General features: G+C 37.2%; 3 protein-coding genes, 1 long non-coding RNA gene and 1 other non-coding gene across 6 annotated transcripts in view; 2 read left to right on the plus strand and 3 right to left on the minus strand.

Annotated features, from left to right (window-relative positions):
- The first annotated feature begins 40,841 nt into the window (after positions 1-40,841).
- Positions 40,842-44,058, plus strand: LOC132059720 (F-box protein SKIP14-like). Its single transcript, XM_059452457.1, has 2 exons — positions 40,842-42,579; positions 43,353-44,058. Exons 1-2 carry the CDS (start codon positions 41,527-41,529, stop codon positions 43,890-43,892), a joined length of 1,593 nt encoding a protein of 530 aa, XP_059308440.1. The 5' UTR covers positions 40,842-41,526; the 3' UTR covers positions 43,893-44,058.
- A 1,320-nt stretch (positions 44,059-45,378) lies between these two features.
- LOC132059721 (trihelix transcription factor GT-4-like) lies at positions 45,379-54,533 on the minus strand. 2 transcript variants are annotated; one of them, XM_059452459.1, is made up of 4 exons: positions 50,506-54,533; positions 49,009-49,134; positions 47,015-47,239; positions 45,379-45,796 (listed from the first exon to the last, which is right to left on the minus strand). In XM_059452459.1, exons 1-4 carry the CDS (start codon positions 50,522-50,524, stop codon positions 45,588-45,590), a joined length of 579 nt encoding a protein of 192 aa, XP_059308442.1. In that variant the 5' UTR covers positions 50,525-54,533; the 3' UTR covers positions 45,379-45,587. The 2 variants fall into 2 exon arrangements, with proteins under 2 accessions (XP_059308442.1, XP_059308441.1); XM_059452458.1 differs by having other exon boundaries at positions 49,605-54,533.
- Positions 54,534-64,787: 10,254 nt separating this feature from the next.
- Positions 64,788-65,356, plus strand: LOC132060781 (uncharacterized). The gene is made up of 3 exons (XR_009416025.1): positions 64,788-64,888; positions 65,015-65,113; positions 65,200-65,356. It is a non-coding gene; the product is annotated as an uncharacterized LOC132060781 (long non-coding RNA).
- A 1,415-nt stretch (positions 65,357-66,771) lies between these two features.
- On the minus strand, positions 66,772-66,844 carry TRNAR-ACG (transfer RNA arginine (anticodon ACG)). The gene has a single exon. It is a non-coding gene; the product is annotated as a tRNA-Arg (tRNA).
- A 1,769-nt stretch (positions 66,845-68,613) lies between these two features.
- LOC132059722 (probable protein phosphatase 2C 14) overlaps positions 68,614-72,089 on the minus strand; it is a 3,776-nt gene continuing 300 nt past the window's right edge. The window contains exons 1-5 of the mRNA XM_059452461.1: positions 71,973-72,089; positions 71,266-71,433; positions 70,319-70,489; positions 70,068-70,247; positions 68,614-69,427 (exon numbers count right to left, since the gene is read on the minus strand). The exon at positions 71,973-72,089 is cut by the window's right edge and continues 300 nt beyond it. Of these exons, the coding sequence (XP_059308444.1) occupies positions 68,807-69,427; positions 70,068-70,247; positions 70,319-70,489; positions 71,266-71,433; positions 71,973-72,089 (1,257 nt within the window). The 3' untranslated portion in view covers positions 68,614-68,806. The remainder of the gene's footprint in view (positions 69,428-70,067; positions 70,248-70,318; positions 70,490-71,265; positions 71,434-71,972) is intronic.

The following is a 72,089-nucleotide window of genomic DNA, read 5'->3' on the forward strand; positions in this document are numbered from 1 at the left end:
CTTATGGTCGGTGTAGATATCAACATGACCACCATATAAGTAATGTCTCCACATTTTCAGCGAATGAATTACTACTGCTAATTCTAAATCATGGGTCAGGTAATTCTTCTCATGCTTCCTCAACTACCTCGAAGTACAAAAAAAAACCTTACCGTGATGCATCAGCACACAACCCAATCCATTGCCTGAAGCGTCACAATAAATAGCGTAGCCCTAAAATCCCTCTGGAAGTGTCAGAACTAGTGCCGAAGTAAATCTGTCCTTCAATGTCTGGAAGCTCCATTCACAAGCCTGTGTCTGTTGGAACTTAGCTGCTTTCTGAGTCAGCTTTGTTAGTGGTGCTGAAAGAGAAGAGAAATCCTCTACGAACCTCCTGTAATAACCTGCTAACCCTAGAAAGTTACAAACCTCTGTGGGTGTCTTGGATCTAGTCCAAGCCTTCACGGCCTCTATCTTCTGCGTATCAACCCTGATGCCCTCATCTGAAATAATATGACTCAGGAAAGCCACTGAGCTCAACCAGAAGTCACATTTAGAGAACTTCGCGTACAGCTTCTAATGATGAAGAACTCTTAGTACAGCACGTAAATGATCCACATGCTCAGTCTCTGACCGAGAATACATCATAATATCATCAATAAATACAATTGCGAACAGATCTAGGAAGATCCTGAATACGTTGTTCATCAGATCCATAAATACTGCTTGGGAATTAGTCAAACCGAATGATATCACACGAAACTCAAAATGACCATATCTGATCCTGAAAGCTGTCTTCGGAATGTCTTTCTCTCTTACCCTAACCTAATGGTAACCTGACCTCAGGCCTATCTTCAGAAACATCTAGCACCCTACAACTGGTCAAACAAGTCATCAATCCTCGGGAGCGAATATTTATTATTTATCGTCACTTTGTTCAGCTACCTGTAATCAATACACATCCGTAAGGAGCCATCTTTCTTCCTTACAAACAAGACAAGTGCTCCCCACGGTGAGTTACTAGGTCTAATAAAGCCTTTCTCAAGCAAGTCCTTCAACTGCTCCTTCAGCTCCCTCAACTTAGCAGGTGTCATCCTATACGGAGGAATAAATATCGGTTGAGTATCTGGTAAAATATTGATAGCAAAGCCAATCCCCCGCTCTGTCGGAAGACCTGAAAGCTCATCTGGAAACACATCTGGAAACTCATTAACCACTAGAACAGACTGGAGAGACGGTGACTCTGCTTCTGCATTCTAACCTCAAAGTATATGATAAATACAGCCTTTTGCAATCACATTCCTTGCTTTGAGATAGGAAATAAACCTACTTCTTGGCGATGCTGCATTACCTTTCCATTCCAGAACTGGTTCACCTGGAAACTGAAATCGAACCATCTTGGTTCTGCAATCAACATTAGCATAACAAGAAGCCAACCAGTACATACCCATAATAACATTGAAGTCCACCATATCTAACTCAATCAAATTAGCTACAGTACGATGACTACAGACTATAACTACACAACCTCTGTATACCCGTCTAGCTATCACGGGATCACCAATAGGTGTTAGACACCTTAAAAGGTCTAATCAACTCAGGTTGCACCCTAAACTTACCATCAATAAAAGGAGTAACATATAACAATGTAAAACCTGGATCTATTAATGCATATACATCATGGGAGGAGACTGATGGTATACTTGTGACAACATCAGGTGATGACTCAAGATCCTGTTGATCAGCTAATGCATAAATGCAGTTCTGAGGATCGCTCGAGCTAGACGCTCCATCTCTACCTCTACCACGGCCAGCTAATGTTGAGAACCCTGCCCCGGAGGGCGTACTGATGACGAAGAACCTGCTGCAGATCTTGTCGGTAGAACTACACCTCCAACACCTTTCGACGGACAATCTCACATAATGTGGCCTGCCTGACCATAGGTATAACACACACACGAACCCAAGTGACACTATTCACCGTGCAACTTACCACACTGAGTGCATCGTGGTAGAGATGGCCTCATCTAGCTAGAACCGCCTCCGAACTGGGAATTGAAAGCCTTAGAACTCTGGCCTAGCTCAAAATAAGCGGGTCCATCAAATCTTGGTCCTGGGAACTATGAAGGCACACTAGCCGTTGAATCAGCTGAACGCCTAGGGAACTGCTGTCTCTAACCACCCTAAACTCACCAAAGGAACCAGAAGATCTATCCCTCTTACTCTATCCCCTAATGCTATCAATCAGCTCGCTGCTAGTGCTCTCGATCTTCTAAACCCTTAGCATACGCCTAAATGTGAGACATATCCATGCTCTCCTGAAGTGAGGTCGTCATACAATCATTAATCCAATGCGGCCCAAGTCCAATCACAAATCAGGGTACCCGATCCTCCATCTCAGCTAAAATTGTGGGAGCATACCTGGCTAATGAATTAAAGAGAAGACTGTACTCCCGACTCATATTCCTCTAGCATAAATTCATAAACCTATCAACTCGAGCCCATCGGGCCTCTGCTGGTAAATAGTATCGAAGGAAAGCCTCTGTGAACTCCTGCCACAGAGCTGGGGTGAATTAGCCCTTCTAGACAACTCCTAGGTCTCATACAACTGGACAGCAATATCTCGCAAATGGTAGGAAGCCAACTCTACGGACTCAGTGTCTGAAGCATGCATTACCCTCAATGTCCTCAGCATCCGATCTATAAAATTCTGCAGGTCCTTATCTGGTTTCGATATAGAGAATACTGGAGGGTTCAAATGAATGAAGTTCTCGAACCCTGGCACTAACAGCCCTGTCAACTTAACCAATACCCATACCCTAACGCTGGGCCTGAGCGGCCACTAACTGAGTCAATAACCGAATAGCATCTCGCATCTCCTGGCATGATGCATCATATGGAGGAACTGGGGTATTATAGTTATAGCCCCTTTAGGGTCCGCTGGGATGGAAAGGCTCTGAGAAGACTGAGATGGGGCCTCACTCTAGGACTCACCCTGGCCCGCATCTACTGGTGGCACTCAACTGGTACCCTCATCTGTCGCAGCCTTGCCTCTGTGGCTTGCTGAAACTCTTCTCGTCACGCTGCATCACTGAAATCACAATACATTATTAGAAAATAAATCCTGCTGGTACAGCTCTAACGCACGATCTAAGATAAGAAAGAAGGAAAATCTTCCAAAATGACCTGCAGCCTCCTGTTTATGAGTGTGGTGCACAACAAACTATAAATAAGACTTTGCTAGATACTTATAGATAATCCTAGGACGTAACTGCTCTGATACCAAGAACTTGTCACAACCCAAACCGGAGGGCCATGATGGGCACCCGGGCCCTACCTGCCGATCACCACAAATCATACTTCTATATCATAATCATAAACAAGAGTGGAACTCGAGGGTCATCAGATGAAAATCTGATAAATTATGAGAGAAATATGCTGAAGAAGGGATGAGCCCAAAAAGACATACTATATGATTATGCTGGACAAAACGGTACAAGCCGACTCTAACACTCCGTAAATTCGGGTTAGGTGTGAATGTGTATAATGGGTGTTAATGTGAAATTTTAGACATATGAAGTCCTATTGATATGATTTAGGGTGACAATAGTTTTTTTAAGATCAACGCGAATAGTGAGATGCGTAACATTCGATAGAATCGACTAAGTTTTCGATAGACCTGACTTCCAATCCGTTTACGTGACAATCCGTTGAGAATTTGAGAAAACTTAAAACACAAAAGTTGTAGCCCTTTAAATACCTTTCCAAAGGTATATTATGGAGCTCTGTGCTAGAAGTTATGCTCGTTTTACTGAACGATGTCGACGAAGTCGAAAATCGTAAATTTTTGGGCTAAGTGTGAGATGGAAAAGAGAGCTCACCGAGTACGGCTCAAAGAGAGGTAGGAGTTCGCCATAGGCCGCGCTCAGCGAAGTGTGAGGTCCAAAATGTCCAGACTTATAAATACGATCCTTGGATGATTTTATGTCATTTTTCTCATTCCAGACCTCATTCTAAACCGTCTTTTGCAGAGAAAATAACCCTAAGGCTGCCTCAAGCCTCTAAGGAAACTTCTTGATCAATTGCAATGTTATTACCTCAATCTAGCAAAGATTCACATTAGAAACCTCACCTATTCCATAGAGCGTGAGAATTCAATTCAAGAACGTTTGAAGAGGAGAATTGTTGGGAATTCATCCTGAGGCAAGTTTCTGAAATTCAAGTATGGTTATGGGGTTTGTTTGGGGTGTATACATCATTTATATATCATCAGAATCCATGGGTGATTTGCATGAAAGAAAGAACACGAAATCGGCCTAGAAACCCTAGTTTTCAAAAAGGGTAGGGGTTCTACGAAAAGGTGCAGGGTTCTAATCTGTCTCATCTAAAACCATTGTAGATTGATTGTGGAACCCTCGAAATTCTATTTTGCTAGATTTTAGCGGGATTTGAGGTATTTCTCTTTTAAAAATCCTTTTTGACTTCAAAGGTGATTTGTATCTCTTTTTGAACATACTCTTTTGAAACGATTTGTGGGACTTTGGTTATGGTTTCTGTGCTGAGGGACAAGCCCAAAGTAAACTTTTTTTGTACTATATTATATATACATATTCATGATTATTTTTTTCCTCTCTAAGGTATGATTAACGATTGAGACATAAAGCTTTGGTATTTGAACTCGAATTACCCTTAAGGGATGTTTAAACTTGATATTTAGAAAGCTTGATTATCATATGTGAATGCTTTATAAATGGATTGTGTTAAATGTGAAACTTGTTTAAAGAAGTGAGTCTGTTTTCTAAAACTAAAATGAATTGATGTACCCTTATAATGGGAAGATGAACATAATCCATGAGGAATAATTTGGCTATCATGATATGACTTGTGATTCGGCTTCTATGCCATAATTGAGGATTCGGGTAATATGCTATGATTTGTATCTTGTTTGTGTTTGGGCCTGTATGGGCAAGCCGTGCTAGTCCAGAAGACGATTAGCCATTATGGATCCTAACATATCGATATTAGTATTGTTGTGTTAGTCCAGATAACAATTGACCTCCAAGGCGTATAGCCCGATGCATCTATTGTTGTGTCAGTTCAGAGAACGATTAACCTCCGAGGCGTATAGCCCGGTGCATCTATTGTTGTGTCAGTCCAGAGGATGACTGACCTCCAAGGCATATAGCCCGGTCCATCTGTTAATGTGCTAGTCTAGAGGACGATTAGTCTTCGTGGTTTCCTTGCCCGGAGTATTAATTGATTTGCCTGTGAGTGGCTTGTTCGCATCTTTGTTTCATGTGAGTGGCTTGTTGATGATCTTGAGTTCATGATTGAAAGACTTAAATGTGATAAACGACATAATGAGTTGAAATTGATTTGTTTCTCCTTTCACGGTTTCCATTAATGGTGTTACTAAGTTTGGTGATTTATTCTATCTCTGAATTACAAACTATTTTTATTGACATTGTTTTATTGATCCGTATTATATTATTTTGTTATATTAGCTATTGTCCCGGAGACACTCACTGAGTACCCAGTACTCAGGTAATGTTGAGGAGCAAGTTCGTGATACTCTCGTGGATTAGGAGAGCTTGCTACTTTCTGGACTATTTGATGAGCCCACATGCTTATTCTTGGGGCACCATCCTATCTTAGTTATCGTTTTAGTTTCCAGGCTGCGTCCCGAAGTTAGTTCATTCATTTATTTATCTTAGGAGCTCTATAGATAGTTGTCGGATTCTGGGTAATTGTTGAAGTCTCATTCGACTTATGGAGGTGTTTGCCTCATTTCGTAATTTATTATTCATACTAGACTTCCGCTGATTTTTATAAGTATAAGTATGGTATCAGTTAGCCGTGAATGACTGTTTTAAATAAATATTAAAAGACTATCAAAAGATATTAGACGTTTAGTGATTTTATAAGGTGCTTCCGGTGTTGTTCACAGCATCGGATGCCTGTTGCGTCCAGGGTGGGTTTTGCGGCGTGACACTGACAAGGCCAACATGAAATACTATACAGTAAAAATATAGGCCGAGGGGGCTATACAACGTCTAACTAACCCATGACTATCTACAAGTCTCAACTAGAGTATATGACAAAATAAGGTCGGGACAGAGCCCCGCCATACCCGTATATACACAAAAGTATAATGTACCAAAAACACAAGAGAAACTCCGGAATAAGAGGAGTGCTCCACTATCAGCTGAACAGCAACCTACAGTGGTGGATCGTTAATCTATCTACTTGAACCTACGGGCATAAAACGCAGCGCCTCCAGAAAGGGACGTCAGCGCGGACAAAGTACTGAGTATGTAAGGCATAAAAGTAACATAAAAGAGACATAACAATACATAGGGTACAAGGAATGCAACCTGTAAGTCTAAACTACCTCTGAGGGCCAATGATATGAATAAATACTGTGCATGAATGCATAGGGGTCATTCTTAGTAGCATTCCTAGCTACTAAGAATAGGATCATTATAGAGTAACGTTAAGCTTACGTTCCATTTATAAGGATCGTGCCAAAAGAAGGAAAGTTATCCTTAACATACCTCAAGTTTTCCAAGCAATCCAACAACGAGCTTTTCACCCCTAGAGCGCCAATCCTATAATAAAGGAATACATATACAACTTAGATGGCGCTAGTATATCACGTATATCAAATGATAACTCGATTCTAAAGTGAAACGGGCAGCATTTCCCTTATTCTTCAACATCCATAGCATATTCAGCAACCAACCACAACAACAAGAAGCTCATATAAGTCTCTTATACTCACTTCACAAGTATTCCAAGGTACACGTCAAACAATCCAATATGCGCTTTGTATACGACACTTTGTTACGGTTCGCTATTACGCGGGTTAAGGCATAAAGTTACTACGAGGTTGTTGGTGCTCTAATTGAATTTTAGTATTTTAGAGTCGCCATCTAATTTATTAAAGGAAAACTAGGAAAATCGGGAAAAAGATTTTTCAAGCAAGAGAGAAACCTTTTTGGTACCAAAGTTTGAGGTAAGGCTTCTGGTGATCCCCTAGGGAAGCTTTTACGCACTCTAGTATTAAAGTCCTGTAGAATATGATTGACCTACGAGCTTCAATGTGTGATTAATGTATTTATTTGCTTAAAGTGTTTAGTTTTCCGCAAAAATGTCATTCATTTGTATCATAAACTCAAGAAAAATTTGGCAAAAAGTCCCCCTTTAAAAGGGGGGTTTTTGGCTTCAAAAAATCCATACTACTCACTTCATTTCCGGACCAAGACACACTTGGGATTTCTCCCAAATAGAGTCACTACTGTTTTGGTCCTAATGATATGAGTTTAGTTCCTATAGGTTTTAATTACATATATACAAGAAAATATGGAGTATATCTCCTATTTTTTGTAATATATATAAGTGTATAGTAGGAAAGAGAAAAAAAAGGTTTTATTAAGTCCAATTTTAGTCCCATTGAAGCTCAATAAGTCAACTTGTAATCCTACCAAAGCCATCTTAACTCAATTTTGGTCAAAGTAGATCTCTTCTTGTTTTTGTCCCTTAAGGTTGGGCTTATGGCCCAAAATACTTTGAATCTTTTCGTAATAAAATCATATCCATTTCAATCTTATAATGTTTCAACTTGAAAAGGGATTCTGAATTTCATTTAAATTACAAGAATTAGTCCAAATTTGTGAAAACACATTTTCTTTTCGATTTAATCGAGTCCAAGAGGGTCCTTTTTGCCTCAAGGTGGGCTTGAGGCCCAAAACAGCATTCTTTACGTTTCCAGGTCCTTAAAGGGGGCACAAAGCCCAAAATGTCACTTATCCTCATTTTCTTTTCTTTTAATCGTTTAGGCCCAACCATATATCCAAAAAAGTTTTAGTCTTAAAGAATCTTGTAATTAATCCGATTTCATGCATGTATTAGAGAAATAGGCGAGTTTTGAAAACGGTTTTGGCGACTTCCTAGTAATACTAGCGTATTCCCTAAATTCTAATCATATAAAGAGTTTCAATATTCATAAATTGTTATACATACAATATATACAAGCAATATATAAAAGAGGGTAAAGGACGAGATTTTAAAACTGGTGGGCCTATCTAAGCCCACCAGTGACCATTCAAACCCATGGTTAGGCCTTCAATATATTAGCTTCCCTCTCTATAATCATGCAGACTCAATTGAATAAAGGAGAATTGGACCTAAGGCCCAATTGGCTTCAAGCGGAAGGCAGTGGCCCATGTGGCCCACAAGGTTTCATATGCAACACGAAGTAGAAAAAAAGAAAATGGTAAGGTTAGACAAGCATTTTGGACTGAACTATTTACTTAATGCAGGATAGGCTATAAGGATAAACACACCTATACATAAACACATATTCGAGTTATTAACATAAATCATGCGAAAAGTCTAAACCAAAGTAATATACACAAAGCAAGGTTCAAAGAAGCCAACAAGTCCAAACTTAAGATAACTGTGGCCCAAAGCTGTGGCCTAAGTAGCATTAAATGACGATAAATAAAGTCAAAGCCTAACAATAAAGTGCAGAAGTGTAAGCCCAAAACCAAACAGAAAACTTAAACAACAAGACCAACAATCATGACTCCCACGAGTGATATACCAACTATATATCAAATATATCATTTTTTGCACACTATATGTATACAACACTGGATATACCTGGTATATTCAGGTATATTTCCCCTTATATATTCAAACAAAAATAGACCTCAGGTTCATAAAAGAGACCTTCTAATCATGCTTAACATTCGATAATTATTTTCAAAGGTGCAGAAATAGCATCAAAGAAAATGAAGGTAAGTGCAACATGGCATACACACAAGCAGAGCTCAAGGATCAGATAGACCACCAGTGCAGTGTTTTGAAAGAGTGAAACATTTGAAATCATTTTAAACCTTCAAAGAATAAACCAACATGCATTTCCCACAGATCCTTACTCATTTTTAACTCAGAGGGTCCCATGGGATATGGCTTCACATAGGGGAACCCCAGTAGCTTAGAGTGAAGAGGACCAAGCTGAACTTGACTAGAAACTCCAAGCCTTATCCTCTTTCCCGTGTGTGTAAGTCACACCTATGGTCAATCAAACCCCAAGTGACAGCCTTTTAGGTATGTCACAACATTATCTTGTTACCCTAGTACACATCATACAGGTCCTTAATTTGATTCATACTAAGTACAGATGCTCAGACAAACAACAATAGGATCACAGAGAGACAATGGTGTAGGGTTTCATGAGTTAGTCACAATTATAGGCTTCAGACACAGCTAACTAGATATGAACATAACAAGGATGCAATACAAGATTCTTGAACTTTTTTAACAAAGTAGATACATGCCCTAGATGATTCATTCTTAATGACAGCCTCATGTAAAGAACAAAGGGGACCTATTCTATATAAAATACCAGTAAGCACCAAACATTCTGATTGCATACTGTGTTTTGATAAGAAATTAACTTATGTAAATTCATGTGATATTTTCAAGGACAACAAACATACAGAAATGGGAAAATAGGCTCAGGTACAGTAGAGGGCTAGTATGTCAACATGCAGATGACATTTTTAACACTAATGAAAGCAATAATGAATCTCATGCTACATGTAAGATTGATGAGGAGGCACAAATTTAGAAGAATGATAAGAAGGCACAAATTTAGGATATGCAAAGATACTTGAGAGTTATGCATTTTTACTTATACCCAAAGACTGTGTATAAGGTTCACTAAAGATTAAAGGACAAAGTCTAGAGTTCAGGCTGACCTATATTCAGACAACAAGTAGGGAGAAATGGCTACTCCCATGTGACTTATTCAGGTAAAAAAACAAATAAGAAGGCCTATCAAGAACATCAGGACTATTTAGACTCAACATAGACTCAAACAAGGCAGTGTCATTGCACATGAATCCCTTTGCCACAGACAGAAGCATTTAACAAATTCAAAGACCCATACCATATTCAACACAAGCGACTAGCTTGAGACAACATATTTAACTCAGTATTAGACATATACACTAGGTTCTTATATCAACAATCTCATGATCCCAACCTAAAGCATATTTTTCAGATTGTCCTATAACCAAATTACACATTTTAAAGCCAAACAGTACACCATAGCTTCTTGCATGATGTTAAATCGAGTTCAAAATGCTTAAATCCCATTTTTCTAACTCTTAAATATGCATGACTTTGTCATAGTTCAAACACACCATCTATAGTTATCACTAATAAAATTTTAAGCTTATTCTAAATTCAGACAAGGACCTCTCTTATTCACATTATAATACATGTCGGATTTACTAAGTAATCAACAAGGCATACCTTGTGCTGACCTTTAATAACTTGTTATCCATTCAATTAAACATTTGATCCAACTAATCATGTACTAGTCAACTAATGCAATAAAAATATTGGAAATGATCCTATGATTAGGTCATATGAATTATTTAAGAGCATGAACTAAGTCTGACAAAGTAGCAGTACTTAAACATGGATTAAATCAAGCAAAGGGCATAACAAAGCTGGGCTAGCAACATGATGAATACTAAATTACCAGCTAAACAACACAATAGGGCTGAACCATAGCTAATGCTAGGAAGCTAACACACTTAAACATGCTTGAAACTACTAACAAATATAACTACACAAGAATGGTAATTGACACATAAGCATATATAAAACTAGAAACTAACATAGCTATACTAATAATTCAACACATATAAGCAGGAAGCAAACAAGAAATGCCGAAAATAACTAAAAGGGAGGAAGATTACATCTTGTATGCGCAGCCTATTGTCGAAATCTTAACTTGGAAGATCTTTAGCTTCCTCCTCGAACTCAGCCACGCACAAAGAACAACAAACTTTAAAACTTATACTAAAATCGAAAAGTTAAAGGTTTCAAAGCAAAATTGCCAAAACCCTAGGTATTTCAATTTTTTAATGTGCAATTGATATTTTTCAATTGCTGGCCTCTTAAAAATGCAAATTGAATAGAACCCCCAAAATTTGAGAAACCCCAACTCAACAGATGTGGGATTTCATCAATTCTGAGAATTGCTTACTTGAAGCAACGAATCAATGGTCGAGATTTGTATAAACCAACGCATCTACGGCCAGAAACGACCTAGAATCCTTCAATCCTCTCAGTTCCTCATGAACCAAGAAAAGCCAGGATTTAAATAAGGGTAAGAAAAAATCCATTAAGAATTTGTACCCTCTTGAATGTTAAAATGTAGAAAACCAAAGGTGAGAGAGGAGCAATACCTTGTTTGGGAGGTGCAACGACGGATTTGGTTGAGAAATGGCAGAGCAATAAATGCTCTTGCCATTCTTGGCTATACCAAGTCTAGCAGATGTCGTGGGCCGTCATGTTTTTTTTTTACCATTTTCGGCCATGTATGACGTAGGCGAGAGGGAGGGAAATGGGGCGGCTAGCCTCTTCCATGCTTTAAAGTGTCATTTGGTATGAATACAACAACAATAATAAGAACAACCCAGTGAAATCCCACACCGTGGGGTCTGGGGAGGGTAGAGTGTACGTAGACCTGACGGCTATTTTCGAAAGACCCTCGGCTCAATAAAAAGCATAAAAGAGGTCAGATAAGGCCAAGAAAATTCAAAGCGATATGAAAATAAAAATAACGAAAGCGACTAAGCCATGATGAAGCAGTTTGCAAAGCGGCAGTGGCTATCACGGATAAAATAAGATAATCAAAGTACAGAATAACAGATAGCAGCAGAAATCAAAGCATAAAAACTTATATCGCGATAATGTGACTACTACTATGAAAGGATAAACGATACTATCTACTAGCCTTCTACCCTAATCTGAGTCCTCCATACCCTCCTATCTAAGGCCATGTCCTTGGTAAGCTGTAACTGCGCCATGTCCTGTCTAATCACCTCTCCCCAATACTTCTTCGGCCTACCCCTACCTCTTCTGAAACCATCCATGGCCAACCTCTCACACCTCCGCACTGAGGCATCTATGTCTTTTCTCTTCACATGTCCAAACCATCTCAGTCTCGCTTCCCGCATCTTGTCTTCCACCAAGGCCACTCCCACCTTGTCCCGGATAGCCTCATTCCTAATCCTGTCACTCCTGGTGTGCCCACACATCCATCTCAACATTCTCATCTCGGCAACTTTCATTTTTTGAACGTGAGAGATCTTAATTGGCCAACACTCCGCCCCATACAATATAGTCGGTCTAACCACCACTTTATAGAACTTGCCCTTAAGTTGTGGTGGCACCTTCTTATCACATAGCACTCCGAAAGCGAGTCTCCATTTCATCCACCCTGCCCCAATACGATGTGTGATATCATCGTCAATCTCCCCACTGCCTTGCATAATAGACCCAAGATACTTAAAATTACTTTTTTTATGAATGACTTCAGTACCAAGCCTCGCTTGCTTGACCTCTTGAGATGCTTCTCGAACCCGCACTCTAAGTACTCCTGTCTTCCCACTGCTTTGAACCCTTTGATCAGAATGTCGACCATCCAAACCTTAGCGTTAACCTCCTATGAGTCAACGCTAAGCCGGAGGATCGGGCACATTGCACTGAGTCCAAAGTGGTTCAAGTCGTAGTAGGACCAAGACGCAGTACTTGGAGTGCAAGTTCGTTGAAGCACCGCAGGTCGGCGTGAAAGCGAGGCTTTGCACCTGGTGTCATCCGTAAGAAAAGCTAATTTCCAAGTATCTTGGTCTAGACATGTGTATCAGGGAGATTGACGATGATGTCGCACATCGTATCAGCAGGTGGATGGAAATGTGAGGCTCGCTTCCTCGAGTGTTATGTAAAAAAGGCACACCACAACTTAAGGGCAAGTTCTACAAAGTAGTGGTTAGACCGACTATATTGTATGGGGCGGAGTGTTGGCCAATTAAGATCTCTCACGTTCAAAAGATGAGTGTCGTTTGGTATAAATGAAAGGAGAAAAAGGAGGTATTACCCCTTTTTGCTGAGAATGGACCGGGTCAGGTCCCTGATAGACTGGGCCTGGCCGAGAAAAATAAAGGAGGAGGGGAGGCTTTGTATATACACACATATACACATATACATATGTATATCTGTGTGTTGTGCGTATATATATAGGAAGGACTTGACACTAATTTAATAAATGGCCATGATTAAGAAAATTAATTAGTGTAAACTCCTTAATGATGGTCAAAACATTATTAATTAACCAATTAAATAATCTAATAAGTAAGGTTAATTATGCAAATATACTTAAGTTGCAAATATAGCCTTAATTGACTTTAAACCATGAAGTTGGTTATTTCAATTATGGTCATAATTAGCCAAATCAAACAATTAAAGACTAGTCTTGTACTAATAACCTCAATTAAACTTAAACCATGAGTTTGGCTATTTCAATCAGGGCCAAGGATAGCTAATGTGAGCAATTAAAGGCTAATTTTGTTATAATGACCCTAATTGACTAAAACCATGAAAAATGGCTATTCCAATTAAGGCCAAAATTACCCAACAATTGATTATTTCAATTGTAGCCACAATTAACCATATAATAAATAATTCATGGAATTAACCACAATTAAACACTTAATTAATTATGATTGACTCTAATTGAATTGTACAAATGCACATTGGCTATGCAAAATTTTAGAATTGAAGGGTAAAATGATTAATTCATTTAATTAATCAGTTTCCTTGAATTAAATAGAGTGAAATACTTGTTAATTGCCCATTTAAAGAATATAATAAATAATTATCATAAATTATTTTCATTCTTGGTTAAATTTGGCAAAATTATTATAATTGTAAAAATATGTAAATTAATTTCCAAATGATTTATAATATTATAGAAACTATTTTATCAAACAAGATTGGTAAAATATTATCTAAATAATTTTATAAAATCATTTTGACTTCTGAAAATACATATTTCACTCTGTTTAATATTCAAGGACTCTGGGTAATTAAAATAAATTATGGGAGGTCAAAAATTAGGTGTCAACAACTGCCCCTTCGGTGTTTGGGGATGGCGGGACCATCCTGAGAACCAAAATTTGACTAACCCTGATTTTGACTGACCCTACTTATATTACCTCTCATTTTCATGCAATTTCAAAATATATGGCCGGACCCTGATTTTTGGGTTTCCTACATATCTCAGGTTTTATGAGAATTCAGACCATTTGTAGTTCGACTTGATTATGACTTCTAAATGCAAATTAAAGTAAATTCTCATATTTCCCGACTATCAAACTGGGAAATCCGCAGTGATTAGTTGGAGTGTGACTGACTCTTTGGCATTGAGTCCGCCTATATATCCCTGTTTTTGGGAATCAAGTCACTTGTAGATCAACTCGATCGGAGAAAAAGGGTATCCCTTATGTGGGAATGCCTTTGTGTGTGCCAGTGTGTGTCCGACCGGTAGCGGAATAAAAGCAAATAAATAAGCACATAAGCAAATAATTGTTCTTGTGCGACTGAGCGGTGAGGAATGATCTTCCAAGTCCTGGCCGGAGAGCTTGACTGTCATGGGCACCCTTAACTGGACCGGCTATGTAAGAAAAAGTTTCACGTTTGCTCCGCGATCTGTCTGGATTTGATTTGATCAACCTGTTTTGTTTGCCGGCTACAAATCTGCTTCCATCTGCTGAGTAACGTTGATTTCGGTGACGAATACTGCAGTCATCCGATCGAATTTACATCATCTTGTCTTTTTGAGCGAATACTGCGGTCTCTTGACCGATTTTACATCGCTTTGTCTTTTTGAGCGAATACTGCGGTCTCATGACCGATTTTACATCGCTTTGTCTTTTTGAGCGAATACTGCGGTCTCATGATCGATTTTACATCGCTTTGTCTTTTTGAGCAAATACTGTGGTCTCATGACCGGTTTTACATTGCTTCATCTCTTTTGATTATATCCAGCAATTCATATGCATAGCCCCTTTTTGGCATGTTTGTATGAATGGCCCTCTTGGCATGTTTGTATGAATGGCCCTCTTGGCAACAGAAAAACAGATATGCAATGGCCCTCTTGGCAAATAAGAAAAAGTGATGGCCCTCTCGACAACAGGAAAATAGATATGCAATGGCCCTCTAGGAAAATAAAAGAAGTGATGGGGATGATAGATATGGCCCCTTTGGCTAAATCGTCTTTCTTTCGTCCTTTATGTCGGTTGTGACTCACTTGGTCAGGTGTGCCGTGTTGCCTTACTACGACCCCATTGGTCGATGATTTTGCCATTATGGCCTTTTGTCCTTTGTGGACCCTAATGGCCAGGTGTTTGCCCTCTGTGACATTCACCTCTTTTATAGCCCTCGCAGCTGGATATTTGCTTTTGTGACATTCGAATCTTTCATAGCCCTTGTGGCTAGATATTTAGTCCTTATGGCATTTCGATCTTTCATAGCCCTTGTGGCTAGATATTTAACCCTTATGGCATTCCGATCTTTCATAGTTCTCATGGCTAGATATTTAGCCCTTAACCCTTTGTAGCCCTCGTGGCTAGATAATTTCTAAACCTGATCTCAGCAGTGGTCTTGACCTTCTTTGGCGAACCGTTTCCTACACATGAAGTAAAGTTAGAAAAAGGATCGCCTTCTGACGTCCTGGGAACCTGCATCAGAACTAGATTAGTTTTTCCCTATTTAAATTTGATTCGTGTCACCGGCACTGTCGTATCTTCGGCTTTCTGGACTCGAAACCCTATCAGCTCTAGTATTCGAAAGATAAATTTATTTTCATTATGTAGAAAATCGTTTTGTGAAGTTACCATAAATAAATGCATTATTATTATTTTTTAAAGCGGTAAGGTTGTTTGTCATGACATGTGCCTTGAATGGGGGATATCCCTTCTTTCGGGACTGGGGTTTTTCGTTTCTTTGTGCGGAATCTTGGAGACTTATCAAAAATTTGCCCCAGTTTGAATCTTGATTGACTTGGGTTCAGTTATATTCAGTGTTTCTAGATAAGTATGTTTCGCGTACTGTGAGGGACACGAAGAAGGATGAGTTTGCTAACATTGATAAAGGGAACTCGTCTATTGCTGTTTAAGAGTCCCGTTTCTATTTCTCGTCCCGATATGCTCTTCGCCTTGCTGCCCACTGAAGAGGAAAGGATCAAGCGTTTCGTGAAAGGATTGTACACTGGACTTTAGCTATCAGCCGCCGAGCTTGTAGCCGCGGGGTTCATTCCGGAGGTAGTGGAGCATGTCCGTGTTGTTGAGGGGATTGAACGAGAGAGTCGTGCGAAAGTAGGTAGAGAAGAAAGTCGGTTGGGAGAATTTCGGCCGACTCCTTCTCTAGGGGTCGAGTTCTCGGTGTATTCGTGGCGTGCGGGGTTCCGTTATGTGTGTGTCCAGGGCCCGTTATCGCCTTCGGGTCGGCTGGGGGTTATACCGCTCCATCAGCTTCTATTCAGCGACCTACGCTGGACCGTTCTTGTTACAAGTGTGGTGAGCCAGGGCATATTAGGAGGTTTTTCCCGGACTTAGACAAGTAGGTCGGGGGACTCGATGCTCCCCGAGCTCCATTTCGCACCAACAGTGAGGCAAGGATCGTGCACCAGCAGGGCGGGGCAGCCACACCGCGAGTAGGGGTGGCGCTCAACCTAACCGAGGTGGTCCTCAAGAAGACAGAGGTGGACAGCAGCACGATAGGGGCCGAGCTCAGACTGTACAGGGGAATCGTACTGGATCACAGGCTACAGGAGGGCGCGATCACTTGTACGCTTTCTTGGGTAGACTCGAGGCTGAGGCCTCCGATGCCGTCATCACAGGTACTATCTCAGTTTATGACCAGATGGCTTCTGTTTTATTTGATCAGGGTTCTACCTTTTCATATGTGTCTTCATATTTTGCTGTGGGTTTGGATTTGATTTGTGATACTCTTGATGCCCCTATCCATGTATCTACTCCGATCGGGGATTCTGTGGTGGTAGATAAGTCTACCCTTCTTGCGCGATTACATTTATGGGACATAGTACTGGTGGGCTAGGATGAAATGCGACATAGTGGAGTTTGTTGCTCAGTGATTTAATTTCCAACAGGTGAAGTATGAGCATCAGAAACCTGGGGGTATACTTCAGAGGATGCCCATCCCTGGGTGGAAGTGGGAAGAATAGCTATGGATTTGGTAGTTGGTTTTCCGAAGACGTTGGGGAAGTTTGATTCTATATGGGTTATTGTCAATAGGTTGACTAAGTCTGCTCACTTTATTCCGGTTCAGATAACTTATGACACGGAGAAATTAGCCAAGATCTACATTCGTGAAGTGGTTAGACTACATGGGGTTCCTATTTCCATCGTGTCCGACAGGGGCATAACGTTTACATCTTAATTTTGGAAGCATCTGCATGAGGAATTGGGTACTAGGTTGGACCTTAGTACAGCTTTCCACCCTCAGACTGACGGGCAGTCCGAGCAAACTAATCAAGTTCTTGAGGATATGCTTCGGGCTTGTGTGATAGAGTTTGGTGGTCCTTGGGATTAGTTCTTACCATTGGCAGAGTTCGCGTATAACAATTGCTACCACTCGAGCATCGACATGGCTCCATTTCGGTATTGTGCATTTACGAGGCGGTGTCTCCTATCGTGGGTTCGATGCGTTTGAGGTAAGACCTTGGAGTACGGACCTTCTAAGAGAGTCCTTAAAGAAGGTGAAGGTGATTCAAGCTAAGATTCTAGCAGCACAGAGCAGGCAAAAGGAGTATGCGGACCGTAAGTCCGAGATCTTGAGTTTGGGGAGCGAGAGCAAGTGTTGTTGAAAGTCTCACCCATGAAGGGTGTGATGAGGTTTGGGAAGAGGGGCAAGCTTATCCCAAGATTCATTGGGCCATTTGAGATTCTCAAGCGTGTGGGGAAGATAGCTTATGAGTTGGCTTTACCTCCAGGCTTATCAGGCGTTCATCCGGTATTTCACGTTTCGATGTTAAAGAGATATCATGGCGATGGTTTGTACATAATCCGTTGGGATTCGGTTTTACTAGATGAGAACTTAACGTATGAGGAAGAGCCTATTGCTATCTTAGATAGAGACGTCCGTAAGTTGAGGTCGAATGAAATAGCCTCCGTGAAAGTTCAGTGGAAGAATCGCCCAGTGGAGGAAGCCACTTGGGAAACATAATCGGATATGCGTAGAAAGTATCCTCAGCTTTTCATAGAGACAGGTACCTTTTTCCTAGATTCCCCATCCTTGTCCATTCGGGGACGAACAGTGTTTTAATTGGCATCTGATGTAACGACCCTTCCGGTCGTTAGAGAAAATCTAGGATCGCCCTACCAAATAGAACCTTTCCAAGAGTAGAATGAGCTAATAGAAACTCAAAGGTAGAAGTCTAAGATTTGGAAATATTGGTTTGCTTGTGATTATTGTTTGGTTGTGTTGGGTCTGTTGGGGGGTGGCATAGGAAATTAGACCTCCATTGGGAATTCTGAGGCCACGTGTGAGTCAGTATGGTGTTTTTACATTTATGTGCATGTTTTGTATATGTTTGTGAGGCCTCGGAATGAAGTGTTGTGTGGTAGAGTGAAAAACTGTGAAATTAGCGAGCATCGGCTCGGGGTACGGCCGCGATGTGGCCCCCGTAGTAATCGGGTCTCTCCTCCCCACCGGCCGCAGGTTTTGGGATGTTCGCTATGGCGGGCACCGGATCTGACGTAGTGATGGCGATATAGGGAACCATGTCTACCACGAATGAGGGAAGGTTTTAGAGCCGGGTCCATCTACAACGGGCGCCGCAAATGATGGCTCACCGCCGCAGAGGTTGTCGGGGATAGAATCTCGGGTATTTAAACACTTAGTTCCTAATTCTTTATTCATAAAACTCCAACACAGTTTCCAAGGAGCACCTAGGTCGAAACTCTAAGGTAGGGCAAGAATATTCTTGAGAGGTAAGTCTTAACCATCCCTTCCTTCATTATGTGTTCATCTCTAAGATTATCATCCTTCTAATGGGTCTACAATGGTGAATTGGGAATAGTAACCCTAGAACTTAATAGACTTTCAATAGTTGGTGGGTTATGATTGTTGTTGTGGGATTATCATCTAAAGGCTAGGGCTACCACTTTCTAATCACAAATTGAACCATTAGAGACGTGAACTAAGTGAATTGAGACTTAGGGTTTCATAAAAATGGTAGCTTAACCATAGAAACTGCTTGTAAGAGATAACTTGGTTGAATAACCTTATAAATTGATAGTTGTGGTTGGTAAGGCCAATGTTAGGATGATTTACGTCTAGTAATCATTCAACCATTAGAAAGGGGTAAGGTGGAAGGGTGTGCACTGTATTGATATTGTTAACTAGAATGTTTGTGACTCATTTAGCATCTTAATTGCTAGACTTTGAGCGTTCCAAGGCTTTACGAGAGGAAAGGCTATGGCGAAGTTGATTCACGTTGTTCGACTCTGCAAGGTTGAGGCAGTTACGGTACTCGAGTTAGACTTTGATTATAGATTGTCGTTGTGAAATTGACAGGAGAAAGCATGTCTAGTATTCAGGCATAATATGTGTTTGTTGAATTCCTATATGCTGTTGATTGGGTAATTATGTGGGCTTAGTGCCACCATTCACTGTGTTGTGACCTACCGTTTGCTGATAATTGTGGTGAGAAGTTAATATGATCTTCTTGATGAACTTGAGATACAAATTATTAATCGATTGTTGAAAGTGATGTGACAAGAAATATATATATATATATATATATATATATGGAAAGGCTCATTTGACCGGGGGTGAGGATGAGACCTAGACATGGAAAGGCACATTTGACCGGGAGTGAGGATATAACCTAGATTATAGGCTCGTGGTCCGAGGTCGTTCCGGAACAAGTGGTACATGGACACTATGGGTCCCCTGGAGGTTATGACTATGGGGCAATGACACCAATTAGCATGTATGTACACGAGTGGTCAGTGACTGAGTATTGAGAATGTTGTCGGTAGATTTATTTCTGTTGTTTGCTTCCGTTGACTTGATTTTTGATATCATTGGGTGACTTGATTGTTAATATCATTGGTTGACTTGTTGTTGGGCTATTTGATTTTGTGTTGTTGACTGGTCTGTCTATTTTATTGATTTTATGATTCATGCATGATACTAATCTTAGTCGGCCTATGATATCTACCAAGCATAGCATTTGTACCGATACTACCTTGCTGCATTCTTTTGAGTGCAGATTGTGATCCAGAGACTACTACCCGACCTCATAGTTAGCGTTGAGGCTATTTGCTGACAGATTGAGGGTGAGCTTTTATCCATGCCAAGCCGCCCGAAGATCTTCTTTTTCTAATGTCTATTTCCATTCCAGACATTGCTGGTTATTTATTCAGACAGTATACATTCCTTAGACATGTTTTGGATTAGAGTCCTTGTACGGTGACTTTCGGATTCTGGGATTGTAATAGTTAGGACTTCTGCATTTACGTTATTATTTTATGGCATGACTATTTATTGATTTATCTTGTGTTTAACTGTTATGAATTGGTTAAATAAAAATGGACTTGAATGAGTAGATGGTTAGGCGTATTGGTTCGCCCACTAGGAGTTAGTGTGGGTGCCGCCTCATGGCGGGTTGGGTCGTGATATGTAAAATGTGTATTTCACTCCGTTTGTGACTCGAGAACTTTGAATAATTAAATAAAATTATTGGAGGGCAAAAATTAGATATCAATAGGGTAATATTGCAAAACGATCAGAATCGAGGTAGAACTGTAGGATAAAAACGCATCAAAAATCACCTCAATTCGAGCTCCCTAGCTCCCAAAATGTTGAAATACCAAATATCCAAAAATCTATCAACTTTTATACACAGGGTCATCCCAACAGCAAACATTTCTTCGCTTTTGCAAACAAATTTCTCACTTTTGCAGACTTCACAATCGTGGGTCGAAAATGGTCACTTTTGCGGAATTCTCCCAATTGTGCCTGTTTGGGTCTCTTTTCCGTTAGCTCCACATCAATCAAAAATCAGCAACTGTCAAAATGCTTCAAAATGGTCTGAACATATCAAATGAACTCGGAATTCAACGACAACGAGATGTAAAGAAGTGTTCTCATAGTTTATCGATTGCACGACCTATATACCAAATATTAAACTATGAAACATAATCAAAATGATGAATACTTCGTTCCTTAGTCTAGGGGATCATAAAGTACTGTCTTATATGTGAATGTGAGATATTGGAATATTGTCGTTGGGTCATGGCCACCGAATAGATAATCCTCCGCCTAAACCCTAATACGTGTCTGTAAATACACTTCTATTGATGTAAGAAAAAAGGTTTAGTTTCAATGATCAAAAAGTTACTACGGTTAAAAACACTCCGCATAATTTGAAGAGGGTATATGGTTGTGTAGATCGAAGGATTCATCCGCTTCGTGGGGGTTTCTACTGATCAATAATTCAAGTTGAAGTTCAAAAAGATCCGCTTCCACGTAAAAAACTGTTAAGTCACCTTAACTTGTTCTTTACAATTGAATATTTCCAGGAAGAAGGTAAAAGGTCTGAATGTCCGTCCAACAACAATCAGGATGTATCCAATATTAGTATATTTTATGAAGGTGTGTGAGTTTAGATGTACTTATTACTTTCTCAAAGGAAATACATAGTCCAAGAACCCCAGTAAATTAAGGAGATGGAGAGACAACCTTATAAGGAACCATAGTCTACATTAGGTTGAATTCTTTTACTACTCTTTAGTGGGAGTTATTGATACATTAGAGGTAGTGGGTACCAAGTTGATTTTTGGGTTGGTACAAACTAATCTGGCCATTGTTATTAAGAAAAAGCTCAGCGAAAATAAATTGTACTAGGAGTTCTTTTTTTTTTTTTTTTTTGGGTAAATATTGTAATAGGACTTCCTTTACCCCAAATCATGGGTTGGTACAAACTAATCAGGCCATTATTGTTAAGAAAAAACTCAGCGAAAATAAATCTTAATAGGACTTCCTTTGCACCAAACTATAAAATTATCTACTAGCTAATCCTATCGAGTTAAATCACATTAGACAAAGGCCACAAAATATTCTTTAGTTAACCGAAACTTCATGAACTGCAAACTGAATTTCATCAGCGATGAGTTCTAAAAAGTACTGGTTGTTGGTGGAGTTGGTAATTACTCTTCCATTCTTAAGTTCGAGTCATGAGAATGAAGTCACCTTTGATAGGAAGCCTTTTATTTTCCATAGTAGATTTTCGAATTAGTTGAATACTAAAGTGAGTACCAAACAGTGAGTGAAAAATAAAAAAAAGTACTAAAAAAGTAACAAATGTAGGCCCATTTGAGCGTAGAGGAGTCATAATTTCATCACTAACTATATAGTATTAATTAAAAGGAAGGAAAGCAACCTATCGCATTATAAATGAGGGAGAAATTTAGCTGGAGTCCTTTATTTTTCCATATTTTACAAATAATGAAAAAATTTGACAAAGGTTAGAAGATATTATTAGCTAAAGATATTTAGGATTTATCAAATTGAATAAACGTGAGAATGCGTCTAGAAGTATACACATTGACTCCATTATAAACAAATAGAAGCTTGCTAGTACAAAGGTGTTGCACAAAAAACAATTTAAAGGATTAGAGATGCGGTTCAATCACTGTAAGCACGGTACGATGATATTTATAGTCCATTTGGTCAAACTACTAAAATTAGTTTATTTTGATAAGTACCTCTCATCAAAAATGTCTTGGGACTTGGGAGAGTATCATATTGTGTTCGGTTAAAGTATTTAAAGATTGTTTTGTTAGTAATTTGTTTTCAACAAATACTTTCAAAAGAATTTTTACGTGTCAAATTACAAAAAAAAAAAAAAAAAAAAAATTGTTGCTACTCTTAATTTGGTAAATATAATTTTTTATATGAGTAATTTAATCTTAAAAAAATTTAAGTATTTATTTTGAAAGAAACTAATATTTTCAACTAGACCAAGAATCTTCATTCTTCAGAGAGTGAAAAGGTTAAAATACACCTAAACTATCACACTTTCACGAGTTTCATATCTAAACTATCCGGTGTTTACATTAAATATCTAACCTATCACATCTTGTATATTAAAATACACCACTTTACTAAGTTGACAAAAATTTGAAGGTACCAGACAATAGGCACGTGGGGCTTAAAATAGCCATAAAAATGGGTCCATGTGGCGTCTATGAAGGTTAATTGAGCTGATCAATTTGAAGAAAAAGAAAAGAACAACCCTTTTTTTTTTTTTTTTTTTTCTTATTTCCCTTATATTGTTTTTGAATCTTTGTCTCCTTCCCCTTCCTTCAACAAAATTCATTAAAAATCCTTCTTCTTCATTTCTCTAAGCCATGAAAACAAAATTCATTAAAAATCCTTCTTCTTCATTTCTCTAAGCCATGAAAACAAAATTCATTAAAAATTTTGAATCAATACTCACAAAATTCCGAAAAACAGGTTGTCTTCTTAAAGAAATCGGCTTCGAAAAATTTCTGACCTACCAATTTAAATCAGTTGCAAACGAACCCAAATTTCGGATTTAGCTTCACAATTTAGTTTCCTGCAGGTTTAGACAATAGCCATTTAATTTCTCGAGCAAAAATTTTAAATTCGAATAGACCCTAAAAGCTTTAATGACCAACAGTGGTGGCTCAAGTCTTCAACCACCCAAAACTCTCCAAATCTGTAGCTAAATCCCAGATCAAAGCTCAACAATAACTCTAAAACAATACGCAGATTTCGAATCCGACACCCACACCGCTTATGTAAACTACCCGGTGCAAATCGATGCTTCAAGAGTCCAATAATGTAGTCCCCCCGCCTCCCAACCCCGGCACCCCAAGTTTTAACCAATTAATTAATTTAGTTTCTGATAGGTGAAAATAAATAGCCACGTGGAGTACCACTAACGACTTTCTTTTTAAATTTTAAAACGGAGCGTGTATAAGACGCACATGAAGCTAAGCAAAGAGATGTGTTTTAATACACAGGGTGTTAGGGTGTCATAGTTTAGGTGTGTAATAGAAATACTAGATACTTAGTTGAAACATAAAATTCGTGAAAATGTAATAGTTTAAGCAGTGGCATATCTTGTGACGCAGATTATAAATTTATGTGTAAAATTTATTAAAATTATAATAAATAATAGATATGAATCCATAACTTTAAAAATATAGAGGGCTCAATATTAAAAATTTTAAGATTGAACTCATAAAATTTAAATATGAATTCGTCTCTGAGTTTAAGTATGTTTTAACTTATTCACTCTTCTTTAAAATAAGGGAAAAGGGTCAAAAATACCCCTCTACTTTGGAAAAAGGGCTAAAAATATCCTCCAAACTTATTTTGGGTCAAAAATACCCTCTTCCTTAAAGTTTTCAAATATACCCCTTGCCTTGACGGAAATTATCCGCCAAAATAGCAAATTCATTATTTAAACCCATCATTTAAACCCTGAATGCAAATAATAACATAAGATATCTCTTATTCCCCCGATTCTCTCAAGCTTCATACCTACGTATTGGGGAATAAGGGAATCTTATGGGTTATTATTTTTCGGGTTTAAATGATAGGCAGTTTAAAGAATGATTTCCGGGTTATTTTGAATAATTTCCGTCAAGGCAAAAGATATTTGAAAATTTTAAGGACAGGAGGGGTATTTTTGACCCAAAATAAGTTTGGAGGATATTTTTAGTCCTTTTTCCAAAGTAGAGGGGTATTTTTGACCCTTTTCCCTTAAAATTAATATTAGCATTTTAAAAGCTTGCCCAACACGCTATGAAGGAGAGATTGGGCTCCTCTCCATAAATTTATGCTTCCATTTTAAGTTATCTTGGATTAGAGACACTATGGCAAGATGTTAGAATTAATGGCTAAGATTTAATTGACTAAATCAACTCCCTAACCATGATTTACAAAATTAATAACTTATCCATAAATATGTTAAAAATATCTTCTCTCTCTTCCTATTTTAATATTCCATTTTTTTCAATTACGACAACTCTTTAATGGTCATATTTTACAAAATATAGACAAAAATCTTTTTAAATATACAATTACCAATTGAAAAATGGGATCTATATTATGTGAAGTACTAAGCATCATAATTGGAAAAAAAAAAATGGAAAATATCACTAATTGAATAATGGGGGTAAAAATATCACTAATTCAATAATGGGGTCTATTTTGCATGGGGAAAAAAATTAAATCGTAAAATTATCGGGTAAAGAAAAGATATTTTACTACGTAGGAAAAGTAAAATAGGAAGAGAGAGAATATATTTTAATACATTTATGGATAAGTTATTAATTATGTAAATCATGGTTAGGAGTTGGTTTAGTCAATTAAATCTTAGCTATTGATTCTAACCCGCCATGTGTCTCTAATCCAAGGAATCTTGGGGAAAACGGAGAAATGGAAAGGAGCTCAATCCGGAAGGAGAGCATCACTAGCGCAATAGCACATAGCGTGTTTTCTTTCTTCTGCAGCAATTGTTCTAGATAGGGAACATTTCGCGATTTTGGTTAAAACCAAAACCAAACCGAAAATTTAACCAAACCGAATAAAAAAACCGACATTTGGTTTGGTTTGGTTTGGTTTGGTTTTAAATTTGAAAACCGATAATATTTGGTTTGGTTATGGTTATAGTAAAAAATACCGAATAAATAACCGAACCAAACCGATAATTATATACATAAAATTTATAATTATTTATATATATAATATTAACTTTTCATAAATAATTAAAGATATTTTATACCTTTTAATTATTAATTTAATTTTGGTCTACTTATTTTTAAGGCCACGTCTTAAAAGAATAATCCAAGTCAACAATCAAGCCCAACTCTAATAAGTCGTAGAAGCATAAGGGTAAAAAAGTAAAAATCCTACTATCTCTTTTCATTTTTCACAGCCGTATGTCTTTCTTTCAATATCGACAAAGTTAGCGCTTGTGGTGAGGAAAAAAGAACTTCATAGAAATTTGAAGAATGTAGAGAGAGAATATTTGAATTGTCACATTGTCATAAATTGAAAAAGCAACCAAACCGAACCAAACCGACATAACCAATATATGGCAAATTGGTTATTATTTTACTTGGTTTAGTTATGGTTTTAAACATTTAAAAACCGACTAAATTGGTTTGGTTATGGTTTTAACAAATAATCCAGCCCAAACCAAACTAAATGAACCTTTTTAGTTCTAGAGCATATTTGAGAATTGACTTAAAGAAGAAAAGGGCAAAAGAAATTCCTTAATTTTCTTTAGCTCCAACTATATCGTTTGAGTATGTTTCAAATTCAATGGACCAACTTTTCTATTTAAAACAGGGAAGATCCGACATCATATGCGTGGCATGCAAGTTTTTGCCGAGCAAAACAGAGACACCTACCTTGACTGCAGATTGGTCGTAGGGGAAAACAATTTGTAACATAAAAAATAAACATGACTTCTCAATTTTTCCTTTTGTTTTATAAATTATTTTTCAAATTTATCCTCCAAAACACTTGCATATCACACAGATCAATAGTTTTTAGCTGGGTCTTGGACTCTAAATAATTAATACAATGATTACTAATCTCTGATCCTTAAAAGGACAATCGACGTTTAATGATATTGTAGACCTTTTTTTTTTTTTTAAAGAAAATGTAGTTTTAGCAAAAAGAAAAAATTAATTTCAATTTTGTTTTTTGTCATACATCAACATGATTATGGCTTCATTGGTTTTGTCTCTGTTTGCCTTCCAGATAAGGGGAGAATGATATACGTGGGCCAAAAGGATAGGCATGTTTTCTCGCTAAAGTGCGCACTCCGTGGGAAAGAGAGCAAGCATACCATCCGAGAAGGCATTGGAGGCTCAGGCATCGTCATTATTAGCTATGGCAAACAACAAACGAAAAGGAACACAGAATAAAGCAAGAATTGAGAAACAAACAGTTGCAAATTTGGCGAAGAAGGTGCAGGATTCACCTGCATCGACTTCAACTCAGACCCCGCAGGACGGAATAATGATGGAAACGACTTCTCGCGCCGCAGTAAATTACCGGCGAACAATTCAAAAGTGGCTTCTCCTCAAAGGGGAACCACTGAAACAGTAATGAAGAGTGGACTGGCACTGGAATTAGGGCAGCAAAGTAGGGGAAACCAGAAGGAGAGCAGTTCCAATAGACTATCCTGGGCTGAGGAATCAGAAATGGAGCCAGAAACACATGGATCCATTTGCGATAACTTCGACATAGGTAAAATTGCTAATCCTGGGTTCAAATTAGAGTATGTTGCACCTATAATTCATGGTGATTCTCCTGTATGTGGAATAGAGCTAGAGGATATTAGTGCTGAAATTGCGTATTGGAAAATTTAGTTGTGTGCTATGTCTTTGGGGCTCATCCCCTTTTTTCAGTATTGAATGGGTTTATTAAGAGAATGTGGAAGAAGCATGGTATAAACAAAACAGTTATGCTGAAGAATGGAATTGTGATAGTGACATTTGATTCTGAAATTGGTAAGGCTGAGGTGTTGCAAAGGGGAATTTTCCATTTTGATAGTAAACCATTTATTGTTAAGGCATGGTCTTATGAAATGGAATTCATCGGAGAGGAACGGTACACAATACCTATTTGGGTGAAGTTTCCTAGGCTGGATTTCCAGTACTGGAGTTCAGCAGGATTAAGTAAGATTGGTAGCTTAGTGGGGAAGCCATTGATGACAGACCATAATACAGAGAAGAAGACAGGGTTGAATTTTGCAAGACTGTTGATAGCAGTGGGAATGGATGCTGATTCGCCAGAAAAAGTATGTTTCATGAATGAAAGAGGAGAGTTGATAGAACAAAAAGTTCAGTACGAGTGGAGACCAATTTTGTGTAAATTCTGCCATAAACATGGGCATAGTGAAGAGGAGTGTAGGAAGAAGAAACCACTAGCTCCAGCAGTGGTGGAGCCAGTAGTACAGGTGGACAAAGCAGCTACAACACAAGGATAGGCCGGAACATCAACTAATACTGGGAAAGTAAACAAGGATATGGGGCCTAGTCATGACACAACAAAAAATGATGGTATAGGCAAAGAGGGTGAAGTTAATAATGTGAAAAATGGGAATGGGCAGGTGCAGATGCAAATAGAAGCACCAAACATAGGAGTTGATAAAAGGGTGCAAAGACCACATGTTCAGAGGGGTCACAAAGGCTGCTAGGCCACAGGAAATATGGGTAACACCAAGAAGAGCAACTACTACTCAACAACCAGCAAAGCTAGATAAAAAGAAAACTAAGAATACATATCAAGTGTTGACAGATGGTAGATCCAGTGGGCAAAGGCAGCAGCAAGGGCCCAAGAATGAAGGGCTCATTCATCCACCTGAGGATGGATAGCTATCTCATATGGAATTTTAGGGCCTTAATGGCTCTAATAAACAAAAAGAGGTCAAACTCCTTTGTAATAAGATGAATGCTGGAATAATAAGGTTGGTGGAGAATAAGATTAAAGTAGGAAGGATTGAAAACTTGGCTAAACAATTGTTTCCAGGTTGGGGATATGTCACAAATTTGGAAAAGCATTAGAATGAAAGAAATGGCTCACCTGGAGACTAGATTATTTCCAAATTAATGTCCTAAGCATGATAGCACAAGCAATTACTTGTCAGGTGCAAAATGTGTGTGATCAGTGGAATTTTCAGTTAACAGTAGTATATGCACATAATACCAAGGAGGATAGAAGATCCTTATGGAACTATTTGGTGGATATGAGCCAAGTAATTCAATTACCTTGGCTAGTAATTAGTGATTTTAATTCAGTATTGAAGCAAAATGATAGAATTGGAGGCAACCCCATTAATTTGGGGCAAGTGGAAGACTTCCATGACTGCATTGAAGAAAGTGGTTTGATTGAAATGCCACACAATGGGAGTAGATACACTTGGAGAGATAGGCATGGTGATCACTGATGAGCGCAAATTTTGATATAAGTTTCTTAAGCGCTTCGCTAGTCAAAAATAGTATAGTTTAAGATCGTCTCCACAGGGATTGGCGTTACTAATAAATCAGACAAAGTCTTGCTCAGTATTATTCAGGAAATCAAATCTTAAGAGTCTTTGTGGTATTAACCACAAGTAACTAATTTACTATTAAAAGAATACTGAAAATGAGGAAATTGATCAAGGGTTACTATTCATAGGAGAATTAAGGGCGGATGACAGGACTGGTGCAAAAGAAATATTCAAGATTAATAAACGTTCTAGGTTCTTTTCCGAAGCTTTGTTGACTCTTTCAATTTCAACGAATAATTAGTCTACCTGCACTATTCAAACTCTTCCTTCGAATGAACTAAATATCTTCAAAATAGACTAATTTGAACTCAAGAACATATGCTAGAACTGTCGAATGGATTTAATAGCAGGAAAACTTCTCTCGAATATCTTCCTATCTTGATTAAGGAACAACTCAAGAAAGCTCTTACGATTACTAACAAGAATTACACTTCAATAACAATATATTAGCATAAATACTCAATAAAATAGTTCTCTTTCGATTAACTAAAACAAAGAACATTTATGCATAACGTTCAAAACCCCATTCGAATATTCTAACAAGAACGAAATCAATCCATAAGTAAATCTCAAAACACCATGTCTATCAAAACCCTATAAGAAAACTACTCCATAGTAATATAAAATAATATAGAAGAAATAGAAATTAAACTAGAAGTCATTACAACCAACTTTTGATCCAAACTTTCGTATTGAATCAATGGTAGAAAGTTGCAAAATCTTCAATCGAACTGTCAGCCGTCTCCTCTTGGTCACAGTCCCAAAATATCCCCTCAAAAACGTGTGTTTTAGGTATTTATAACATATCCCAAAAGTCCCGGGACGAAAATACCCTTAAGAATTGGGAAAAGCGGCCTTTCGGAAAAGGGCTTACCGCGACGCGCGGGCGTAGCGCCTAGCGTCGCGGGCAATAAATTCGTGAGTTGTGGACGTAGCAGCATATTAAAGTGCAGCTCTATGTTCTTTCTCCATCTGCTGCCACCTAATTCCCCATCCAATTCATTCCTTTAATTAATTTCCTTTCACTTAGTTAGTGGCCTCAATCATTAGGCAATCATGGTCCAATCATTAGATAGGATCTCCTTCATTTTGACTTGTTATAATGTCTTTGCTTCACTTTAATTTGCTATATCATACCCCGATCTTACTAAGGTGTGATGGTCACCCGACCCCCTATTTGGAGCCGAGCGAACCCGCTGACTCTTATTACATACATACTTTCTTTGGATTCTTAGATTAAACAAAAATAAAATACATAGTAAAGCTTTCAAAATCTTTTGTCGTTTCCAATTAAACACGATGCGTAAAACATAAGGGCTCGTAACATAATGTATAATAAAAACACATCGGCTCGTGGAACAATTTTCAAACTGACACACTAAACCCACGACTCTGTCTGCAAAGTCTCTAACTTCGAACAAGCTGCATAAAGACATATAATCTGACCTCGGCGGCCTAAAAGTACAAAATGGAGTCTACCAACTCATTTGGAACGTCTTCTGCAATAGCACTTACTTGTCTGAGTGTACCTGCGCGGCATGGAACGCAGCGCCCACAAAAAGGGGCGTCAGTACGAGTAATGTACTGAGTATGTAAGGCATGAAAAAATAATACAAACAGGAACATAAGTATGAATACCATGGGATCATAGAACATGTGATGAGATAAGAGGATAACCTGTACATGTGAATGCCTTTTTGGCTGGATACCATGCATGCTTGTCTTTCCTTTGAAAACATTTCTTTTCCATATACATAGAAAATAGATCTTATATCGCATCATGTTATATCATAGCATATCATATCATATCATATCGTGTTATATCATATCAAGTCATAGTGTATCATATAGTATCATAGCACCGAAACCGGCGTCGCTCGCCCATTCTTGGCAAAATATCCGCCGCCCATAAATTCCGCGTCCGAGCATCCCGCGTCCGGGATGAAAAACCACCGACCCAGTGGCAATGAAACATGTTTCCCTTCCCATTCCCCATGTATCCTTCCCTCCACCCCATGCGCATATACATATCTCATATACGTATGTCATATAAGCGTACGCAGAAAGCCCAAAGAAAAGTCGTGCATTCGTCGGAGTGACGTAAGGTCGGTAGCCTCCGACTACTTTATAGAATAATATGGGCGCTTTGTCTCGCTTTGAAGGAACAATTATAAAGCGAGACTATCAATCAAGGATAACATCACGGGAAAACATAAAACAGGGACATAACATATCATTTCATATCGTCGTATTCATGGTAAGAACATATCCTTGACATATTCGTCCTAGTCATTTTCTCATATCTAGCATCATCATTGTCATCATAAAATCATAGTCGTTGTTTTGGTCATAAAAACTTTCAAAAATCGTAAAACTTAGATTTTGGAGAAAAATGGATATTTTGGAAAACATTCATAAACTTTTAGGAAGGAAAATCATGCTTTGAAATCATAACTTCTAACTTTTGAAAATAAGGACGTTATGGGAGCATTTATAAAATCGCAACGTATGATTCATGCCATAGAAGTAAAAGGAACGGGCCTTAACATACCTGTGCCGCGCCTCACTAGACACGCTTGTCCGGACTTGTTAGTCTACATTCAAGAGAATTGATGCAACCATTAGATTCATTACTAAGCACGCTTGTCTTGATTTTTCAAATAAATTCACTTATGATCTGTCGAGATTTCGGCAGCATCTCCCCTGTAAATACACTACCCCCGAGATCTTACTCGGCCCAAATCATCAACAATCCGGGAATTTAACCCGGCCAAACTATCAACAATACCAACAATTATTCTAGCAACACTTCAACATTCAATTCTATTCAATTCAATTCAATTCAATTCACATGACTTTCAAAACGATTCAATCAACATACTAATCCATCCAACACTTTCCAACTCCAATAAAACCAATAACAATACGTTTCCTTTTCTTCCAAATTCATGAACTCCATACTAACAACATCATATTAACAATACCACACTAATAACATTATCTTCCATGCATGCAAGAACATTACATTCAATTTACATAAGCTTCTAAAACAAGTCTCCAACTCTACAATTTCATTAAGATCATTAAGCTTTTACTAGCAACATAAAATCCACAACACAACAACCAAACTACCAAATAGAATTAAATCACCATGGCTTGTCAAACCACCTATCATTCGACCACAATAACTATATGCATGTTTTCATAAGTTTTCATCCACTTCTATGCATTACAATAACAACCAAACTACTAGATAAAATCAACTCATTACATTCTATCAATCATGGCCCTACTCGGCCACAACCCATATACACACATTTCATGAACTTCATTCATTTCCACCTTCTACAATACTCACAATTCATCCATAAAACATGTAAAAGAAAGTTGAACACATACCTCTTTCTACTTGTCTCCTTACTCGGCTATGCCATGTTTTGCAAGAATGAATACTCTACTTGCTCCAACCACCATCCCATGTTAATAAGGACCTTTCAATTAGTAAAGAAGCTAGAAGAAACAATTTTTCTTGGCTAATTTTCCATGGCTCAATTTTGAGAGCCATGGCCGAACCCCTTTCTTTTCTTTCTTTTTTTTTTTTTTTTTTTTTTCTCACTCCAAGGTTCTTGATTTGGAATGATGAATTGGTCTTCTCTTCCCATATATATATTTAGTCCCTCCAATTATAAGATAGCCACATACTCCCCCTTCTCCTTTATTCTAGAATTTTCTTAAAAAAACCAAGGTGAATAATTGTCTTACCATGCAAGCTTGATCCATACATATATTTATAATTACATGGTTCATGAAAGGGTGGGACCCACTCACACATACACACACATGCACGGCCAAAGTGGCCCTTTCAAGACTTTTCTTGAACATTTGTGAAATTACCATTTTGCCCCTTGGCTTCTACATTATTACCTGAGACCTTTTTGCGAACTTCCCTTTTTACCCTCAACCTTTCTCAATATTTCCACATTAATAATATTCATAAGTAATATTCATAACCAACTTGCTCATTAATATAATTTTGGAAACGGTCTTACCCTCGACATTCCTCGACTATCTCGAAATATTCGAACGTACAAAGTACGGGCTATAACATGCTACCAATATATTCAACTTCAACTTCGATTATAATCCCACGTCCGTTTAATCCCGATTTAGCTTCAAAATGCTCCTTATCTCGAAATCAAGTCCTATACAATAAAACTCACGTAATAAGCATAAAATACTAACATTATAGCTCAAACACAATCAAAATGTAGTAAAATATAAGGCGAACTATAACTAAAAAGATCATGTTCCTAGCCTATCATCAATCACAGAATTTGGTCCAAAATCGATTGGGCATTTGTGAACAGAGAATGGATTGATACAATGCCAGTGATCATAGTCCTATTCATGTAGCAAAAGAGATTGCAGTAAAACAGAAGAAAAAACTATTTAAATATTGTAACACTTGGTCCACACATCCAAGTTTCTTGGAGTTAGTTGAGGAAATCTGGAAAAAGAGCATAAGGGGATGTAAGATGCTACAAATTGTAAGGAAGATGAAGGATCTAAAGAGAAGCCTCGGGGCACTAAACAGTCAACACTTCAGTAATATTGTAGAGGAAGCAAATGAGGATAGGAAGGTTTTGGAGATGATACAAAAGTCATTACATCTACAACCATCGGACTTAAGATTACAGCAGGAGGAAAGGGATCAGTATCTCAGGCTTAAGAAATCTTCTTATGTGGTAGAGGTATATTTACAACAAAGGAGCAAAGCTACATGGATTAAGCTTGGTGATGACAACGCCAAGTATTTCTTCTCAATTATTGAACACAAGAGGCTTCAACAAGCTATAACACAACTGAAAGATAAGACTGGACAGGTGCAACATGAACAAGATGTTATTGCAGGAATTATGGTGGACTTTTATACAGAATTATTGGGAAGGAAACATGCACAGAGAACCAAAGCCTTTAATAGCTTTCTGAAGAATGGTAGGGTATTAACTACTGTATAATAATTGGAACTGATTAAACCTTATTCAGGGAAGGATGTGAAGCTAGCAATGTTCAGTATTGATAAGAACAAGAGTCTAGTCCCTGACAGATATGGGAGTGGTTTCTTTCAAGCTGCTTGGGGCATAATTAGGAAGGATATTTCTGAGGCTATACTCCAGTTTTTCCAAAATGGTAAGCTCCTAAAACAGTTGAATGCAACTATGATTGCTCTGATTCCTAAAGTATATGTTCCACAAAATGCAAGTAAATTTAGACCAATTTCCTGTTGTAATGTACTTTACAAGTGCATATCCAAGGTAATTTGTACCAGATTGAGAAAAACAGTTGCAATTATTGTAGCTGATAACCAGGCATCATTTATAGAAGGTAGATCGTTGGTGCATAATGTGCTAATATGTCATGACCTTCTAAGACATTACAATAGGAAGACCACTCCAAAATGCCTCATTAAGATTGATCTTAGAAAAGCATACGAAAGGGGTTTGAGGCAAGGTGACCCTATGTCCCCACTACTGTTTGTCCTTGTCATGGAATACTTGTCTAGAATATTAAACAAAATGAGTGGATTACCTGACTTTAGGTTCCACCCTATGTGCAAGGGCACAAGATTAACACACCTTATATTTGCTGATGATCTAATGATGTTTTGTAAAGGCCAGGAGAATTCAGTAACAAGAGTTATTGAGGCTTTGAAACATTTTAGTGAGGTTACTGGATTAGTTTCCAATCTTGATAAATCAAACTTATTTTGTGCTGGAGTGGATGAAGAATCTGCGAGGAAGTTGCTACAAATCCTTTGGTTTCTCAACTGGTACACTGCCTATGAGATACTTGGGACTTCCCTTATCATCTAAGAAGTGGACTTGAGTGGATTGCCATCAGCTTGCGGATAAAATTACACATAGAATCACAACAGTTTATCCTAAGACACTGTTTTATGCTAGGAAACTGCAAATCATTATAGCTGTACTATTTTCTATTTATAACTATTTGGGGGGAGGGGGTGGGGTTGTGTTTATCCTGCTTTAGAGTATCATAAAGGCAGTGGATAAGAAGTGTAGGGATTATTTGTGGGGTTGTTCTGAGGAGAAAAGGAAAATAGCATTGGTATCATAGGAAAAAATATGTTTGCCTAAGAAGTTTGGTGGTCTGAATATTAAGAGTTGCAAGCTCTAGAATGTAGCATCAGTAGGTAAACTCATATGGCAACTAGCCAGCAATAAAGAGATGTTATGGGTCAAATGGGTGCATGATATTTATATAAAAGGGCAAATAGATATCTGGGAACACCAAGCACCAAAGGATTGCAATTGGTACTGGAAAAAAATCAACTCTCTGAAAAGTATAATGGTACAGGAATGGGGTGTATATCCTGACAAAGAATGGGGAATATTCAGAGCGTTACAATGCATTGCTAGGCAGGCACAGAAGGATCCCTGAAGTTGCACTGGTTCGAAACTCTATCATGGTACCTAGAAATAGATTCATTATGTGGTTAACTAATCAAGAAATGTTGTTGACAAAGGATAGGCTCACTAAGATGCACATACATGTTGATGATGAAACCTGTGGATTATGCTCAAATGCTCAGGTGGAAACACATAGGCACATAGTTGCAAATTGTGCATGGTTTAAAGAATTGAGGGATGCAATGGTCAACTGGTTTGGGATCTCATACAGGAGTATGAGTGCTCAGCAAAACATTGCAATGGGTCAGGAGAAGGAAATGGAAGAAGTTCAAGAAGGAGCTGGTCATTGCCATTTCGGGTGCTATGACATACCACACCTGGATGGCAAGGAATGAAAAGTAGTTTCCAACCTCAGCTGCCCAAGTCCAGAAGGAGGTGAAGGAAAGAGTAGGATTTTTCAGATGTACAAAAAGAGTTTATAGTAGTAGACACTTGGTCTAGCAATTGTGTAGTTGAGCTGAAGTTCTAGCAGGATTTGTTTTGCATTTCTAGATTCAGAATTGTATAGGTTTCATTTTGTTTTAGCTTTGAGACACTGGAGAATAGCAACCTTCCTGGAAGGTGGCTATTGCTCTTGTGTATTTGGATGATGTATTGGTTTGTTTTGTTGGTACGGTAATATATTCATAGTTTATTACCAAAAAAAAAAAAGAAAAACATGATTATGCGTTTAGCTCATCCATTCCAAATCCACACAGATTATTTGTTTTCAAAATAATGACCTGATGGCAAATTTTCTTCCAAAGCTACATATTACGAATAATTTACATAATTAGTCCTTTTCTACTTGTATAAATTAATCATGCTTTATGAGGCATTCCTATAAGTTACTTATATAGAAGTAACTTCGGAAAACTGAGAACGATCTCAAACCTCATATAATGCACCAACCCCATACCCATCCATCCTCGTGTATCAAATGTATATTTTTCACCAAATTAATAATCACACCTATCTCAATTAATCATTACTTCCTCCGTCCATAATAAGTATCCTTTTGTCCTTTGACACACCTCTTAAATATAAATACTTAACTTTTAGTAAAAAATAAGGTACTTGGACTAATTTACCCTTAATTAAACAATACTTATTTAATAAAAGTTTCTTGATTACTTTAAAATTTACTTATCTAAATAGAGGTAACTTTGGAAGAAAACAATTAATACCTTCTTGATTATATAATGGACACTTATTTTCAATCAGAAAAAAAAAAAAAAAAAAAAAAAAAGCGAAAAAGACAGAGGCAATATCTGGGAAGATAAAATTCCAACTTAAACGTTAATTTTCCATTGTCTTTGTAAATAATTTCCGGATTGTATATATGTATTTATGCATTATATTTGAAAACGTTAAAGATGCATAGGAAAGAAAATCCAAGAAAATCTCCAAGAATCCTTGGTTGTTTATGACTGGCCAATCAAATTGCACTCCATCATCTATGCATATCCTATTCAGTCTTCTTTTCATATGGATTTGTTTGGAGTCTCCATCATTTTACCTCTTTTTTCTCTTTTAAGGAAAAAAAATGAAAATTAAAAAAAAAAAATTGGAGAAGAAAAGGGCGTCATGAAAATCGAATTCATACTTATTGTGAATATGAATATATCCAATATTACTAGGTTATAAGTTTTTGGAGCATTCTTGCGGTAACCTTATTATTATTGTTATTATTATTTATTTGAACTGTTAATATGATTCAACTTGTTATAATAGATTATTTATTTTATTTTACATATTACTTATTTTGAACCATCATTAGAATTTAGAGGTAACTGAACATAATGTTGTAAATATGATAAACAGTTAGCACATAAAATTTATATACTAACATTGACAAGGATTTATCTTTTATTGAATGACAAATTAAAATATTTGTACCATCAGATTATGGGACCCTATTATTGGTAACTACGACCAACTAAGTAGTTTTTAATATAGAGAAAAGGGTTCAAAACACACTTCAACTTTGACCGAAATTGTTATAATACACTCCAACTTTGCGGGGTCCTATGACCCCTTAAACTATTTAAAGTGAACTTATTAGCTCCCTAGGTACTGAGGTGACAAAGAGATTGTATGTAAGAGGGTGAGAGAAGAAACGAAAATGTTTAAAATTTATTTTATAAGCAGTTTTTAGAAATATCTATTTTTCTTTTTTTCATTTTTCTTTTCATATGTTTCTCTTCGTCCCCTTTGTTGGGTTTCTCAACCACCATTAACAAATGAAGCATTGATGCTCTTCAACAAGTTTGCTTTCAAGGAACTCAACCTATGAGTTTTCAACAGATTAATCGCCATCGGATAATCGAAAATTCGCTGAGCTCCGCCATCTCTCTCTTCAACTCTGGTGACCCCTTTCTTTCTTTGATTTCATCTCCTCTTTGTCCCTCGAAACCCACAAGATAAAATCAAATAAAATTCGGAGTCCTGAATCTTTAGATCAATCGGGATGATGACCGCAAAATGTGAATTTGGTTTTTCAGATGATTTGGGTTTTCTATTGATTTGAATTTCTCAACGGAGTTTTTGCTAATTTAGTCTAAAAGGGAGTTTTTGTTGGATTTTAATGTGAAATCCTCTACGTAGTAAAGGTCTAAATTGAGAGGTTGCGTGTTAATAGTGGAAGCAGGTATAGAAAGATTAGAGAAATAAAGAAGAAGTAGGGAAAATTCTGAAGAATTTTTTTTTAATGGTAAATACAGTGTCAGGTGCGTGTATTTCACCCCTGGACATAAATTTGTTTTCGATTTTTAAGGAGGTAATAATTCCACTTTAAAATAGTCCAGGGGGGTCATAGGACCCCCGTAAAGTTGAAGTGTGTATAGCAAATTCGGCCAAAGTTGAAGTGTGTTTTGAATTCTTTTCCCTTTGATACATAACTTGTTATAATCTGTTTAACATAACACTATCAAGATATGGTAATAACGTGTTAGCATATTTATTATACCATTAGATTATTTAAAGTTGGGTTGCCTATCTTTATAGTATCAACTTACGTTTATCATTAGGCAATCTGATAGTTTGGTTTTTAAAAAAAGTCACGGTACCAAAAAAAAAAAAAAAATCTTACTGGCCTGAAAAATATTAAACCCTCTAATATCTCCGCAACATGAATAACACTTCTAAGGGTTGTTTGATTTAAATATTAATTATGTAAATTTTATTTTATTATGTGAACTATTTATGCAGTGATTAATAATAAAAAAAATTATTATGCAATGATTAATAATATTGTTTTAGAAGATTAATTGCGCATTGCTAATACACATTTCTTATTTTATGTTCTATCTCGCATAAAGTATACATAAATTATTGGATACCATCGACCAAATATTGTACTGTATTAATTAGGCAACTATTATTTTTTTCATGCAACCAATCAAACACGGTATTATATATCGTATGCGAAATTTAATAACATGATTAATTATTTCAATACCATCAACGAAAACCATCCGCAAGAGGTTATTATGCAGAAAAATAATGTTACATCCACCCATAATTGGATGTGAACCTTTTTCCTATGTACTCCATCCATCTCCAATTATCCGTCGTAATAATAGATATCTCAAACATTATTTGTTATTTTAGAATAAAAGAATTTTTTAAATTTTTGTTTAATCTGTAGCAGTATCCATTGAAGACTACAAATATCTCAATTATGAGGAAATAACACATAAATAGAGTAAATATCTGGTGAAGAGAAATTATATCTTAAGACATAAATAATAATAAAATAATCAAAAGATATTCTTAATTAATGTTTTCTTAAGGAGTATTTAAAAGAAAACAAGACTCATAATTTAAGGCGAAGGGTGTAGTACACAATATCCAGAAGAAAAATATTAAAGTAGTCCATATGTATAACGAGTGTTGAAGCGAAAAATAATGTTAAATCTAGGGGTGTGCAAAAACCAATTTAACCGATAAACCAAACCAATAAAAATGCTATTGGTTTATCGATATCAGGTTACGGTTTGTAAATAGTTTTGTAAAAAAATTTATTGGGTTATCAGTTCGGTTTGATTTTAAGGATTTAGTTAACGGTTAAACAAATAACCCAAATAAGCTTAGTATTAGAATTACATTTTTTTCCCTAATTATATATTAGTGGCTTTAAATTATATTTTTAAATACAAACCCTATCTCTATATTACTTACCGCTGGCACGCTTATTCTAATTATATTCTCTCAATTCTCATACGAACTAGGGCTTGTGATGCTTCTCTCCTTCACTTCTCAAACGAAACTACGGCTTGCGAGTTCTCTCAGCTTTGGATCTTTGAAGTTGTTGGCTTGTTGGTGGTGCTGCTTACTGCTTTCTTTTGCATTTTATAGTTTGTCTTGCTGCTGGTGTTTTTCTTGAAGAAGTTGGCCTTGTTTATGAACAAATGAACTAAGAACTGCCCTTGTTTTATTTTCAAAAGATTGCTACGATGATGTATTTTATAGTTTTTGTCTTTGTGTAGACTTTATGCATGAAGGCAGTGTATGAACAAAGGAAAATAAGAGAAAGTAAAAGTAAATAAATTAGTGGACTATTTTCTTATTGGTTAAACTGAAAACCGAACCGTTAAGGACCAAAACCGATAAATCGAAAACCGATAATGAATATCTTATTAGTTTAGTTTTGGTTTAGCGTATTTTCAAATCGAAAATCGTTAAACCGAACTAGTAATTTACAAAACCGAACCGAACCGAACCGACAAGCACCCCTAGTTACATCCAACTGTAGTTGGATGTGCTCCTTTCTCCTGAGTAGTAATACAAAATATCTAGAAGAAAAATATTAAGGGGTCGTTAGGCAGAACATATTAGAGAAAATAATATACGTATTATTTTTTAGATTATATAATTCTTTTTTGGTAGTATTTTTCAACTTATGTATAACTAATATTTGTATTAATTTTACACTCTATTCGATACTATTCTTATATATAGCAAATCATGATATTAACATAATACAAGTATCATTCCTATTCTAATCCACCTTATTCAGTATTATTATTTGTATCTTAATACATCCTATTCATTTAATACAACAAATCACAATGTCAATAAAAAACAATGCCATCATAATTAATTCCAATATTATTGATACGTCCTACCAAACAATCCCTAAGTAGGCGATATGGATAACGAGTGTAGAAGCGCAAAAATAGAGTCCAAACTTAAGGAGGGAAATACCATTCCATTCCCGCCACGACTTTTACCGTAATTACCTCTAAGAATTAGTCACCGGACACGTGTCGGTTCTTCTTTTTAACTCTCCTAATGCATACACAAAAGAATTAGTCACCGGACACGTGTCGGTTTGGTTTTCAGCTCTCCTAATTCATACAGAATTCCACAATTCCCCCTTACCCCCTCAACCCCCTCTCATTTTCCCCTCACCTCAAAATCAGGTACCCTTAGATTTTATTTTCTTTTCTACTCCCAAACACACAAAACTATTTTCTTTTTATTTTATATATATTTCGCTCTCTCTTTTGAGCTCGATCGACAGATTTCGAATCTCAATTTCAATTCGATTTAAAAGAAATTTCATTTCAATTCCCCCGAGGAAATTAAAGCCTTTCTATCTGTCGATTGTGTTCTTTTTTTGTGAGCAAATTAGGGTTTGTTTTGTACGCTAATTCAAGTTGTCTTAATCTCTCCCAATTATCCTTTTTTTTTCTTTCTAATCGTTACTAATTATTCTATTTTTCCACATTCTTTTGCAAACCCTAGGTTTGTTAAGTTTTTTCGTATAATCTGCCAAATATTCATTCATTCTTTCTTATTGTTTTGTATATTAAAAAAAAATTTGGAAAAACTGCGATTTTATTGTATTATTCAGATTTGTTTAGGGTTCTTTACAAGAAGCTCGGTGAGATTTTAGGTGCGTTGAGATTTTAGTTTACCATCCTAAATTGAGGGTTTCCTTGTTAATTGAATCTAATAAAAAAGAGAGAAAAGAAAAAAAAAAAAAAAGAAAAAGAAAAAGAAAAAAAATTAATCCTTTTAGGTGTTCTAGAGAAGAGTTTTCGTTTTAGCTGTTTTTAGAGTTGATCTAAACGATAAATGGCGTTGAATTTTTCGCATCGGCCTGTCTTTCCGGCACATATATCTGAGGATAATTTGGTATCGCCGATGAGAATTGTTAATGGGTATTTAGTTGAGGGTGTTCCTGAGAAAAATGTGGAGAATTTTGCCCGGTCGGGGTTTGATTACGGTTATGGGGGAAAAAGAGTAGAGAACTGTGATTCGTCAGAGTCGGTATCGGAGGATATCGTAGACCTTCTACCTGCTGATCCATTTGGTATGGATATAAGCACGACGATTACTGCTATTAGTGGTTGGCTTGAGGATTTGGGAGTTGATTATGGTGGATGTAGGAGAAATAACCATGTTGGTCCGAGTAATAATGAGGACTATGGTTTGTTTGCGGGTTTGAATTATATTTGGAATGATGCTATGAGGTTCCATCAATCATTCCCTAGTAGTCATCACGTTCGGTCTGATGACCTAAGTTGCGCGGACTCTTCACTTTCGATGCCTCACCCGTGTTGGATTCTCCAAAAATGCGCTACTTTTGGAGAATCCGACAAGCACCCGTCGACATTTTTGAAGAGTCAGAGCAATGTTGAATTGAATAGAGGTGATCAAGTTAATTGGTTTATTGGGGAGAGAGATATGAGGGATGCCTTGGCCCATGTTGGTCTTGGCTCAGCTTGCAATGTGGGGGACATTGCAGGTGTCAATAATAATGTAGGTTCAGGCAGTTTTTTGCCCGAGACTATGGAAGCAGCGGCTTGTGCGACGTCTTGCTCTGTTGGTGAAGATGAAGGAGCCCCTCATGAGGCTTTATCTTTTGCTCTTGGTTACCTTGGAGTGAAGGATCTTTTGAATGTAGAAAGTGTTTGTAGGTCATTGCAGGTGACTGTAAAGAATGATCCTTTATTATGGAGGAGCATTCACATTGAAAGCCCATTGAATGAGATCAGTGACGATATCCTCTTGCAATTGACTAGCAGGGCTCAAGGTAACTTACAATGCTTGAGTTTGTTGGAGTGTTCCCGCATCACAGATGACGGTTTGAGGCGGGTACTTGACTCTAATCCACGTTTGACAAAGGTCAGTTGTTCATCTTCATTTTACTTTAGTTTGCAGTACTCACTATGTTGGTATTGTTGTCGTATGCTTGTTGATGTTAATATTATGCTCTTTAGCACAATCTAATGACCACCTGCTTTTGTTTCGGGACTAAGAGATGCTGCATTATGCCATTTGTTCCTGAGTATTACGTGAAAGACTCCAATGTTTGGTCAGAAGAATGACATAAATTGCTTACTGATGTCTCTCACATTGCAGCTTGAATATCTTTTAGAGCTAACTTGAACTTCCTAAATGCACTCTTATTCATGGCACCGTTACATATTTGTGTATTTGATTTAATACATGATTCTTACATGTTTTGTCTAATGACTCAGTCTGGATGTAGTTGGTGATAGAGGGATTCTATTACCATCATTCCCTTGTTTTAAGTTGTAGTCATTGTACTGTTTGCATTACCTAACTGAGGAGTCGAAATCCACGTTTCAGTGGTTTTTAGCTTTTACTTGTAGAGGTTTGAATTGTTTATGGAAACACAAATCTGTTAGATTGATGCCCTTGATGTTCCTACTGGTTGCTGGCAGATGCATGCTAGGCTGTTTGGTTCTGTTCTTTCCTCATTTCCATTCTTCTGTGCCTTGTGCTAAATACTCTTGCAAGACATACCTGTTGAGTGCAGGATCAGTACCCTTTTGCTACTAATAATTTTCGTCGGTACAAGGTCCCTTTTAATAATAATATGTGCGTTAATGTACAATGTTGGGCTCATTAATCCTTGTTTTTACTTCATGCAGCTATTTGTTCCTGCATGTACAAGACTCAGTGTTGATGGCATTGTAAATATGTTGAAGTCTTATAACTGTCAAAGAGGTATGATGGGTATAAAGCACCTGAGAATTGGCGGTCTTTATGGAGTAACTCATGAACATGTTGAAGAACTCAGGTGCCTTCTAGGTGCAGATAGCCAGACGGGGCAAAATGTTTACAAACCCCATTTCTTTTCTCGATGGAATATTTACCGATTATCTGATGACGATCGGGCTATTGACGTTCAAATATGTCCTAGATGTGAAAAAATGAGGTTGGTCTATGATTGTCCTGCAGAGGGTTGCCAAGTGAAAGACGAAGCTACTCAAGAATGCAGGGCCTGCTCGCTTTGCATCTTACGGTGTAGCGAATGTGGGAGATGTATAAATAACACTGAATATGAGGAAACTTTTTGTTTGGAATTGCTTTGCTCTGATTGCTTTAAGCAGCCATTGAAGCTTGAAGACGAGCAGGAGGGAGGGGAGTGGCTGGTTCCTGTGAAGGAGAGATCAAAGTGTGATTGCTGAGGAGTAAATCTATGTGCTATCTATCTACATGTTTAATTGGATAATTATCGAGGGAAGAACATTTGTGACTGCTATCAATTTGTGTAAGACTTGCCGAACCAGTTGAATTGTTTTGTTTGTTGAACTGCTTTCAGCTAAATAATATACATTCACTCATTGTTCAAAACTTCAAATTTCAATTCAATGTTTAGTGCTTTGAATAAAGTAGATGGTAGTTGTGCTTGAAGGGGTCGTTTGGTGGGTGAGATGGGATAGACAAGAATATTTCAGGGGGTTGGAATATCGGATGGGATTAATTTATCTCACTTTCTATACGGGATAATTTATTCCCCCATTTATACTAAAATGGGGGGATGAAATAATTTTGGAACTAAAAAGTTCTCTGCCAAACGCAGGATAGGTTATCTCACATTTTATCCCGAGATTCTTATCCATCAACCAAACGACCCCTATAGAAATCGGGGCGCATTGTACTTTACTCCAATTTTTACTTTGACATTTCAACTTAGGCCAGTACTCGAACAACTCTTCCTCAGCAAAAGGTGTATTGATCCCTCAAAATAATTTCTACCAAAATTAAACGCGTGATATTTAAGCGTCTTTGAAACCAAAACATCAAATTTTTGCTTCGCTAAATTCGCCTATTTGAACCATAAAAGCCTGAAACATAAACTTGAAGAGTTTATTAAGTGGATCTCCAAATTTGTCCAAGCATCTGAAAAGCTTGAAGAATTCACCAGCCATGTGAGAATGGTGAAGAGATTTAGCTCTAAAATGAGAAAATGGGATGAAGTTGTACTGTGTATATGGGGGTGAATGAATACAATCCGCGTCGAGATAGTGTGTGGCCATGAAAATTTTTCACTTTTGTTTTATTAGTTTGACATGACACGGAGTTTAAAAAATAAAGGAATGACTTTTGAAATGTGTGTTTCAAAATAAGCTTTATATATTTGTGACTGTAAATCATCTCATAAAACTCAATTGTTTTTAAATATTGAAATATGCCAATCTTTTTTGGACAAATTAATAAGAAAAGTAAGACAATCTTTTTAAGACGGAGAGAGTACAACAACAAGTGATAGTAATACACATTGAAGAATAAAAAACCACGCGATAACTAAATAGTATTCCCTCCATTTCAAATTGTTTGTCTGATTTTGACTTGCCATGGAGCATAACAAAATAAACAAGATTTTTGAACCGTATGGTCTTAAATTAAAAATATGTAAATTTTACTAAAATATTCTTTAATTTTGTTGTCTTAGATATGCCAAGTGAAAGTAGGCGCCAAAAGAGGAAAGAGACATTTAGAAGATTAGAGGGGAGGAAGTAAAAACTTATCGAACATCGGAAAGCTGAAGGCGTGCACGTAGCTCGTCTCATTTTAAGCTGCTTAACTCGTTAACTTCCAAACAACAACAGCAAACAAAATGCTTTTAAAACAATCACAAGCTAAGACGCAAATATATTTGTGCATTAACAGTGCTGGCTAATGAAATTTCATTGCATTTTCTTAACTTTCACCAGAGTGCCAAAAGACAAACGCATATTGTCAACAGTTGTAGCTTTACCTACAAAACATCTCCAATTTCTTTCCTGCATAACACCTAACATAAGACTATTTAGAAAATACAGCTTCACCCAACAAAATGAGCTTTGAGCTAAAAGTAACAATAGCGGACGAGGCACTTCTTAACTGTAATTGCCTCCACGGTAGACTGCACCAGCACAAAGCTCATCCATCCTATCAATACTGCGATACCTGTTTTTCTCTCTTAAATGTGTCCAACCTCGGTGGGACAAGAAGTCGTGAAAATCATCCTCAGAATAAAAGGTTTTATCCTCTGTTTGAACTGGCAAGTCATCTGCCTTCTCAGACATGCAGATTTTTATCGTCAAGCCTGCAACCAAGAATCACATTAGATTGAGGGAACCAGTATCTAATTGGAGTAAGGTATAGCCAACATGTTTTTTATTCTGCACAACATGAATAATTTTCCCAAAAAGGTTTTTGTTCTACACAAGACCGATGATTTTCCTGTTAAAACACTCACAGAATGCCCAAATATGGCAAGCGAAACTATATTGAAGCAGCTCTAATAATGTTTCCTTTTTATTTTTACTCATTTTCGCATAAACTAAGTGTGATCTACCAAAAATCTGGATAACCAAACAGTTTTACCAATCAATAGTAGTCTAATAACTTGAGGAAAGGTTTTGTGCTAGTCTACTGTGAAGTAACTTTTTCTCTTCTTTTCCATTTTTGGCTTACTTCTGAGGAGCTTTTAAGCAACCTAACAATAAGGGCTGCCTATGATTAGGGAACCCTGCTTGTGACCTAGTGGTCAACGAAGTGGGTTGAGAACCATCAGGTCTTCTCAGGTTCAAATCCAGCAGAGATCAAAACATTAGATGATTTCGTTCCATTTGTCCTAGCCTTAGTGGACAGAGTTACCTGGTACCTGTTGCGGGTATGCCGTGGAATTAGTCGAGGTGCACGCAAGCTGGCCCGGACAACATGGTTATCAAAAAAAAAAAAAAAAAATAGGGAACCTTGACGTCGTAATATGGGGTTTAGCGTATAAAATGCGATTAGTGTCACCTTATGGAGTTTTCTCTTGCTCCCACCAATTCAAAGCAGGTGGAATGGGGATAAGCCACCCCTGCCCTGAATGTGAAGATATTTTGTGTATATATCCTAGGGAATGTACATCACTCACGCAAATAATAAAAAATATGGATACCAATTACAATTGATCTATAAGTTAAAATGCGATTAGTGTCACCTTATGGAGTTTTCTCTTGCTCCCACCAATTCAAAGCAGGTGGAATGGGGATAAGCCACCCCTGCCCTGAATGTGAAGATATTTTGTGTATATATCCTAGGGAATGTACATCACTCACGCAAATAATAAAAAATATGGATACCAATTACAATTGATCTATAAGTTACTTAATGGCAAATGCCAGATGCTCTATGTTTATTTATGGTAGATTTTGGCTATAGATCACATATTTTCTCTTAACATACTCGACAATTGAAAATACCAGATATCATTGTAACTATTCTGGCAGATCTGCAAGTAACAAGTTTGTACTTAGTAGTACCACGATATTACCTTCATCAACATGTAGGGTGTAGTTCCTCAAGGGCATATCTCTATCAACTGCTCTAACAATACCATTTTCATCTTCCAACCAAAATGCGCGTTTTGTCCTTAACATGAAAGCAGATTTAATAGCTTCCTTGATGGCTTCCGCTGTGCCATCAATACCAATTCTTTTGGTTTTATCTCCCCACTTGACTGAGATAACCCTACCCTTAAATGAGTCACTCCGCTCAGCTGCATAAAGAGAAGAGAATGCGTGTGAATCATTGTGACAAAGTTAACCTTAGAAGTAACAGTATTTTCACCTGAAAGCTCTATACACCAGTGTTTTGGACGGCGCGCGGCGACAAAAGGCGACAAGGGCTTGCCTCGCCTTAAGGCGCGGCGCGCGGCGAGGCGCTCGCCTTTTTGAAGTGCGGCGCCAATAAATACCAAAAAATTAAAATATTTAATTGCATATGTAAATAATCAAAATCTCACTAGCAATAACATATTAGCAAATATTTCAATTCCAAAAATTAAAATTAGATAGTAGATACTAAAAGTCTAGAACTTGAATGAGTCAATGACTCAATAATTCATAAGTGACAAGACAAGCAACACTAAAATTTAAGCAATAGTGCAATACTAAAAGTCCATTGAATTTGAACCTACTGTTTATAACTGTATAGCAAAATTTAAACAATTATTGAACAGAAAAAATAGGAGCAAAACAACCACTGCCTCACTGGTCCAAACAGAGAAAAAAAAAAACAGAGGAAAAAACAGAGGAGAAAAAAACAGAGCAAACAACAGAGGAGAAAAAAACAGAGGGTAAAAAAACAGAGAAAAAACAGAAAAAGAAGAAGAGAATAGAAGAAGGGAAAAAAAAAAACAGAGGTGGCCGGAAATAGGGCAGTTGTCGCCGGAAAAAAAGAAGAAGAACAGAAGAAGAAGCAGAAGTCGAAAATAAGAAAGAAGAAGAACTGAAGAAAAAGAAGAAGGAGAAAGAGACGTACCTGAAACCTTGAAGGAGAAGAGAGGAGGAGGCAAACAAAAAACCCTAGCTGCTATTTTTATTTAAGTCCTCCACTTCATTTTAAGTCCTCCACTTCTTTTAATTGTTTTTTTTTTAAAAAAAGTTCTGCTCGCCTCGCCATAACTGGGCGCCTCGCCATGGCACCATTAGCGCCTTTCTCGCCTTTTTGTCGCCTTTTGAAGGCCTGCTCGCCATGGCCATAAAAGGCGATGGAGCCTCGCCTCGCCACGCCTCTCGCCAAAGGCGAGAAGGCGCTCGCCTTTAACAACACTGCTATACACTAAAGAACAAACTAGAGCGGTATATTCCAAAAGAAAAACAAATTTACAAGCTAGAATGCCATCAAAATAAAAGCCTTAGTATTGGAACATATATGGGAATAGATGTCTTAAATATTGGATTTTGAAAGGAATTACGGAGACTTTTGTTGGTACGATTTATCCCGTGTGCTCGCTCCTACACAATTAAAGAGTCGAGGCAGGAACCAACAAAGCAACTGACTGAACCTCCCCAGAAAGGAAAATCGTAAATATTCTTTCTTTTGAGCGAATTTATACCACTTGACAGTGTGTTTAGAGGTCTTTATCAATAATGAATAAAAATCCTCAAAAGAGAGAAGTACAAAAAAGGAGGGCTAGGCCTTACCTTGCTTACCCTAATGAGGTAGCAATCACTACTAATTAACAAGCATGCAAAAAATAAGAACTTGAACAAATTAAGTAACCTATTATCATCACATAATTTATAACATACACTTGAATTAAGTAACCTATGATCATCACATAATTTATAACATAATCTGTGCTTATATTACAAATGATAATGCCTAAGTAATGAAAAAATATAAAAGCCAAGAAGACCTAAATATTATTTGATTTAGCTTCAAAAAGTTATTTGAAAATTTTGAACTCAGTTTATTTTTCTTTTTTCCTTATTTGGAGTTGACTATTTCTTTTTTATAGGAGCGAGTAAGGGATCTTCAAACCTGAATTGAAATGCCAAGACCAACCATTCCGAGGCGCTGGTCTCCAACGCAAAGGTGAAACCTCAAGTGCAGGTTCTGCATCGTGATCCAAACTTCCTTCTATGTTTTGACTTGGCCTTCCATTCTCTGTACATCAAGAATTGAAGTAAAGTTTTCTCCCAAAGGTAACTTGCAATTGAACCCCCAAAAATATTTTCCTACATGTCTTTTGGAAAACATGAGAAAGATTCAGGGAATAAATAATATCACAGCCATTGTGGTCATCCAGAATAATCTTGCCAGAATTTAGTTCCCATTGAAGGAGATACTAAAATAATTTATTTGCAGTATGGACTCAGAGCTGATGCATCTGATGGATAGAATCATATTCCCTCTTCTCGAATCATATTCCCTCTTCTCTCCTTGTGAAATCAGATGGATGTAACTTGTTTCTAGGTTGAGAACAGTTTTACTAATATTAGACCTCACTTTAATCCGCATCAAGTGATTTATTTGAGGCATGTGCTCGTGTTTAAGTCTACCAATAAATTCTTGTTTTGACTCAAAATATAAAGAAAATCAAGCAAGAAAAAAGATGTCAGTTTTGTCAAACTTACTAAAGTAACTTTTAACCATACAAGTAGCTGATCCATGTTATTGAAGCTTGTCCACAAAAAGCCTTTGATGAATACAAGAAACTAATGATAGCATTAAGATATGACTATTGTAAAATGAGAGTACAACAAAGAGATACTTATGGGAAGTTGGAACAGAAGAAATTAAAAAATCAAGCAGGCAAAACTGTAAAGAAGCTTGTTCAGTAAAGAGCACACGATGCTCCACTTTCAAATCCTTGTACACCAAAGCCCTCCAACTATCAAATTGGTTGAAGGTTCCCCTACAACTTTTCCATTTTTGTTGCAAGTTTCCCCTCCAACTCTTAGAAATAGAGGAAGTTTCCCCTTCTATGAGAAAAAGGGTCTTTATGAGGGTAAATGAGTAAACTTTCATTTTTTTCTTTGTCTTTTACCCTTCTTTTTTATTTCTCCTTCAACCCACTCATCTGTTAACTTTAACTGACTCCATCCAGGATGCCATCCTCCTCCTCTACCACCCCCTTCTCACCTGCCACCACCACTTTTGGCATCTAAGAAGATCATCCATTCTAAAGGGGAATAATGTAGAGATACATATGGTAAGTTTCAAGAATCATCCAGTGATTCATTTCCAAAACAATCTATATCATAAAGAAGCCTTACTTACGCCAAGCCATTAACGAGGGAAAAAAAAATGGGAGATACATTAAATATTAGAGATACATTTCCAAAATATAGAGATACATATGGTTAGTTTGAAGAATCATCCAGTGATTCATTTCCAAAACAATCTATGTCACAAAGAAGCCTTACTTACGCCAAGCCATTAATGAGGGGAAAAAGATGGAGATACATTAAATATTAAAGGAAGACAATTACTAAAAGAATAGAAGATAGTGGAAGGGTGACCGATATCACAGACCTTTGCTTTTGCGATCCATAAGTTGCAGGAAACAAAAGCTTGTCGCCGCTACCTAAAGCGTTATTGCAAACCAACCCCACCCCCACTCCCCAGCAAAAGAGAAAAAGAAGAAAGTCGGAATGAAAAGTAAAACTGCTGGCAGATGTCTTTCGAGATACAACAAATACTTATAAGCATCATGCACTAACAACAAAATACAGGACTGGCAGATGTTCTTTGTAGCCAGCTAGAAACTGATAACAATATTTTCGGCATTAAATAAATTTTCTTAAAGACTATTGAAGGTTATTTTTTATTTAGGTGTAGTTAATGGATTGACTATAGATAATAGAAATTCGCCTGAGATGGTTTGGCCACGTCAAACATAGACTTTTAGATGCACCAATTCATAGGTGTGAATAGGATGATCGAAGGCGACAAAAGGGGATGGGGTAAATCTACACTGGAAGGAAGTTGTTCTGTGTAGGATATGTATAGATTTAGAGAATCCCTAGTTTTCCCTAAAAGGCAAATTATTCAATTGAAATGAGATGGACTTGAATAGAGAAAAATGTATATGGAGGATCCATACCATAAACTCCAACTAATCTAGGATTGAGGTATACTTGATTGATCAACTATTGATATAGAAAGAGAAACAAGAGTTGTATGTCTTTTACGGATGGGAAATTCAACATATTGGTCTCTATTGATGATTTTTTTTTTTTTTATATTAGTTCCGTGTCATTACATCAAAAACTTATTTAATCCTTTATATCGATTATGCAACTCTAAGAAAATTCAACTCAATTAGAGAACTTTTATTAGATTAATACGATCCAATCAATCGTACCATCATTACTTACTGCTTGATAAAACCAAACATCTCAAGTAAACACACCATAAATTGTGGTTTCATGCCTGCATAAACTCAAACACAGATCACAATGAATATGCGCAAGCCACTAGCAGCACCCTATTTGCCAAGTAGCCTGCATTATACAGTTTAACTGGAAAGCCAAGAAGTCCAAATTTTCAATTTAATGTTTGGTTTGTATGGTATTTTAGCTGATGTCGGTTTTCATTTCTCAAAAATTTCCTTTTTGGCTTGGTTTTCAGTTTTAAGCCGAAAAGAAAAACAGAACATATTTTTTATATATTTTAAAAAATTAGACTTTCTCTTAATTTTTTAGATTTATTCTTTAAATTCTATAAGATAATTTTAATTCACAAGAATAACTCAATTAAGTATCTACAAATAAACAAAAAATGTGAAATTTGAAACAATCAACAAAAAGCCCAAAATGGCACAAACCCAAAACCAAACAGAAGTAGGAAAAAAATATCCAAACCGAATTAATGATCAGTTTGCCTATTTATAAACCGGAAAACTAGTCGATCGAACCAACCAAATGCACGCTCCTGTGTTGCCTTTTGTGTCTGTGGACAAGCACAGACTAACATTACATGCAGCATGCATATCTATAAGGCCTGATATTTATAGGGGAAGTTCCTTCCTTCAAGTTGATTTATGATCATGCAATCTCGAGGAGATCACTCCTTTGGAACTTCAAATAGATCCCTGTAATTCTGTATGATGAGCTGCAATTCTCCATCAGTTTCCTGGTCCACATGACCATCTAAAGCAAGCAAACTAGCACCAGTTTCTGCTCATTCCTCCTCCTTGAAAACACCCACAGATATCATAGATAAGTCAGTTTGGCCAGTAGTTTATTCATGCCATTCTGATGGATCAAATTGATTGCAGGAGGCTGAATACTTCTCAAAGACACCTTATGACCCATGATGTTGAATTCCATTTTTAGTTTCCTGAAATACCACATAATATACACTAATGTAATTAACCATTGGATTCCTAAGACCATGTTGCATCCCCAATTTGGGCAGGACCAACATGTCATAGCAAAAGATACACCTTGCATCTTCCAGATTAAGTTCTTACGCACATAGTTGCTGTGTATTTTCTTTCCATCAGACACAGATAGAGCAAAAGGTGAGATAGTAGTGTGGACACAACCTAACTTCTTAGCAATGTTCAAATCTAAGAAGTTATGAGTGCAACTACTATCAATCAGGACATGAACTGCTTTCCCTTTAACTGAAACGACTACCCTCATGGTCCTGAAATCATGAACTCCATTCATAGCATGGACTGACACATGGGGAAGAATGGCACCTTCACAGTCAGTTTCCAGTCCCCGTCTCCCCGAACTATCATTTATTACATCTTCCTCCAAATTGACAATCTCTTCATCACAATCTTCCACCTCCACAAAATAAATTGCCTCTTATTTTTACACACGGCCAAAACTGTATCTCTCATCACAGTTGAAACATAAGCCTTTGCTTCTTCTCTCATCCATTTCAGCTGGCGTCAGTAGTTTAGCATTTATAGTTTGGCTTAGCACCACCATAAGAAGATTTTTGAGGTTTAAAGAAGGATTGAGTAGGTCTAGAGGGTTGATTGGGATTATGTGGAAGAGAAGAATTTGCAGAAGAAAACCTGGGAACAATTTTGGGTTTGGGAAGAACTGCTGAACTTGTAGAAACACCTGTCTCTGCACAATTAAGGTTTGTGCTTGAGTTCTGGCTAAACCGATTGCCTCAGCTAGTGTCCTTGGTTCTAACATCTTCACAGGAAGTCCAATTTCAGGTTTTAAACCCTTCACAAAGTAACTAACAACATAATCCTCTAATAGTTCAACTCTAGTAAGCAGTTCATCAAAAAGAACTACATAATCTTGGACAGAAGTTGCCTACCTGAGGTCTTTGAAATCTACCGAGCCAGATCAAGCATAAAGGCATCTCACATATTCACACCACCGAGGCACTTCCCGGTCAACCTATGCTTCATGAATGATTGATGCCATTGAAGGGCCTTCCCTTCCAATTGCAAGTAGCCAACTTCACCTTTGATTCTTCAGGAGTTTCATCCACGTCAAAGAATTGCTCATACTTATATAGCTAATCCTAAAAGCCATGGCCACTGAATTTTGGAAATTCCTCTTAGTACCCACAGGTGGGCCACTGATAGTTCCCATTTCTGTGATCGCCATTTGCTGGACCTCTATTCTCCTCCAATTCACATGTGGAGGAGTTGCGACAGTGTTCAAATTGCCTAGCAACATCCTTTTAATTTCCTCCACGGCATGTGTGACCTTGCCATCGACAGTTTAGGGCAACTCAGCAACAGAGCTGACTACACCTTCCATCGAGCCTTTGAGGGTGTTTACTTCCTTAGGTAATCCCTGCATATGTGTGTTGTGATCTCACATTGACACAGGTCAAAGAATCACTGGCTAATCTGATACCAATCATATGTTTCTGAATATTAAAGGCAAAAATGGAAAAAAGTCGAGCTTGCCTAAAGAACAAATGAGAAGAATTGTTCTTGAACAGCTTACTCAAGAACTCGAAGATGAGCTCAGATCTGAAAGAAAAGGAGAGAGAAGAGTTTTATTGATCTTTGATATTCCCAGATGGTTTACAATGAAGGACTGCAATTATTTATAGACAGGAAATTTGGGGGGAGAGAATCTGAGAGCTAGTTATAACTAACTCTAACAGCCTACAGTCACCTCTTTTGTTGACAAGGGAACCCGCAGCCGCTAGCCTTTGGGTGTGCATAGGGTAAACCCCGCTCCAGTGTAACAGCCTGCAAACCAGGGACAATCCACAATAGGCAAGCCCCGTGCGACTAGCTCGACCGAGAAAGCATGCAGGGGATTTCGAACCTACGAACCCCCATCAGGGAGATCTTCTGCTCAATCAACCCGGCCACCCTTGCGGGTAACAGCCTACAGTCCACTTGACCAACATGTGCAGCTCATGTTGATCTTCTAACTAATTTTTACAGTTTATTCAAACTAACAGGAAAGGAGGGAAAACATAACTAGGAAAGTCATCTATTTGGATCATATTGAACTAATGCAACTCTGATGAAGCATCAAGATGATCCTCCCAACCCCCAGCCCTAAAAATTAGTAACACTTGCACAATCAACCAATTGGATAAGCACCAAACAAAGTGAGACCACTTACCAATATTACGATAGCGAAGATTGAGTGTGTCTACTAAATGTATGTAGTAATCCCTCCGGTCCACCTTACTTGTTTTACACGTCCCTTAAGAAACTATGTGTTTTGACTATTATTCCCTTATTTACTATCTTAATCATGTAGAATGTCAATATCTCTTCAATAAATATTCTCTCTTTAATCTCTCTTCAATAAATAATTGTAGTCATAGTAGTAACGGAGGTGAGATACTCAAAGCAATTAGTCAATATTTATTACTTCCAAGAATAATCATTACTAAGGGAAAAATGGAAAGAATGTACTTAATTATCTTTTGATTTTCTAAAATAACAACTATTTTGGACCATCTATTTTCAGTGAGGATGACAAGTAAAGTGGACTGGGAGGAGTAGCTTCACCAACCAACCAAGTTGCTACACTCAAAAGAAGGTTGCAAGAGAAATAAGCAAATTAAACATTACACAGAAAATCCATCTTTAATCATTTTAAGAGTCCAAACATGCAACATACATATAAAACTTGAGAAAGCTTTGACACCAATTTGAACCAAGAAGAGAATCTATAAAGAAATAATAGTACAAACCCTTTCCAGAAAAGTGAACGAAAAATCAACTTTGGGTTTCATTTCTGTTCCTCTTTCCTCAAAATTTTCATCAATATTCTTCTAATACCAAATTTGGGGAACCCCATTTTGGATTCTGATTCTGTTTAGCCTAATCAAAACTTGCTCAAATAATTCAACCACTTCTTCGTCGTAGAATATACATGGTAGTATAGTGAAGTGGCATAAAAGGACTATAGCCTAATCTGATGATGGTAAGCAAAAGCTAATTGTGTTGATTAATCCATGTGCCATTTTATTTTCCTTTTATTTTATTTACTACTAGACTTTATCCAAAATTTCCCTGAATTATTGAAATCGGTACTTCCTCGTCCCAATTTATATGTAATACGTTTCGCTTTTCGACATTCAAATTGAATAAATTTTAATCAACATTTTAAGATATAATTTTTTATCAAATTGACATGAGAAAAGTTGTAACTTATATTCTCTCCGTTTCAATTTATGTGAGCTTATTTAACTGGATACGGAGTTTAAAAAGTAGAGAATACTTTTAAACCTGCATAAAAGTAAATTGTTTTCAAATAAAAAAAAAAGATTTTTTTTATATGGACTAATAAGGAAACAAGTTCACATAAATTGAAAGAGAGAGCAATACTTTTCATGCAATTTTCAAATATATAAATTTTAATATTAGAATATCGAGTTAATCTAATCCGATTTAGCTTCAAAATTTAATCACATGGACTCTCAAAGAGCGAAAAGTATCACATAAATTGGGACAGAGAAGTATAAAATTGCCCTTCGTGTTGGAATTTTCAAGAGAAAATAAAAGGAATAGATGAAAAGAAAAAGTACTTTTCTTTTTGCAAAAAGAAAAAAGTATTTTTCTTTCTGAAAGAATACATCTCTTCGTGAAACAATGCATCTCTTCCCTAAAGGTTGCGTCGTTTCAGGTTCAAGGGTTAAAGACATCCTCTATAAATAGAGGAATATTCTGAAATATTTCTATCATAAGAAATACTCAAAGTATCAATATTCTTCCTTAAGAAAAGTTGCATAAGTTTAGTGAATGCAACATTAATTCTTGTGTGTTCAGAGATTTGTTTACATTATTTCTTGACTTTGGTTCATTCTATCCCGGGAGAGTATTTGTGAGGGACAAATAATTCTCTTTGGAAAGTGATCCAATAAAGGTACACGGCTTGAAGTATATCCAGATTTCTCACCACAAACACACAATTTCTAACAATCAAAAGGATTAAATATCTCTGATTTAATTTCATTTGACAATGGTTTTGAAAGGAAATAAAAACAAGAAATGGAGTGAGTCACCCAAAAAAAAAAAAAATCATGCTGGACTTGAAGAAGTGAAATACATTAGGTTGTCTCCATATTTCCTTGGTTTACTAGAAGATGGACACATCAAGATTAAATTTACATTTAAAAGTTGAAGGCCACACGTTAGATAAGACCAGGGCACAAGGCCACACATTAGATAAGACCAAGGCACCTTTAGGGTTTGCAAGAATGTAATCAACCTCTGATCGGAGTCAAACGGCGCTATCACTGTGCTATTGATCCAAGTTAGATTGAGGAATATTTTAATTGGATCTCAAGGCTAACTTAAAGTTTTGGATCAAAGTATGCGGTCGTTCTCTTCAAGGTTTCTATTGAAGGCAATGACTTTGATTTTGACCATCGAAATGATGAGTCAAGAAGAACAATCGGACAAATATCGGGCTGTACTTTCTTAACTTCACTCATTATTTATTTATGAATTTCTACCTTTCTTTATGCAAAAAGAAAAAATTATACTTTTCTTTCTGCAAAAAGAAAAAAAAAGTACATTATGATTTTTGTGAAATTTAATTTCATAAATATTAGGGTAGATGACTCACTTGTGATGATCATGAAATGCATTCTGAATAAGTTTAGAATAACATATTTGATATGTTTATTATAAATTTGTTATTCCACGCAAAAGAAAATTATCATGTTATAACTATGTTGCATAAATATCATGTGAATTTTATTTTCAAGTTGCGGGATGATATATTAGGAATTCCTTTATTTTGATGGATATTTATACTTGAAAGTTGCTAGAATATTTTGAAATTCAGGAAAGTGATAATTTTGTTACTAGATCATTTTGCGTTCATTAAAGTACTAAGTTTCTGGTTACATGCTTGACTCTAATTTTTCATTATGGCATATGTCTAAATACGGCTTGATACCGATAATGAATGTGGATATTGAAAAATGTAAAACTTGCATTATCACAAGAAAATCCTTTTCAAATATTGAGAGAAGTACTAAGTTGCGTGAATTAATTTATAGTGACTTACGTGATTTTCAGAGTACTCCTACAATTGGAGGAAAGAAATATGTTATACATTCATTGATGACTACTCTTGATTTTGCAAAGTTTATCTTGTAAATTCTAAAGATGAAGCACTGGAATTTTTTTAAATTTACAAGACTGAGGTTGAATTGCAATGTCAATACTCTGTTAAGTGTCTAAGGACCGATGGGGGAGGGGAATATTATAATCCCACATTTGTTCAAAGCACTGCTATTGTGCATCAAGTAACGACACCATTACACCGCAACAAAATGGTGTAGCCGAACGGAAAAATCGAGTCTTAACGGAAATGGTTAATTCTTTATTGTCTAACTCAGGCCTAAGTCATGGTTATTGGGGTGAAGCCATGTTAACGGCTTGTTATATTCTTAATAGGGTTCCGAATAAAAGAAATTCAACAACCCCATATGAACTTTGGAACAAAACACAATCAAATTTGAGTCATCTCAAAGTTTAGGGATGTAGGGCTATAATTAAAGTCCCAAAACCTAAAAGGAAAAAGTTGGGTGAAAGAGGAATTGAATGCATCTTTATAGGATATGATGAAGATAGCAAAGCCTATAGGTTTTTGGTCATTGAACCAAATGATTTGTACTCAATTAATACCGTCTTTTGAATCAAGAGATGCAATTTTTGACGAAAATAGCTTTGTATCAATTCCTAGACCAAAAGATATTGTTCCAAATGATCCAAATCCTTCTAATTCACAACCATTAGTTTCTCAAGATAATGGAAATCAAGATGACATTATTGAAGTAAGAAGGAGTAAGAGAGTTAGACAAGAAAACACATATGGAGATGACTGCTACATCTATTTAGTAGAAGGTTCAACTGATAAAATTGAAAATGAAATTCTTTATTGTTATAATATGGAAAATGAACCCACTACACTTAGTGAGGCCATGCAATCTCCGGATGCACCGTTATGGAAGGAGGCTATCCAAGATGAGATAGATTCCATTATGAAAAATAATACTTGGATCCTAACAGACCTTCCACCCAGTTGCAACCCATAGATGGTAAATGGTTGTTCAAGAATAAGTTAAAAGCAGATGGTACCGTGGATAAATACAATGCTCGCTTTGTAGTTATGGCTTTTACCCAAAAGCACGGCATTGACTACTTTGATACTTATGCTTCCGTGGCTAGAATAGCCACAATAAGGTTGCTTATTGCACTAGCCTCCATTTACAATCTAGTAATTCACCAAATGGATATCAAAACTGCATTTTTGAATGGTGAATTGGAAGGGGAAGTCTATATGAGACAACCTGAGAGGTCTGTAGTTAAAGAACAAGAGAAGAAAGTTTGCAAACTTGTAAAATTCTTGTATGGGCTAAAACAAGCCCCTAAGCAAAGGCATAAAAATTTGATGAAGTAATTTTTTCTAATGGCTTTAAAATCAATGAATCAGACAAGTGTGTTTACTCAAAATTTGAAAAAGAAAAATGAGTTTTCATTTGCTTGTATGTAGATGATATGTTGATCTTTGGGACCGACATAGAACAGATAGAGACCACCAAAAGATTTCTATTTGCTCAGTTCTCAATGAAAGATATGGGAGAAGCGGATGCCATTCTTGGTATAAGAATTATTAGAAATGGTGGGGGGGTTTTCCTTAACACAATCTCATTATATTGAGAAAGTGTTAAAGAAATTCAGTCATTTTGATTGTAATCCAGTTTCTACATCGTATGATCCATGTTTTAAATTGGAAAGAAATGGCGGAAGGCCAACTGCTCAACTTGAGTATGCTAAGTTGATCGGGTGCTTGATGTACGCTCTGACTAGTGTGAGACCCGGCATTGCGTATGCAGTGGGTAAGTTGAATAGATATACTTGTAATCCGAGTGAGCATCATTGGCATGCTATAAGAATAGTACTAAAGTATCTCAAGAAAATGCTAGATTATGGCATCTATTACAGTAGTGATCCCGCTATACTAGAAGGGTATTTGGATGCAAGTTGGATCACTGATCAAGAGGATTATTCCTCAACAAGTGGATGGGTATACCTGTTTGGTGGGGGCGCGATATCTTGGGGATCTAAGAAGCAAACGTGTCTTATTGATTCAACTATGACTGCAGAATTTGTAGCCTTGTCATCCGCTTATAAAGATGGGGAATGGTTGAGAAATTTGCTTTTTGATATTCCATTGTGGCCTAAGCCCATGCCACCGATTTCTATCCATTGTGATAGTGAGGCCACTTTAACCCGAGCGTACAGTCATATATTTAAAGGAAAGTCTAGGCATATTGGCCTTAGACACAGTTATATAAATCAATTAATTGAAGATGGAGTGATCATGGTTGACTATGTACATTCACTTAATAATCTTGCCGACCCATTAACTAAGGGATTAACAAGGGACTTGGTGTTGAGAACATCAAGGGGGATGGGGTTAAAACCCATAAAGAAAGACCAGTAAGGATGAAGCCTCAACTTGACGCTTGATACAACGTTCAGTCTCAAGTTCAATGAGTGACAACATTCTTTATTGGTTGATAGCACTTGGTATATCGTCCCAAAGTAAGTGCTTTGTCCTGCAATTTGTTAAAACTAGGTTGAGTTTATAAACTCTTAATAGACTTATTGGTGGTTGCTCTTGCAGGAGCACATTAATAAGGGTCTACCTATGTGGATGCGAAGTGGGCCGCTTCAAGAAGCTCGGGTTTGGTTTCTATGCATTCGCGAGAGGATTGGAACACAAGGCCTTATGGTGTTGGTTATAAAGGAATAATGTAATAGAATTCATTTGCGAGATACATTCTATTTTACAAAATGGTGGTCGGTTCAAAAGACTTGTCTTACTTGACTATTCAGCTTAATAAAATTTGTATTCCACTAATGTAAAGTTCAATCGCCAGATACTTTATTTATGCATGGATTCACTTTTCTCTTAATTTCTAAAGGAAGTGTTGGGTTGTTATTTTCACTTGAAAATGATGGGGGATTGTTGGAATTTTCAAGAAAAAAATAAAAGGAATAGACAAAAAGAAAAAGTACTTTTCTTTCTGCGAAAAAGAAAAAAGTACTTTTCTTTTACGAAAGAGTACATTTCTTCATGAAACAATGCATCTCTTCCCTTAAGGTGCATCGTTTCAGGTTCAAGGGTTAAAACCATCCTCTATAAATAGAAGAACATCCTGAAATATTTCTATCATAAGAAATACTCAAAGTATCAATATTCTTCCTTAAGAAAAACTGCATAAGCTTAGTGACTGCAATATTAATTCTTGTGTGTTCAGAGATTTGTTTACATTATTTTTTGGCTTTGCTTCATTCTATCCTGGGAGAGTATTTGTGAGGGACAAATAATTCTCTTTGAAAAGTGATCCAAGAAAGGTACACGGGGGTGTGGAACAAAAATGCCCTAAATTTTTTTTTTTTGAACCAAAATACCCCAACAAAAAAAATGTTACAAAAGTACCTTTAGCGCAGTAAAATCTTTGCGCTACAAAAGCATAACCGTAATAGCTCCGTTAAGTGCTTTAGCCTTGATATTTTCTTTAATTTATAGTTATGTTCTCTCACATATAACGCAAGATATTTTAATGCGCTATAACGCTTATTCTCTCACGGTACTAAGCGCGATGCAAAAATCATCGCGCTATATCCTTCGACATAAACCCATCGGGTTCCACCACCGGTCCTCTAGTGGTTTTAAAAAAAAATAGAAACCGCCATTGACGAAAAAAATGAGGTGGTCCACATCCAAAAACGTCATTTTCTATTAAATTTCGTCAGAAAGTTTAGATTCTCGGTATATTCAAGTCGAGGAGCAAGATTCTAAGTTCAAATTTTGGGAAAAAGCGGCGTACAATTCGATTAAAATAACTCTACAAAAAATCTTCGATTAAGGTTTTCTACTATGAACTTTTGTTATTATTTTGTTATATACATTATATTCTAAGCATGCTTAACATTTAATCCTTGCTATTTTCCAAAAAAAAAAATTAATTTTTTTTTGGTTCTTTTTCGGACTGGGCAGTGGCTTTTGCCAGTGTTCCGATTTTTTTTTTTTTTTTGGTTTAATTAATTATTTGTTAAATGTTTATGATTTGCTAATTTGTTAAATGTTTATGAATTGTTAATTTGTTATATTTTTATGAGTTGTTAATTTGTTAATTATTTATGAATTGTTAATGAATTATTATTTTGTTAAATATTGATTATGAATTTATTAGTTGTTAAATATTGTTTATGAATTAAAAGAAATTGATTGGTAATGAATTATTATGTTGTTAACACTTTGTTTGGATGATTGTTATGTATTGTTTTGACATTTTTCATATTGTGTCGTATTGTATAGGACCAAATCAGTGGTTACATAAAATAGGACCTTTCGTCGTTGCATAAAAATAATATTAAAGTAACAATCAAAACAAACATTGTATTTAAATTAACAACATAATATAATACAATAGGTAACAACCATCCAGACAAGTTGTAAATGATTATGAATTGTTATCTATATAATTTTAAAAGCGTGAATATATATATGTTAAATAAAAAAAGATTATCTTAAAAAGAATAGTTAAAGTTCTTCTTTTCATAAATACATAAGCTAGCAAAAAAAATGTAAAGTTTGTAGGAAAATATGTGGTCGACGAATATACTCTTTTAATTTAATTTTATCGTAGTTGTGTTGGCTATTTGGTCAACTAAAAAATATATCACATATTCAAAATAGAGTTCCAAACAAATATTCTGCTTGAATTTCGATTCTCAAACTAATTAACTTAACAAGTCTTTGCCATCACATAATTCAAAAGTAATTAACTTAAAAGTCTTTGCCATCACATATGTGTCCTTACTATCACATATTAAAATGCATATCCCATGTTAATTATTCACAAGATATAATACTACATAATTCACATATTCCCTACAAATTATTAATTAGTTAATATAATTTATCTTTCATTTCAAGAATAATGACTAATTTAGTTTTGTACAGACCGGACTCTTTCATGGATCCGAATGTTCCCTCGGGGCCCGATGCTCACGCGGGGCCCGATGATTACCCGGGGCCCTCTGTTCACCCGGGACCCTCTGATAGATCAGTATTGTCTTTGCAAGACAATCATAGGTCAGACTTATTATGGGTCGGTACTATAGGGATATCTACTAGGCTCGCCCGTGAGAGCCAGCAGAGCTTGGACTCTTTTACGCGAGCACCCCCCACCCTCGCGTCTTGGATATATTTTTCGGGCGGCATCTACCGTTGCGTGTCCGTTGGTCGGGTACAGCATGATTGGGCGCTCATCACAGCCATGGTTGAGCGGTGGAGGCCAAAGACACATACCTTCCATCTTCGCACTGGTGAGGCCACGATTACACTTCAGGATGTAGAGGTCCTCTTTGGATTGTGGGTAGATGGAGAGCCACTATACACTCGGTACGAGCCTCCTCGGTCGGACGTGGGCGACGAGTTGACTAGGCTCGCCCCACTTCGTGCTGTTGCCCGGCTAGATTTGAGCAGTCGGGTTGATTAGTGCACTCTGCACTTATTTGGAGGGTCTTGATCCGGTTGATGACGGCACCCCGCGCGAGATCTTTGTTGATCGTCATGCCCGTTTGTACCTGCTTATTATATTCGGGGGCATCTTTTTTCCGAATTCATCGGGTGCCTTTGTCAGCTTACGTTAATTGATTTTCTTGGAGCATCTGGACCGCCTGGGAGACTACAACTAGGGGAGGGGGGTTTTTTGGCGTATCTTTACGGATACGTGCCGAGCATCTATTGGTGTTGTCAGAGATGTGTGTGGATTTTTTGCTCTTCTCCAAGTAATATTTTAAGTGTGGCTTCCTTTAATGTAGACAAACCTCTTGAAATGATGACTTAAAAATCGTATTTTCTAATATCGCTTACAGTTATGGGCATGGGAGAGGATCTTTTGCCTTTTCGGCCGTACCTAGGCGTCACCTCGAGATTGACATGCCTTATGCGAGGAGGTGGACGAGGGGTTTTGATCCGGATGTGGATACGCGCACACAGTATTCTACCATTCGGGACTAAGCTTGATCACATGACGGACAATGCGGTAAAACAATTTAAATTTACATTAATAATTTAATTAAACGTCTTTTCGACTTGGTGATCAATGATTTGTATGTATATGTTATGCAGCTATTTATATGGACGCCGTCTGTTGCTATATTAGATGGTTTCCGGCCTTCATGTAAGGGCGGGTCGGGGGTTTGGAGGTCGTGGTGTCCATTGATACACTGGACATCGTAGAGAAGCACATGCCGGCGTGTCTTACGACGGTTGGGCATACACGAGTATACCCACGACGTCGTCATGAGCTCCGACACTACCCGGCGGGACGATCGGCTGCCGTTGATGATGATTTTAAAGCTTTCATGGATGTTTAGCTCCGCGTTGGGGAGAACAGGTTGGGCACTTTAGCGGTGGTCGGCCATTTGACTCCCATTGAGCATTACATGCGCTGGTATCATCAGATCACACGCCGATTGATCGGCAACCCAGCTTTACGTCCCCCTAGGGATGTAGGATACTCAACACTCGCCGGGTAGTACGAGGCATTGGTAAGTTTATTGTATTTAGATTTATTTAATTGCATTGATTGTTACGTTTTAAAAAATAACTTTTTTTTTTCTGTTGAACACAAATGCAGCTGGTGGCCGTATAGCGTTTACGCATCTTGGGGTTAGAGCATATGCCTTACCCTGGGCTTGCGGGGCTTGCGGCGGAGATGGTACGGATATCGGAGGATGGTATCCCGGCGAGGGCGAGCGAGATTAGGCGAGGGGGGGAGCACGTTCGGAGGGCGACTATCGGCGGACTCCGGAGAAGGATCGGGTGCTCGAGAGGAGGGCGCCGTCTTGCGAGGATGCCGTCTTTGCGGGGGACGCCGTGCGCGTAGGGGCCGGCGGTCTTCTTTGCTAGAGGACACGGTGGTGGAGGACACCATACGGTAGATGAGGCGGATGAGTCCGATCCCATTCCGGAGGGCGTTCACGGTCTAGTCCATCCGCGGCCGTTCCCGGACGGTGGCGACTCGCTGGGGACTCACCTACGTTTTCGCCGCGCGCTCTTACTTACCGAGATACCGGGTCGTTATCACGGCCGAGCCGAATGCATACATGGAGGAGCGTGATAACGTTGATTGGCGGCGTTACGCGCTTCATTGGGCCGATGAGCGGCTTTGTGAGGAATTTAGAGGGACCCGGATTCTTGACTTCGATGAGTTTTTGATCCGGTTAGTATTTAAAATACTTATTTGTTCATTAAATTATTTATTTTAAATATATATATGCTACTCATTATTTAGTAATATTTTATATTTTAAGCATGCTTCGCCAGCGGGTCCACTAGAGCCACCCACTCAAGCGTTTTCTCATGGGTCTGCCGAGCCAGCGGTGTCTTCCCATATGACCACCGAGCCACAGGTAAGCTTTTTATTAAAATTTCTTTTATTCAATAGAACGTCAATATTTAATATATATATTTGATTATTTAAAGTACTTATTTTAAATATGTATGTTACTTATTATTTCATTTTTTTGATATTTTAGGATTCGGCGCCAGTGGGTCCACAGGAGCGACCCATTCAGGAGCATTCTCATCAGCCTGCCGAGGCAGAGGTGTCTTCTCATGAGACTACCGAGGCGCATGTAAGTTTTTTACTTAAAACTACTTTTATTCAATATAAGGTAAATATTTATTTAATCTTTATAACCTTTACTTGGACTTCGAACAGCATCTCGTCCAGGAGACTACCTCATATTCACCACCACACCCATCTCAGGAGCCTACAGACCCATCTCAGGAGCCTACTCAGGCGCCCGTTGACACACAGGTTTGATTAAATAAATAACGTTAATGTATTCAATATAAATAAGAAATGGTACTAATTATTATATACTTTTCGGAGTTCATCCTTCGGCGCACGAGGTGGCGACTCTCGACGAGGAAGAGGTCGAGTTTCGGACCTAGCTCGGCCCGAGGTTCGAGCGTGCCGGCGGAGCGGATCCCGAAGAAGCACGTTCTAGTCAAGGGCGCCGGGCAGGGGAAGAGGAGATGATCATGACTTGGAGCGCCGGTTATTAAGAGGAAAAGGACGATGGAGACGATGGCGAGGGCGGTGGGGATGGCATGAGCCTTAGGCCTAGGGATAGTCTCCGGCATACTACATGTGGGACCCATCCTCGATAGTGTATACATTAGTGTTATACAATTTATCGTAAATATTATATATTTTGCATATTTATACATATTATCTTAGTTTTTATTATTGTTTATAGTTTCACATCCTAAATTGATAAAAAAAAAAAAAAGGTGATACATTCGAAATAAAGTTAAGCATTAATTTAAAAATAAGACGAAACCCTAAAAGATAAATAACGTAAAGCTAATGACTACAAGTCTTCAAACAAAAAAGGACTTCGAACACTTTTCAACCACTAAAACGACAATCCAAAGTATTGCGTATTCTTTATATATTGAGCCTATCTTATTAATTGTACAAATATAAGTAGGGTTCTATATAAAATATTGAAGTTCCGGAGTTTCAAAGCATGATTAATATACGGCTAAACTACGTAAAAAGGAGTGAAAATGGAATAAGAGTTAGGAAAACGGTGGAGTAATATAGCGCAGTAAAATGATGCGCTATAGATAAAACCAATCATCTATAGCGCATTATTTTACTGCGCTAAAGGTCCTTCCAGTTAATTGCTATAGCGTAGTAAAATACTGCGCTAAAGCACTTAACGGTGCCGTTATGGTTAAGTGCTTTAGCGCAGTAATTTACTGCGCTAAAGATACTTTTGTAATATTTTTTTTTGTTGGGGGTATTTTGGTTCAAAATAATTTTTTTGGGGGCATTTTGGTTCCGGACTCGATACACGGCTTGAAGCATATCCAGATTTCTCACCACAAACACACAATTTCCAACACTTCATCCAGCTATCGGCTAAACTATGTATATTCTTCTACGAAGAAGAAGTGGTTGAATTACAACTAAAAGACTCGTATCCGCTTTTTGCCTTTAATTAAAAGATTCAATCTCTCAATTTTTTTAATTAAGGGTAACACGCTAACACTGTCTCTATATCATTGGTCAAGTTCATATATCTAGTTTTTCAGGGCTGTTTTATACCAACATCTCATCTTCTAGTTATATCATTGGTCAAGTTCATATATCTAGTTTTTCAGAGCTGTTTTATACCAATATCTTCTAGTTGATTATTGTAGAAATAAATATGCAGCAAAACCCAAAAAAGAAGGGAGTCATAATAGAGATAGGAAACAAATAATAAAAGAATGGAAACGACTCCGCTGGGGATCGAACCCAGAATCTCTGGTTTCGTAGACCAGCGCCTTATCCATTGGGTCACGGAGTCTTACATGTCATCCATTTATGGTCTAATATTGTATCGTTGCGGTAGTTCAACAGCAAAAAGTAGCTAGCTAAACTTTATTGTTTCGTGTAATTTTAATTTAAAAATTAACATGCCCGTAGGCAGAAAATTAAAAATGTGAACAGAACTTCTGGACATGAAGTTAAAACGAGTAAAAAAACAATAAGCAAATTTAAGCTAATCCCTTTGTTCTGACAGGGACTTTAGTTGGTCAGTCCAATTTTTTTTTATTTAATTTATATTAAAATTTTGATTATTTGAAAATATACAATTTTAAAGATTTTTTTTTAAAAAAATACAAGAGTAAAAGTCTTTAAGTTTATTAAATATAAGTTTGAACTATATAGTTTTAATTAAAAATTGTAAGTTTCAAATTTGTACTCCCTCTGTCTCAAATTATCTATCATGCTTCTCTTTTACACACCCCTTAAGAAAATATTAATTAGGTGGGGTTTTTGATTATTTTATCCTCATTTATATCTTAATATACAATCTCTCTTCATTGCAAATTTACTTTGTTGAGATGTTTGTGATCTTCAAGAACATTTTGCCCTGTGCTATAACCCATGCGACATGCGTCCATCGTGCGAGGGGTCCCGTGCTTTAGGCTGCGCGGCGCACCTCCATCGCACAGTCAGTTTTTTCTTGTGCTATGGCCGTGCAGCGCATGCACCAAAAGCACGAACCAGCAATTTTCTACAATTTCCAACTTGTTCCCATGATGTCGAAACTCATCCGAGCCCCTTAGGTACCAATCAAAACCATACTAACATGTCACAAAATTATCATACGAACCTACACAAAGTCTTAAAACTCAAAACAAAACACAATTATTCAAAATCAGGAGTTGAGTTGTTACAGGATTAGCTGGGATGGACTCACTTCACTGAAGCAGATAACTAATGGATATTTGATCAAACTGTTAACTGATTGTTCTCACACCCCTCCAATTTCTTTACATTTAGCTTGTTCTAGAATTGACCATTCAACGTATAAGCTCTCTTTCACGTCATGGGATTGAAAAAGAGTGCCATAAGTCCCATTTGACAGAAATGCCTTCACAAGAATATGAGGGGAGCATTGGAGCAACCGTAAAACTGTCTCCGTGTGACCTATAGGTCACGGGTTCGTACTGTGAAAGCAGCCACTAATGCTTGCATTAGGGTAGGCTGTCTACATCACACCCCATGGGGTGAGGCCCTTCCCCTGACCCTGCTAACGCGGGATGCTGTTTTTGCCTTCACCAGAATAAGGTGCAGGTTGAGGTAATTTTTTGGAGTTTTAAGTCTCTGGTTTAACTTTTTGGAGTTTTAAGTCTCTGGTTTAGAAGGAAGGCATCTATTTCAAGTGAAGCATGAGTGGATATTCTTGATATGTAATTTAAGTCTCTGGTTTAGAAGGAAGGCATCTCAAGTGAAGCGTGAGTGAATATTCTTGATATGTAACAGTTCAAAACAGCGAGGCATCTCAAGTGAAGCATGAGTGAACATTCTTGATATGTAACAGTTCAAAACAGCAAGGCATCTCAAGTGAAGCATGAGTGAACATTATTGATATGTAACAGTTCAAAACAGCACATATCCCCATATTATTCTTCAATTTCATTATCAGAACTTGGAGATGAACAAACTCTTGTTGCCAGATCTAGCATTTGAATAGCTAAATCTCGTCAAATCATAGTTGGTGAACTTGCATGGCTAGTTGCAAAAAGCCTGTATAGTCATCATGTAAAACCATTTCATACATGACTATTTGCAAAGATTTAAAGAATCATATTATTGATGTTATTTGATACATGACTATTTCAAAGATTTAAAGAATCATCCATTTTCTATTCGGCATCTAGCCTAGATCACAGTCAATAGGAATCTGTCAGTGTTAATCTTTGAGGTGTATATATGCAACTGAAACTTCCTAAGGATGACTGAACTAACAGTACCGAAACTAGGATTTGAAGTGACTCAGATCGATTATCATTACAGTGATATCATCCGAACTACCCCTTGACACAGCAAGGTTTCCAAGTTCTCTGCCAGCAGCCACAAGCGCATTGGAATGTTGCTTCCTGTTCAAACCACTGTTTTCTTGATTTGGGGAATAAATTTTCATCTTCATATTTGTTTGGTTCACTGTTGAAATTCGCCTAGCCTTTGCCGGAGGACCTTCATTTTCATTGCCAGATTCATCTTCACTTGTCATCCAGTCGTTGACAGTTTTCTTACAGCATGGAGAGCGGCTTTTGATTCTGTTTGACTTGATTATGGAAACTCGTCGTAACTTTGATGAAGGACTTTTACTTACACCTTCAAATTCGGTTCTCTTTTCATTTAAAGTATCCACTGGAAGTTGAGTGCTATTTTCATCTTCACTTGTCATCCAGTCGTTGACAATTTTCTTACAGCATGGAGACTTGATTATGGAAACTCGTGTTAACTTTGATGAAGGACTTTTACTTACGCAATCAATTTCATCTCCCTTTTCATTTAAAGTAGCCACTGGAAGTTGCTTGCTCTTTTCCCTCGGACATGCCTGCATTATGAGATCCATGGCTTCCTGATTGCTCACCTAAACGACAAGGTAAATCAGAATCATTAAACAAAATGAGTTGTAGAATTATGCTAAATTCTTGCATAGAACCACAAGATTATTCAAAAACGTTATAACAACTAAATTGTCTAATCTCAAAGATTGGTAAATCCCAACAATTTTCTTTGGCAAAAACCTCATATGTTTCTATTTTAATTAAAACAAAGATTGGTAAATCCCAACATTTTTCTTTGATAAATCCTCACATTTTTCTTTTTCAATTAACACTGTCTCATCGAAAGCTGCACGAATATTTTCTTTTATATCATTGCAATATTCCCTCAACAGATGAAAATCTATTTATATTTTAAACTCCAGTAGAAATCAGAGCAAACAGATTTTCCATTATCCGTGAGCTTCCTCAATATATACTCCCTCCGTTTTAATTTATGTCTCTTGTTTGACTGGGCACGGAGTTTAAGAAAATAAAGAAGATTCTTTTTTAATCTTGTGGTCTTAAACTAAAGATATGTATAATGCATCAAAATGCCATTTAATCTTGTGGTCTTAAACATGCCTTTAGTAGAGAGGCAGGCATTCTTTTTTAAACAGACTAAAAGGGAAAGTATGACAAACAAATTGAAACGGAGGGAGTATATACTATGGTTTGTTTTCTAACCTGATCCCAAAGACCATCAGAAGCTAAAACAAGGTATTCCATATCTGGTGTCAAAGTGAGTGTGTTGGTGTCAGGTTGAGCTGATACCCAATCCTTCAAATGAGCATCTCCAATGCTTCTAGAGACAGAAAGAACACCATGTACTCTCCAACCTCCTTTATGAAATTCTACATATCCTCCCTGCAATATCACAACTTCAGTTACAATCAAGAGAGATTATAATCTCTTTTCCTTCAAGAGCTTATATGTACCTTATCCTCTATTCTTTTGCGCTCATCCTCCCTTTCTGCTCTATGATCTCTTGTGACGGCTTCAGCAACTCCACTTCTACATAGAACAGCTCTACAGTCTCCCACATTTGAAACTATAATCTCCTTTCCTTCAATTAACGCCGTCACACAGCAAGCACCACTGCCTACACCCTGTACATGAACCAGACAATGTGTAACAAACTCAATATCGAACAACAGTTTCTACAGCCCATTAATACGATGGTAATATTTCTTCCACTGAGATTACAAAGGAACTGGTTGTTGTAATGAAATACTGGGATTGAATATAGAAGAAGGCAATACGATGATAATATTTCTTCCACTAAGATTACAAAGGAACCGGTTGTTGTAATGAAATACTGGGATTGAACATAAAAGAAGGTAACTAGAAGGGGATGAGGCACTAAACTTAAAGAAGGGAGATGAGGGGATAACAGACACTGCCAAGCTTCAACATGATACGCATAAGCCTATTTTGCTCCCACAAGTTGCTATTTATCAACCCGGATCCCAAACATAGCCACTTAATTTAGTGTTGGGCTGCTTTGCCACAACGGGTCGAGGCCCATTCATAACACAATAACAACAACTATGAAACTCAATCCCAAGCACATTCATAATAAATTGATTAATTATTTATTTGGGTTTGGGGCCGGCAATTAATTTCTGCTCATAGACAAAGAAGTTGAAATTTAATAGATTCCAAATTACCAGAATTTCTGCAATTTGGACTCCAAGAGAAGCAATTGCCTATGAGATCACAGATGGCTTATAGAACATTGGTTGATTATGGTTCCACATTCTTATTCAGTTTGTTCAAACTGTTAGAATCCTATTACTATTATAAATCTTTGGATTGGTACTGCATATTCCACTTTGCTTAGAAAAGCTGAAAGGATAAAAGAAAAAACCAGAATTCTGGTTACCTGTTTCAAGAAGTGCTGATCAATTTTGATATAAGCCGCCTCAATAGCTTTTTCTTTCGTCATGCTGGAACCATTGTCAAGCATTTCAAATACATAAGAGTGCAAGTTCTCTGCCACAAATTCTGCAGCCTTTCTCCCCCCATGTCCATCATATACCCCAAAAAAACCCTACAATTTTTCAAGAACTCAGAACCATTGCATAACAATTCAAAATTTGACTAGAAAACATAGAATGAAGCATTTTGACTATATACGTAATTACCTTTTGGCATACAACAACAACATACCTAGTGTAATTCCATAAGCACGGGCGAATTTAGGTGTAAAAAAAAGGTTATGTGAAACCATGGTCACTCGATTAAACTCGGTATATCTACTATTACCTTTTGGAACCCATGCTACAAAAGGCTTAGTGGTACACTTGGTTGAAAGTCAAGTTATTTACCTAGAGGTTCAAGGATAAATCCCCCAACTTAATGCATTGTTTTTCCTCTTTTTTTTTTTTTTTTAGTAGTGAACCCATCTTCTAAATGTCCTAGATTCGTCTCTGCCCTTAAGTAGGGTACAGACCTTATTCATAAGAAGGATAAAAAGAGGCAGTAACACAAGCAGAAACAACAAGAAGATAATAAGATAACCGATCGAGGCTAAAGAAACAACATGAAGTAAGAGAAATCTAAAAATAAAAGGAAATACACGAATAATACCCTTTTGGGATGTGAGGTAGAAATGATGTTGTGAGTATCTTCCATGAAAGTTTTCTTGCCTTTACGGGAGAAAAAGGCAACACCATTACCAACAAAGCAGATGGGTGTAGTAGTGTT

Source organism: Lycium ferocissimum, chromosome 6 (genome assembly GCF_029784015.1).
Source record: "Lycium ferocissimum isolate CSIRO_LF1 chromosome 6, AGI_CSIRO_Lferr_CH_V1, whole genome shotgun sequence".
Lineage (NCBI taxonomy): Eukaryota > Viridiplantae > Streptophyta > Magnoliopsida > Solanales > Solanaceae > Lycium > Lycium ferocissimum.

What these genes read in the sequence shown, in the direction of transcription:
- LOC132059721 (XM_059452459.1), bottom strand. An exon ending in GTCTTGGCATTTCAATTCAG is followed by an intron (nt 47,240 to 49,008) that starts GTTTGAAGATCC and finishes CTCTTTATGCAG; the next exon opens with CTGAGCGGAGTGACTCATTT. An exon ending in CACCCTACATGTTGATGAAG is followed by an intron (nt 45,797 to 47,014) that starts GTAATATCGTGG and finishes TCTTGGTTGCAG; the next exon opens with GCTTGACGATAAAAATCTGC.
- LOC132059720 (XM_059452457.1), top strand. Translation starts at nt 41,527, where the DNA reads ATGGCGTTGAATTTTTCGCATCGGCCTGTCTTTCCGGCACATATATCT. An exon ending in CTAATCCACGTTTGACAAAG is followed by an intron (nt 42,580 to 43,352) that starts GTCAGTTGTTCA and finishes TACTTCATGCAG; the next exon opens with CTATTTGTTCCTGCATGTAC.